General features: G+C 34.7%; 1 long non-coding RNA gene across 1 annotated transcript; it reads right to left on the reverse strand.

Moving 5' to 3' along the window:
* Positions 1 to 32,756: 32,756 nt before the first annotated feature.
* LOC105877253 (uncharacterized) lies at positions 32,757 to 34,167 on the reverse strand. Its single transcript, XR_001156853.2, has 3 exons — positions 33,963 to 34,167; positions 33,188 to 33,285; positions 32,757 to 32,916 (listed from the first exon to the last, which is right to left on the reverse strand). It is a non-coding gene; the product is annotated as an uncharacterized LOC105877253 (long non-coding RNA).
* Positions 34,168 to 72,089: the final 37,922 nt, after the last annotated feature.

The following is a 72,089-nucleotide window of genomic DNA, read 5'->3' on the forward strand; positions in this document are numbered from 1 at the left end:
CACACATTTAGTGACAAGGATAGAAAAGAATAGAAAATGGCTTGGATAACTCATGGTTGATGACTGAGGGTCATAGAAAGCTATAGAACAGTAATATCTTTAAAAGAAATGTTGGTCAGGGATAATTTTGCCCAAGAAGCTGTATTAGAGGTAGTATTTATTTTAAGAACGTTCTTAGGGAAGTGTTACTGAAAGTATGTGCTAATCCCTTAACAATTTATCGACATAACTATCAACATTCTTTTCCTCTTCATTATAAATACTGAAGATTCATACTTGGCAAATGCGTTCCTTAAAGCCAAAGCTCAAGTCTGAGCTGTCCTTCATTTTGTACCTTGTCTTCATCACAGTCCCAGTCTCAGAGAGGATCATCCAATCAACACGCATTGTAGATGGGTTAATGTAGGAATCTCAAATGTTTAACTCCTTCTAAACCATATCTACTTATTTCTATACTCGCGTACTTCATTAACAAGTACTTTTAACTTTTCTCTATACAAACACACAGGGGATTGAGTTGTTTTCATTTATTCTATTATTTTTTATTGAGTATTTCTTTTTATGTACTGAAGCACTGGGAGACAAAAATGGACAAAAGCACAGAAAGAGTTTTCATTTCATGGGACGTTCTTAATGTTAGATATTGAAAGGGCAGCCCTGTAAAATTAGCAAGAAGATATCTAACCCCACAATTTCCTAGTAACAGCTAAAGATCAATCCTTTGAGTTCTCTCACAAACAGGCACCCTACAGGAGTTCTGTTTTGCAAAGAGCTGAACAGAAGGAAAAAGATGTAAATCTTTCTCTTTCAAAATTGCCCTTGAAAATCTGCTTTTGTACAGCCTGAAAAGTTCCTGAGTGAACAGCAGGGTGTGAGCTTCAGGCCTCAGTCACTTCTGGAGAGCAGAATCACTTCTGCAATGAGCCCATCCCCAAGAAAAGGCAAGGAAGCCAACTCTTGGACTTTGACATCCTGCCACTGTTTCCATTATCATCCTGCTACTGAGAAAAAAAAAAACCCAGAGTGGATAGGATAGAGCAGTACCCTGTTATTTTGGCTACAGCCCTTAACCCACTTCACTCCCTCAAATAAAAAGCCTGAATACCTGATTCTCTCTGCCAACATTCTTTACCTCTTTCACTTCTGTGTTGGCCCTTTTCTGCCCAAGAAAAAGTAAATAAACTTCTTCTTTCTATCCTAATCATTTTCTGGAGAAATCTTTCTTAAAACCCACGGGCTCTCATTCCCTGACAGATACCAAATAAGAACACACATGAAAATATAATTACAGATGGAAAAATTGTCATTGAACTTATATATTATGCATGAAATGTATAATATATAAACTTGATCTATATAGATGAAAACAGCTTAAGAGAGAAAAATATAGAATATAAAGTTACTCTAGAATATAAGACCTGTGAAAGTAAGTAAAATTTTCTCTTATACTCCGTACCTGGTACAGTATTACATATATGGGTGCTCAATAAATATTGATTACATAAACTATGAATGTGAAAATGAAGCCAGGCTTGGAATCTAAAAGGTCAGTAGGAAAAGGGGAATGGAATTTTATACAAAGCCTTGTGCAAAAGCTAGATATAATAGCATACAGCATTATGGAGCTTGATACTTTGAGGAATGGAAAGCAAATCAGTGTGACTGTTAGGTTGAGCGCAAAGAGCTTGCTGTGCAAACGCACTGCAAAGAGTCTGACTACTCAATGCCGTATGCCCACGTAAAAGACTGTAGTCACTATTCTAAAATAAATGAGAAACCATCAAAGGGTCTAAGTATAACTAAAATTACCTTTTGTAGAAAAATCACCATGGTTGAAATGTGGTGAATGAATTTGTGGGAGTTAAGAATAGATGATGGAGATGAGTACAGACAAGATATTACAATTTAGGAGATTGCTTCAATTGCACATGCAACAGATAACACTAGTTTATACTAAGTTAGCTGTGGTAGGCTGAATACTGGCTCCCTATATTAGGTGTCCTTGTCCTGGTCTCCAGAACCTACAAATATGTCATCTTACTCAGTAAAAGAAATTTTGTATGTTTGATTAAATTAATAATGTTGAAATAGTGAAATTACCCTGAATTGTCTGTGTGGGTCCAATGTAGTCCCTGGGTTTTTATAAGAGGGAAATAGGCAGATCAGAGTCAGAGAAAAGAAGGGAGAGACAGAGAGAGAGATAGAGAAAGAGAGAAAGAGATATGAAAATTCTCTGCTGGTGACTTTGAAGCTGGAAGATGAGGCCATGAAGCAAGTAATGCAGGTGGCTACCAAATCTAGAACTAGCATAGGTATACATGGTGAGGAGTATAAGTATTCGAGGGATATTTATGAAATGAATAAGGATAGGTTGGACACAGCCTGGATAGAGTAAGTAAGAGAAGGGGAATTATCAAGAATGACTTCAGCCAGGCAACTTTCGCTAGTGGTCCCTCCTACTGAGGTTGATAACATCAGAAGAGGATGAGATTTAGAGAAGGAATATTATGAGTTTCTTTTTGGACATGAGAAAGAGTTGCCTTTTAGATATTTAAAGGGAAATGTCAAATAGGCCCCCAAGATTATGCTTTTGAATCTCAAAGAACAGATTCGGGCTAGAGGTCCTATGGAAGATGAAAAATAATCACTGGCTTCAATAACAGTGAGGCCACTGAGTTCTGAATGAGAGCAGTTTAGAATGAGACATGGGGCAGAAGCCAGACTGGGGTAGAATGAGGAAGTGAAGATGGAAGGTACAAATACCTTTTAAAAAGTAGTTTGGCTGTGAAGTAGAGAGAGAATTTTAGAAGGATATGAGGTCAAAGGAAGTTTAGAAGGATGTTTTTTAAAATTCATTTTAATGTCAGAGAGTATGTATACATTTTTATGGTATTTTATTTGTTTTCTTTTTAGGAATATTAGGTATAACGACGGAAACAAACATAACTGACATTGTCAAATTTTCTAAAACATGAATGTGCATAGGAACCAAATCACATAGAGACATCCATAGATAAGAGAATGACCAACTTATTTATTGTAACAAAAAAGGAACAGTGAGGAAGAAGATTATTATGGATAGAAAATTTTGGTAGCAAGTTAAGAGAATTTGTGGTTAATGGTGTGTGTGTGTGTGTGTGTGTGAAGATCATTAATCAATATGTATATTGAGAGAGAAAAAGAGAAAAAGAGAGAAAGGAAGAGAGAGACAGAAACAGAGGAAAAGGAGACCTGATGTTACTCATCCACTAAGAGTGAGGCTGGGTAGGCGAGAATACTGGGGAGAGACTGAAAGCGAGCATAGACTTTGAGTTATAAATTTTATACTGCTTATCCCTGTATTCTCTAGAATCTTGCAAAGTGTCTCATAAATAAAATACATAACAAATATTGACTGCTTCCATATTTCTCTATGGACTTTCTTACCATAAGCATTGTTCACACACTATATTGTTTAATGTCACCATTGTTCAAATAAATAAACTTTCCTGTGTATATATATTCTTTTTAATTTCTCACTAGAAATGACTCACAAAGCTCCACACATGACCATATTTCTTCTTTAATGTTATCAAACACCGTCCCACACTTTTACTAATTTACTAACATGAGGACCACTGCACAGACACTTCCTTTTGTATATGTACTACCCAAAAGAGAAAGACGAATAAAGGCAAGAAACTGAGAGGGGGAGATAAATTTGATTAAGATTAAATTTGAAAGCACAGAAAGGGCAAAAATGTGCAATACTAACACAAATTAAAAGACAGAGGAGCAATGATTTATGAGGACAAAACATAAAGAAAAATGTTTAAGTAAATAAATACTGATAAATTAGCTAATGCTGTAAAGATAACAAATGCAAGACAGAAAGAACAGAATCTATCCCCCATCATTCTTGCAACTCATTTCAAACTTTAAGGATAAAATAAGCAAAAATAGATGAAAATTAAGTAAAATTATTATACACGAGTAGCTTCTTTGTGGTAGATATTATTCTTGATACACTTAGTAAAAGAAAAAGAAAAAAGATGAACAGTTTGATAAAATTGACTACAGAGGTTTCACATTCACAACATTTAAGTTATTCATTGCATTCTTTAGTTAATTTTGACTATATGTTTTAAAATTTAAGTGACATTTAACATTATTCAACATTTATATATGAATTTAATATAATTGTCATTTTTTATATGTTTGCTAAATCTAAATTTTTAATGTTTGTTTTAACAAAAGTAGGAAAAGGCACAAAAATAAGTATATGATATGCTTTAAAAGTATGCAGGCTGGGTCAACATGTTCCATATTCACATGTCTAGCTATACTTGATTACATTGCATTCAGTTTCTTAGAAGAGAGCAAGGTAATTGATTATGTTATTGTTTAAATAAAATGCCAGTGAAAATAATAATTTAAAAACCAGTTTGAACCGCCCCTACAATGTTGTACATAGAAAGACAATCCATGAAGAAATCAATATAATTGAGTAAAAAGACAAATCTCAGTTGCTAGCAACCATATAAATAACACCCACTGCAAGCTGCTTGCTTCATTAACTCTAGTCCTGAATACCTTGTTGTAGCAAAATATGGAAGGGGGTGTGCATACATAGGTTAAGCTAATGGGGACTCTGCTTTTCTCTATTTCTTAAGATAATAGGCTTACATATTTCTTTCTACCAGAATTGCACCCTTAAGGCAATGAGTTTTGAACTAAGTATTGAAAGAGATACTGACCTTAAGAAGAGAGTGCAATATTCTAAGAGAGAGTGGCATGAGAAATGGCATAGAAATGAGGAGAAACTGATGGGGGGAAATTAGGGATGTTGAATAGGACTGAAAGAATGTGTTGTGTTGGCACTCAACAAAAAATAAGATTAGAAAGATATTCGCTTTGGGAGATAGCAATGGAGATATAGGGTAGGACTGCTTTAAAAAAGCTTTTCAGTTGACATCATTATAGATTTAATGGATCTAGGTACGATTATCCCACCTGTAAGCACAAAATTGTATTGACAATCATGAGCTAACACTTGTCAAATTCATTGGGCTTGTGTTAAAAGTTCCTAAAAATTTTGCATTTAAATTTAGCATGCTTAGATCTTTAGAATGTCAAGCAATGAATGATTGAGGTTTTGTCTCTTATTTAAGCTATCAAGATCTAATGCACTCTGATGAAATGGTATAGTGTCCTGTTACATACGATACTGATTTTATAGAATCAAGATAAACATAAACTACAATATGGTCACATGGTTGAGATTGGCTTGAAAACAACCACCACAACCATTCAGGAGATAATCACAGTATATAGATGACAAAAGCTAAAATGACCACATTCTTCCTGTAGAATTGGTTTGAAAATCAATGAAACTGAATTCTGTCGAATGCTTTTTCTGCATCTATTGAGAGGATCATATGGTCTTTATTTTTACTTTTATTTATGTGTTGAATTTCATTTATAGATTTGCATATGTTGAACGATCTCTGCACATATAGTAGTAACATTCATTGGGTGTTGGGCAGGTGGGAAGGGAAAGGAAATGGATGGGTGTTTTCACATCTAATGGGCACAGTATGCACTATGTGGGGGATGGACGTGCTTGAAACTCTGACTCGGGTGGGGCAAAGGCAAAAAATGTAACCTAAACATTTGTACCTCTGTAATATGCTAAAAAAAATCAATAAGACTATGTGTACATTGGGGAAAAAATAAAGTTAATAAACATGAAGTTTACTGAATATGCTACAGGAAAATGTAGTACAGATGACTGTTAAAGCTTAATTTGTAAAGTGTCTTGTATTTTTAAATCATGATTACTAGAATCTAAGGAATACATTTTTGCTGCAACTAAGCTTGTTGAAACTTTCTCAAGAGGTTTTAGGCAGACATCTATGATAATATCCACCCACACATGCTATGTCATTACACGCCAAATATCTCAGTGAAATAAAAAAAAAATTCAGTTAGATTTATGTATTTTGCTTTCAGGATGCAAAATATGTGAATAAAATATTTGAAAAATTTCCCTTTGTTTTCGGGCTGTTGTGATAGCAGATAAGTGGGATAAACTTCAGGGAAATAATTAGAACTAAATGGTTCCTATGGAAATAGCACACTTGTTTAAATTTTTTCTACATTCTAACTGCTAATCCTATTTTTATTACATATAAAATATCAACAATTGTATGTTTTGGAACAAGTTCATTACTCTGGAAATAAATGTGTTATTTTACTAATTTTTATTGAATTGTGTAATTTTATATATCTAAATACTCGTTGGTGTGAGATGAGTTGTTTCCCCTTCTCCTATTAATTAGCACGCATATTAACAAAAGAAGAAAATGTTGCATGTGTTTCATTTGTGTGTATGTGTGCAATGGTATTTGGAAATGGAAAATATAAATAGGCACATAAAATATTAATAGCTATCATTACATAGTTGGGCATCAGAGAACAGCTTTAATCTTCCACCCCCATTTGATCTATCCAGTAGAGATTATGGATTGATAATAGACTAAAATTGATGAAGTTCATTGATGAAAGTATACTCTAATCCTATTCTTCTCTTTCCTTAATTCATTAGTTTAACAGAAATATTAAGCTAGTAAGTATGAAATTTCCAATTTTCTTAAGTAATAAGTTTGACAACTGATATTTCTGGCATTCCACTTTAAGATTTCTTGTTTTATTTTTATTGTGAAGGTACATCCTCATTCTTTCAAATGCATAGTTTGGCTTGTGATTACCTTTCAATTTTTTTTTAGAGCAATTTTTGTGAAACCACAGATAAGTCAAAAATTTGTGTCATTTTCTAACATGAGTTCTGTCATGGACCCAATGCTGTACAGACAGCTCAAAATACCAACAAGGTGTTTGGGAAGGGTGTGATTAATGAATTCATAGTAGTACATCAATGGTTTGAAAAGTTCCATTGTGATGATTTTAATCTTGAAAATAAGCCATGTGGGCAACCTCAGACCAAGGTGGATAATGATAAGCTGAAAGTTATAGTGGAAGGAAATCCCTCTCAACGTACCACTGAATTAGCAGCGAGGTTTAACGTTATTATTCTAACAATATTGGACCATTTGAAACAAATCAGCAAGGTAAAGCAGCTGGATAGATGGGTTCCGGATGAATTAAGCGAGCGTCAGAAGAGAAAACATCTCGAAGCTTGCCTTTCTTTGCTGTCATGACATAAAGGTGAACCATTTCTACACTGTATTGTTGTGCTCAGTCACAGATGTACTCTTCATTCTGTGGAGGCTATCTTCTCAGATAGACGCTTACATTTTTGTGAGCAGGAAGAATGTTGTGCTTTTCTTTATTTTGTTTGTTCATTATAGGTGATCAACTATTTTATATTACTTATAGGCCACCAGTTTATTATTTTATTTTTAAAATATTTATTTGCTCCATTACATTAGACACTAAAGATACAAAGGCAATTAATTATAAGCTCCAATTTTGATAACAAGCTGGCAACTACAACATAAACTCTAATTTTGACAAAATAGGGGATAACTATAAAATATTTGTATTAATCAAGTCCTGTTTAACTGCATACAACCTAAATTCTAATCATATTGAGGCATACAGTTCCACTAAAGCATACATTCACTAATATAATATATTATTCATGGTGAGGGGAAATTTTTTTTTAAAGAAAAATTATTCCATGAATTGTGAGTATAATTTTTTTATGTAGAAATTTTGGGCATATGTGACTCTTGGAAGAGCTGAGGGGATTGAAGTGAGAGAAGTCTACACTGAGTATCAGGGAATGTGTGAGTCGGAGTTTGATCAGAGAAGCAGAATCGCTAGGTTATGGAATAACAACTTAATAGAGGGATTTGACCTTGCATGGTCTGGGAGGTAGTTGACAAGTTTATGTGCACCTATTCCTTCCGTGTTGGGTGTTAGACTGACGTCAGAAAGGCAGACAGCCAAGGAGAAAAGATAGATGTGGAGTGGAAGAGCAAGGGCAAATTAGAAATCTTAAGCACAAATTTACTCATGAGCTGGAACCTATTTGGGCATCTCATGACCTGTAATCTCATAACGTCTAATCTCTTTGATATGAACAAGCTGAAATGGAAGCTGGTGACCCAAACATGCATGTGTCTCAGGAGTCTGAGAAGCTAAACGAGAGGACACTGAAGAAGCTGTAGGAACTTCAGGCTGGGCTGCTGCTTTCATGCCAACAAAGAGAAAGTGGATCCATCGCAATGCAAACTGAAGCAGAGCCTGAACCAACACTAACATGGCATGCGTGCCCATGGCAGCTGCTTCACTCTCAGTTCACCAGGTTCCCTGAATTTCTCTTGAGGCCAATCTCATCTCAGGACAAACCAGGGAAGAGAATTCTGTGAAACACGTTCCAGATTAGCTGACACAGAATCAAGCCACCACAGAGAGACTTTATAAAGATCAATAAGACATCATCCTGGAGAACTAAAGCAGGTCATTCTTAGAGGCTTACAGAATTCAAAGGGAAATTATGGATTTGGTTTAAAACATATTAGAGTTAGTGATCTGTGAATTCTTCACACAACATTGTTTAATGTACAGTTGTAAATATAAGTCTTGAGCTCATGGAAGGAGCCAGAGTGAAACAGGTATATCTGAGTAACTACTGAGTACTACTCAACTATAGTTGAGATGCAGTCTCAGATAAATGTGTTAGTCAACGTTTCAAGTCATGAATAAGAAACCTCTTGTTAAGTAATTAATAAGCAATCAGCACTATGCTTTGTCATTTTTTTAAAAAAAATTGAATAATAAATTATCCCTACCCACACAGCAACAAGCAGATATCTATTTATGTCTGTGTGTATGTATGCAGTTCAGATTTTAAGCTTGAGTACAATTGGCCCTTTGTATCTGCAAGTTCTGCATCTGTGGATACAACCATCTGTGAATTAAAAATACTAAGAAAAAATAACAATACAATAGTAAAAATAATTTTAAAATGGCATAGCAGCTATTCACATAGCATCTATATTGTATGAGGTATTATAAGTAATCTAGAGACAATTTAAAGTATATGGGAGGATATGCTTAGGTTATAAGCAAGTTTATACACCATTTTATAGCAGGGACTTGAACATCTGTGGGTTTTGGTACTTGTGGGGGTCCTGGAACTAATCCCCTGTGGATGTCAAGGGATAATTATATAAGTAATGTACTCATAAGTAACTGCATAAAAATAATTTTAAAAAGTGAAGATTTTTTCCAAGTGCATTTGATGTTAGACTCTCCATGACAAATTTCATTAGCTTTAGGATTTTAGCCTCAGTTTCTTTATCAGTGTAGTGTTGTGAGAAAAATAAAATTAGAAAAGCATATATAATATTTTTGGCAAGGAACTGAGATTCTGTAAGGAGGTGGTATAAGAGTAGATGCATATATATACACACACATATATATGTCTCGAAGTTAAAAATCTAAAGGAAACATTTAGATGTTTAGTCATCTAAATGTTTATAAATACCCTGTAATGGATTAGTGCAGACACCAAGGTAATTGACTTGATGCTCCAGTTTTCATGCAGATTTCAGTTTTATATAAAGACAGTACTTAACTAAACAAAATAAGCATATATCTTGTCCATACTTAATTTGTCTATCATCCCTAGTAATAGAATAATTACTATTCAGTGTGGAAAATAGCAGTTGACGTTTTACATTGTGATAATAAGTGAATAAAAGGTGCTAATTTTAAGCATCTGTGGTCTTGAAGCACTGCTTAATTTATAGGCACTTCAGCTTTTTCCAAAGGTCTGAACCACCAATAATAAATTTCAGAGGAAAATAAACACATGACATAGACAGAGAGAGAGATACATTCATTCCCTCCAACTTCTTAAGAGATCTTGAGTGCCATACTTTCCTCCTTTATGCTTTGCATTTAATCTTTTATACTTTTCAAAAAAGTTTTAAATTGTAAATTGATAAATTATAGTTGTATATATTTATATGGTCAAAGTGATATTATGATTTTTGAATATGATGCAAAATAATTAAATCAAACTACTTAACATTTCTGTCACTTCAAATACTTACTATTTTTTGTGATGAGAACGTTTGAAATTTACTGTCAGCAATTTTGAAATGTACATTCTTATTTTATGTATTTATCATGCTGTGCAAAATATCTCAAAGAAACTTATTCCTCTTGTCTGATTGAGGCCTTGAATCCTGTGATCGTGGTCTCCCCATTCTCTCTCCACCCCACCCCACCCCCAGCCTCTGGAAACCACCATCCTACTAGCTGCTGCTTTGGATTTGATTGTTTTAGATCCCATGTATAAGTGAGAACATGAGGAATTTGGCTTTTTGTGCCTTATTTCAGAGCATAATGTCCTCCAGTTTCATCCGTGTTATTGCAAATGACAAAATTTCTTTCTTTTTAAGGCTGAATAATATTTCCTTGTGTATTCAATCTTTAAAGAGAGAAGCTTAGACATAAATCATGGACAAAATGTTGTTCTTTTGGACAGGGTGCATTTTAGTAGAAGATATTTTAGGATGAAAGTTCTTTTCCTTCTAGTTATCTTCCTTTCTCTCCTGCCTCTCAGGTGGCTACAGTATATCTGGTGGGTTAAGCAGCATATCTGTGGAGCCAAATTGAAATGACACACATATCAAAACTTCCTTAGGAATGGTCACTTAATCACAAAAGTACCCAAACTAAATCTGTCCTCCTTCACACATGTGCAGATGGTGAAAGCTAGGGGGCATTTGGTAATGCATAACCAAGTCCTCTATTTTTTTCTTCCCCATAGTTTAAGTCAGAGCTGGCAAACTTTTTCTGTAAAGGGTCAGATAGTAAATATTTTAGGCTTTGCAAGTTATAAGGTCTCTGACACAACTATTCAGTTCTGCTGTTGCAAGACAAAAATAGCCATAGATAATTTATTTAAAAAATGAGAATAAATATTTTTAAAAAGCACAAGTCTCTGAGGAATGCTGAGTGAAAATATTAAAAAACACCAGTCTTGTCCTTGATAATGTCCTTAAGCCGCTTATATGCCAAACCTAGCACCACCCTGCCTCCTTGTTGTTAGGTGCGGTACTATGTTTCTTATTCTGTAAGTCATTTGTAGCTGTTTTGTTGTTATTGTTAGTTTTTAATCTTAAATGCATTAATTCCTTTTAGCTAAATAAATAATAAAATGCCCAACCCTAGCAAATTAAAACTTAATGCCATAATAGGTCATTTGTGGAAATTCAGTTTAAAATTAACTAAGTATTTAGTGCTAATTGAGCTAAGTTATAGGTTTGATCTTCATGGGGTCAGATATAATTGTTATGCTTTATTATTATGGTCTTCCATTTTCTAGACATTTTCTTCAGTTCAGGAAATTGAAAAAGCACAGTTGAGTATTATTTTATTCATTTGTTCCATAATATTTCTTGATCAGCTTTCAAGTGCAAGGACTGAGCTTGCTGTTGGGATTTAATGGCGCGTAAAGCAGACGTGGACTCTAAGTACATGCAGCATGCATCCTTGCAGGTGAGAAACACATCAGTCGGATAATCACAAAATTACATCTTTATAAAGGGTGATAAGAGCTATAAAAGAAAAGTAGAGAGACTTGAGAGTAATAATAGCGATATATGTTCTAATCTGGGGATTAGAACAGATTTTCATGATGAAACAATGCTTGACTTGACAGCTGAAGGATGTTTAAGAAAAGAAAAGAAGAAAGCTTAAGGGCAAGGAGAAAATATTCCCATCAAGGCCCCGAGGCCATAAGGCATTCAAGGAACTGAAAGAAAAACAGTGTGACAGAACCTCTGAGAGCAAGGAGGACCTTGGTGAGATGGAGGAAACCCTCCAGGACCATGTAGCTTTTTGATGGTCAACGTTACCTAAGTGAACTATGTACCAACTCTTTCTACAGTAGAGACACCAAACCATTTAGTATCAAAAGTGGCAGTAGTAGTTCTCAGCGCTGAGAAGTTGCGTGAGAAACATCTGCAGGACTTAAAATACAAATTTTAAAATACAAAATTCTGGTCCCTGTACAGAGTTTCTGACCAATAGGAGTAGGTTGGGGCACAAGAATTTTCTTTCTAACAAGGTGCGAGGGGATGCTAATGTTTCCTGGTTGAGAATCACTCTCATAGGATTTGATTAAGTGAATCTTTTTATTTTTGATACTTGTATCATGAAAAGGACAAACATGTAATCAGGGATATGTCTCTTCATTCCCAATCATGAGAGTGTTTTTCATATTCCAGCACTATAGATTTGTAATCAAGAAACACATCACCAGTTACGTATTTGTTCTTAACCTATATGGGATTCAGGATCTTTATCTGTTCAGTATTTTACATCAACATGTTTACTCAGAGCCACTGATTTGATCTTCAAAACACTTTCAGGTAGACCTAAAATTGCTATGACTTTCTGCTAATGATTTAGCCATCATTAAATGCGTTCTCCACAGATAGTTAAAATGGGGCTGAAGCCAGAGCTTTATTTAAATCTCTTTATTCTATGTGCCTCACCCTTTCAATTTTACAGCATTTAAATTAACATTATGTTTTCTTCCAGCAGTAACATTTGATGTTTCTATTAAGTGCCTGATAAATTTTCTTAATAGTCATAACCCTACACTATTAACTGAAAATTAAAATTCAAGTGGTTTGTTATCCTGTCATTATTCTGAAGTGTAAAGTCAAGTTTATATCACTGTATGTCCTTGCTAAGTAACATCAATGTGGTTCTCTTCAACACAGGGACTAGTATCTCTCATATAACCAAATATAATTTTACAGAAAAAAATAAGAAATAAGCTAAGAAAACTAAGAAAAACTAACAATATTATCATTCATTCAAAAAATGGCAGTAGGAATAATCATCAAAGCATCCATTTCATCAAAAATAGCAATTTGAGCACACCTGTATGTAAGTATGGGCATGGATTACTGGACACTATTTTTGTGTGTTTATGTGGGGGGTTCTTTTTATTTTTTAAAAGGAATTTGCATCAAAATTTCTCCTTTCTTATAGCATAAACACTATAAACTCACTTCTCATTTGAATGTAGCAGTCGATAAAGATGATTTGTTTTGTATTTTTTCATGTTCTATCCTATGGACTTAGAACTGATGAGACACTAATCTCTAGTTGCTTTTTCACGGTATGAGAATTTGTATTTCAGAATTTTCTTATAATATTTATGTATGATTTACAGTTTTTAGATAATTGTTCTCATAGTGGATAATGAGGTAAAATATTAATTGGATTTACTAATGAAAACAAGCATCACTAATGTACTAATGGGAAAGATTGTAAAGAGACAAATTAATCTTCTTGTCAACTACACTAAGCAATTTGTACTGTATCACTCTTTTTTCCAGGTAATACAGTTATAACAACATATCAAATTTACAGAGGAATAAATGCACATTAAAGTCATGATGGATATATACTAATATAAATATACACATACATATTCACATATACATATATATGATCAAAACAGAAAAATAGCTAAATTTCTCGACTTCATATTATGTTGTTATTGTCACACTTCTTTCCAAAAATGTCCTGATAGATTTTAAAGAAGGGAATCTCTTGGAGAAAACTTTGTTTAGAAGTTTGTTAGATAGATATACCTGTTTTTTTTTTTTTTTTTTTTTTTTTTTTTACTCATTCACTTACTCCCTCATTGAAGGCCATAGAACTCTGTCAGGGATACTTCACAAAGCAGATCGAAAATTCATATCGCAAAGAATTACATCAGGGTGGGGAAAAATCAGAAATTATAGATAGATAGACAAATAGATTAGTTGAAAGTAAACTCTATGGAATAAAATAAAACTCAGAATTCATAGACAGAGAGCTGGAAAATTTGTTCCGATTTGACATAGGGTAGTGAGGTAATGTTAATGGAGAAAGTGACACTTGAGTGAAGACCTGGATAAAATGAGGAAGTGGGCCCTGCAGCTGGTTATCTGGGCAAACACCACCACCGAAAAAAAGAGAACAGAAAGTGCGGAGCAGAGATGTGTCCAGAGTGTTGAAGAAAGAGCAAGAGATCACTGAAGAGCAGAGGACCTGAGACTCAGAGTGGGAGCTGTATCATTTAGAGCCTCGTTTGAAAGTTGACATTTTGTTGAGAGTACAAAAAGTACCGCAGATGATTTCAAACCATGAAAGAGGCAGGTCTTGTGGGGCTACACCCACTAGACTTTTCATATGTATGAATCCTTGAGAAAACTTGAGTGGTGTCTCTAAAGTATTTAAATCAAACATCTGTGTCTCTAAAGCATTTAAAGTTTCATGACATTAAAAGCCCATGGCTAATGGCTAACCAATAACAGTTGAGGGGTGCTCCCTTTTACTTCTAGAAATAACTGCCAGACTGTCACTGGCTGAACAAGGCCGAGTCACTGTTAGAATGAAGGTAGCGCCTTTCCTGCAGCAGGGCCATGTGAAGGGCGCCCTCTGCTGGACGGATTGAAATATCCCCTGTTTTGCTAAACAACCTTGGAGTGAGTAAATTTTGGGGCTTCTTTGATTTAATATAGGAAGATGGGATTGAAGAAAAATCTCTTTTGCCAAGAGGATTGGGGCGGAGAGTGAGATTTAGAATGTGCTCTTCTTTCATGGGAAATTCTATGCCAATTTTCCCAGTATTTTTCTCTTTTGTTTTTGCTGAAAATGAAGGGATAGTGAAAATGATAAACCAAGATAAAAATATACAATTTTTGCCAGAGCTTTCATGGATTAAAATAAAGTTAAACAATGCTGCTGCATTCGCAGTCTTCTTACTGTCTCCCCTTACTCTCAATACACAATTAATTTGCCTGCAAAGAAATCTTAGGCAATTAGACCTACTAAGGTACAAACAGTCTATACTGTTGCCTTTCACAAAACACACTGGATATGCATTATGGTTTTTTAGTGAGAAAGAAAAAACTATAACTGACAAAAATTCTGAACTATGTAACCCTGTCTAATCTAACTCCAGCAGTTTAGACATTCCCTTACACCACTTTCTCTTGATCTCATGGGCTTAATGAGTTTAGGACCATACATCTGCAACTGATAAAGAGGCAGTTATGAAGAGAGATGAGTTTATGAGCTTGCTCATTGCTAATTATTTATATGTAGTCAGAGTTTAGTAATAGCATGAGTGAGGTAAATAAGTAATTGAATTATATAATGACACCATGTATAATTAAAGGAATAAAAAAACACTGTAGGATTCTGAATAAGGGCGAAATTGAATGAAAAGCCAGAACCTTGCAGTAGAAAAAACACTCAATTAGAAATCAGAAGACCCAAGTCCTCTCCAAGGTTTGTTAATATTTAATATATTACCTTTGATTAATAACTTCACATATTATTTTTTCTATTATAATACATTATATATAAAGTTAATCTTCGATATATGATTCCAATTTTATAGTCTTATCTATGATATCTGATTTTATCATGTTTTATACCTGTGACACATGATACATAATAGTATAATAAAAAGATACAACTGTATTTCATATATACAAATAAAGTACATATGTGATATAGTATGATACGAATAAAATACGATACAAATAAAGTATGAATACGATAAAGTACATCTATGTAGACATATTTTTTTTGTCTGTTTTATTATTTTCTTTTTTTTTATTTCGGCATATTATGGGGGTACAGATTTTAAGGTTTCAATAAATGCCCATTTCCCCCCTCCCCCCAAAAGTCTGAGTCTCCATCATGACCATCCCCAAGGAACCACACTTCCTTCAGTGTGGTCACACTCATGCTGCCCGTATGTGGACTTTCTAATTTTATTTATTACCTTCCCACCTCTTTTCTATGTCCACGGTTCTATAAAATAATTATCTTAAAGATGATGTCCCTTTAGCCAACAGTGATAAACATATCAGTATTTATGTATGACAATGAGTAATAATTCATGGCAGTTTTTATTTGTCTGAAAGCGTGGGTTCTAAGAACCAAACATTAAGAAATGAAGCTCTGATGGCATCCCATTACTCTCAATAGCATCACTTCTAGTAGACAGACTAATGTGATTTTCATTGCTTTTAATTTGAAGTCCATCAGATTATATGCATCAATAAAAAGACCTGGCATCAGAGTCTGCACAGGGCTTGAGAGAAACAGAATCTCCGTAGAGAAATCCCATGCAAGGCTTATCAGTTACTAACACCAGGTAAAATGCTAAGTAACACACAGTCAGGAAATCAATACCTATTCATGTAGACTTTTTTCTTCTGCAACAGAAAGATAACATTAACATTCTGACATATTAAAACATTTTGTTTGTACTGCTTCAGGTATGAGACCACATAATAAAAACGTTTCAATCTCTAAAGATTTACAGAATCTCTCTGATTCATTGAAGCCTCATGAAGTCAGAATACTTATTTGAATGTATACAGCACAGACCATTGGAGATTGTTTCTTTTGCTTGTTGTTTGTTCGGGTCCCTTCTCTTCCTCCCAGTCCTTTAATTCCTTGCTATGATATTTTTAGAAACTTTAAGCATTTATATGGTTCCTGCAACCATTCCCACACTCAAGCAGAAAAGAGATTCTCTACCAAGAAATATTTTCTTGCTTTGGAGCTGAAATTAACACACTTGGATTTGTTTGCTATGTATTACCCTAGCAAGGCCCTTATTGAAGCAAAAATATACTGTAGGACAAGGGGTACATTACTGAGTTATCATACCCATGAACACTTCATCATTGATTTGGGATATTAGATTAGCCATTATCATGTCAAGGCCTTAAGCCAATGGCTTCCAGCACTGTGTGGTTGTATAATAACTTGGACAAGGGCAAACTCTTGTCTTTATGGATTCTAGAATGGTCAGACTGACAAACTAGAATCATGGGAATTTTATTTTCCTGTTATTCTTTATTATAACCTGCAGTTGTAACAATAAATAATCCTACTACTTTATTTTCTTTAGAAAAAAGTAGTTTCCAACCTCCATAAAAGCATTCAACTCAGTATCAACTTACTTATCATGAAGTTCTTTATCTGACTAACTAACCATCTCAGAAGATGACTGATGTCTGTATTTGTGTGTGTGCATAGATACTACATACATGCACAGGAAGAAGTCTTAAGGTAGTCAATAGAAAGTGGAATATTTTTTATTGCATTATTGCATACTTTATCCCCTCATCCATCTCATATTAAGGAGAAATAAAAAACAAATCTGTATTGACAGTCTTCACTATCACATTGTTCCAAAACACTAGAGAACTATAAAAAGATCTAGAAGAAGATGTTGGAAATACTTATAGCCATTGACCCAGGGAAGGAATTTATGAAGAAGACTCCAAAGGCAATCACAGCAACAACAAAAATAAATAAATGGGACATGATCAAATTAAAAAGCTTCTGCACAGTCAAGAAAACCATCACAAGAGCAAATAGATAACCTACAGAATAAGAGAAAATATTCACATGCTACATATCCAATAAAGTGCTTATAACTAGAATCCATATAGAACTCAGGAAAATCAGCAAGAAAAAATCAAACAACCCATTAAAAAGTGGGCAAAGAACATAAACAGAAACTTTTCAAAAGAAGACAAACTAATGGACAACAAACATGAAAAAAACGCTCAACATCTCTAATCATCAAGGAAATTCAAATCAAACCCACAATGAGATATCACTTGACTTCAGTGAGAATGGCTTTTATCAAAAAATATCAAAACAATAAATGTTGGTGTGAATGCAGAGAGATAGGAACACTCGGACACTACTAGTAGAACTGCAAACTAGTTCAACCTCTGTGAAAAGCAATATGGAGATACCTCAAAGAGCTACAAGTAGAGCTACCATTTGATCCAGCAATCCCACTATTGGGTACTTACCCAAAGGAAAAAAAGACATTCTATATAAAATACATCTATACTCAAATGTTTATAGCAGCACAATTCACAATTGCAAAGATGTGGAAACAACCCAAGTGCCCAGCAATTCATGAATGGATTAATAAAATGTGATATATGTATACCATGGAGTACTATTCAGCCACAAAAAACACAATGGTGATCTAGCACCTCTTGTATTACCCTGGGTAAAGCTGGAGCCCATTATACTAAGTGAAGTATCTCAAGAATGGAAAAGCAAACACCAGTCAACATCAAATTGATATTAATTGACTTAACTCACCAACACTTCAGCGTACATATAATAGTAACATTCACTGGGTGTTGGGCAGGTGGGAGGGTATATTCACACCTTATGGGTGCAGTGCACACTGTCTGGGAGAGGGACATGCCTGAAGCTCTGACTTGGGTGGGGCAAAGGCAATATATGTAACCTAAACATTTGTACCCCTATAATATGCTGAAATTAAAAAAAGGAAAAAAAAGAAAAATATATATATATTCTTATTGACATAGAGCTTCTGGCAAATTCTTGACTGTCCTTCTTAACTCCCAGAAGATGTACTAGGAGGGCTCTGAGTGTGAGAAGATAATATTGTTATGAGGGTTGTTATGAATTATCTTCGCTAGAACTGGAAGGTGAGGATGGATAGAGACTAAAATAGCTATGTCTGTAGAAATCACCTAGGGAATTCTTAAAGAAGCTAAAAATCACCAGTGCCTTAGTAATACATTTCCACATTATTGTTATTGTATAACTACCTCTAACTTCTCTCTTATGCATAAGTAACAGTAGTGCAGCTATCTGATAATTTTAACAAATTCTACATTTAACTGGATTCTCTTGTGACAGACAAATTTCAAACAATCCATAAATCCATCCTGGCTATCATTTATCTTTTCTGCCATTTTGCTCTTGTCTAGCAATTCACTTTCCATTCTTGCCACATTAAAATATGTGATTTTAACTAACGGGCACTGTTATTACAATATCTGTATCCCAATACTAGTCCCTAGACAACCATTTTGTGTCTCCTGATACCATAATCATCTTCTAGTCCCAGAACCTGTCCTGAATCCTACACAATACAAATACCCTTAATCATGCTGTCCTCATCCAGAGTGCAAGCTTGCTTCTTTAGGGTTAGGGTATAGAAAATACTTTCTTTCCTTATTCACTATCTCAGTCCAATAGCCTCCTCAACGACATGATTTCCAAGAACATACCTTCTCTCTCCAGGAAGAGAAACTCACATGCTGTCATAAACAGTAGTTTAGTTCTTGATTTTTTAAAATCTAATTTATCATTCCTGATGATAAACTTTTCTTTATATAACTAAAAATTGCATTAAAATATTTTATTCCAAACCATGGCCACATGTGCTCCAAAGTAATATATTCTATTTCTTCTTTTAAAGTAAAAAAAAAAAAAAAAATCAACAGCAGCAGCACAAATAAAAGCTAACCAACAGACTACTTAAAAAAATCTCTTATATGTCAATACAGAAGTCTACTGTCAGAGAACCCTGTTAAAATCTATCTGTTGGCTGAAGTTGGCCAATATATGATTAAGATTGAAGGATATAAAGAGGGACTTTTGGGCTTGTTATGCTCTGACAGAATATGTTATGTGCAGCCAAAATTATATATCACTATGTATGGGTCAGTGCAGGTATGGAAGTGTTTTCTGACATACCTAAAGTCATTTCAAATAAACTGAGGAAATCGTAACTACACGAAGGGGTGTACATACTAATCCCTATGGTATGATTCTATCTTTGCAGGTATCTTTCACAGGAGTAAATACTGGGCTGAGTTATAGAAATGGAAGCTAATAAAGATTAAATAACTTGCTAAAGGTCACACAGTTGCTGCTTAGAGAAGGATCACATTTCTAGGTCAGTCTGAACCACAGTAGTAATTTTAATTTATGATAGGTAAAGTATAGCAAATTTTTTTTTAATCAACAAGTAGATAGCATTTAACTATACAGCTAGAGGTAAGATCAAAAGCAACAACGAGAACAAGAATCATAAAAATAATAAAGAGGAAAAGTAGTTAAAGAAGCAGAAATAACTCATTTTGGGTTCCACATTGTTGTTATTTCTTTACATATTTTATAAGAATAAATCATCACAATGCTGTAATTTTAAAGGTTACATATTTGCTCAGTTTTATGAGTGAAGTAATTGTAGCTCAGTGGTTAAGTTCTTTATACAAGGTTACATAATGATTCGCTGATCCAGGATTTGAACCCAGCAAAAGGTATGAATACGTATAAAATGTCATATTCTATTTATAGTGAGATTGCTGAAATGTTGTAGATGTGAGTTAAAGAAATTCTATTATTGCTTAACGTTACTTTCTCAGGTATTTGGCCAGCTTTCATCCTCTATTTCTCTCCTTTCCTTGCATCATAGACAAGTCTAGAGATATTGCTCAATGATCAAAGAATTCTTCCTTTTTAGTGGTGGTGAAGGGGTGGCCAGAAAGTACTTATAATCTAACTATTTTGGATTTTGTTTAGCTGAGACAGAAACAGATTATACTTAATATGCTGTGTGATTTTATGCTTAAACTTATTGAATTATATGTACTTCAAGTGAAAATAATTTCCTTTTTCTTGGTAGAAAAAGAGTGCTTTGCAGTGCAACTGGAAATCAGAATCCTAAATGGTAAATAGAAAATTTTTTAAAAACTATCCTGTAGAGATTATTTTTGTTTTGGCATGCTATCCCATAGGACAATATCCAAATGTTGAGTTGAAAGGGAAATGGAAAAATTATTTTTCTCGGTGACATTTCAAATGGAGACTTTTGACAATGTCTGGTAAATTGAGTGATTTGTAATTCAATTTATAATTAAATGAATGCCTGAGACTCTCTTCTCTCTCATTTTCTATAGTCTCTTATTCAGACAGAAACACAGCTGTGTGTATCTGGCCCACTCAGTATGCTCATTTTTGGAAACAAAATTAAGCATATATGTAAATCTACCTTGTAGATTTGACAAGGGCCTGTAGTATAGTTTCTTGAGTAAAGTCAATGCTTTAATATGGCTTCATGGTATTTTATTTATTAAATGCTGACTAGCATAATTAGAATTCCCTTTTTATGAGTGTGAAAAAGAAAGATATGTTCCAACTTGGAATTGAATAGCTTTATCAATTAAATAATCACTTTTGTAACTATAGAATATACCTGATTGGATAGAGATAACATGGTGTAAAGAGGAAAAAAAGGAATTAAACTGACTTTGCTTTGTATCCAGACTTATAACTGTAAGATCCTGAGTTACTTGCTTAAAATAGGTGTACCTGTTTCTACATCTAAATGAAGATAATATTAATTTTCAGATTTGTTATTGATATTACATATGCTATGTGTATGCTGTGTTCATGGTAATATCTGTTAAGTAATCTAGACAATAGTCTATTAACATCATCAAGATATTTCTTTAAATGGAGCCCATTTGCCTATAGCTGAATAAAATTGGAAATTTATCAAAATGAGTGGAGAGATGAACTATATATGCTATCGTTTTTATTTAGAGAAGAGGAGAAATTATCAACAAATTACAAAGTTATTTCCAAAATTCAATCAATTATTTGAGATATTTCTAACTTCCAAACTTGAGGTGCTCTATCCACAAAGTAGGCTAACAGTTCTTCATTTCAATCCACTGTTTCAGCATTACGCTGCTGTAACCCCTGCATTAACTTAAAACGAACAACTATAAAATGTTCTACAAAAATGTTACAGTTTTATAAGAGCCACCCTGTTTATCAATAAGACAATCAAATATACAATCTCTCTTTCTAGCCCCATCTACTTTTTATTTCTTGCCCTCTCACTGTGGCCAATGAAAATTGCAAAGGAAGCATAATTGCTCACAGAAACCATGTGTCAATAATGATATCTCTTTTTACTTCTGCAAGGTTCCAGGAACAGTGTCATATTGACCAGAGTAATTATAGATTTGCCATTACCTTTCCAAATGTGAAATGGATTCAAAAGGCCTAATCAGTCAACAGGTCAATGAGCACTCATTTCTACCTGGATAGAGGATATTCAGATGGTTTTATTCTGGGGTATCACTATCATTCCATCAATGCAATTCAAGAAAATGAAACTGAATAATTATTACCTTCCTCGCAATGTGCAAGGTGCAGGGGATACAAAAATATACCACATGTCAGTCATGCACTCAAAGGCATCCCGGTTTAATAGGGAAAATGAGATTGTAAATAAATAATCACCATCATAATAGGTGTTGTGATAGTTCAAGGAAAAGTGGTGGCATGAAGGAAGTAGGAGGATTTGGGGTGATTCATAAGCAAAATGTTACCTCACAATGAGATTCTTTGATTCATTAGTAATTAAAACCTTTTAGGTGGGGTTAAAGACTGACCCTCTGTGTGTTAGATTCTCCTTAACAGAAATGCTATTGAATTGGAAACCAATCTATTTTGAATCAGAGGTGATAAAAAAGTGATAAAAATTTATTTTAAGTACTTCACAAAATTAGCAAATTCAAGAAATGGGCAAGACATTCTCTGCTTATTTTGCCATTAAAGCTGAAATAAAATTGTTACCAAAAGCTCAGCACTTGTCCACAAGGCCGCATCAGAAGAACAAGGACAAGTGGTTAAAAAGAAAGAAAGAGAAATTTATTACTTTGCTGGCAAAAGAGGAAAATGATAGACTATCATCTCAAAATCCAAATTCCTGTACATAAGCAGAAATACAGGACTTTTAAAAGGAAGGCCCTCAGTTCTAGGCTATTGTGGCTTAACTATAGTTAGTAATTTAAATCTTCCCATCTCTGCCTGTCTCTGCTGAAGACAAAGCCTGTGACCTTTGCTCACCTGGAAGGCCCACCCAGACCTCTGCTGACCAGGCACTGGCCCTGGGAGGGAGCCAACAGTTCCGCTGAGCTAGCTCTTGTAACACAAAGAACAAAAGACCTTCCCCTGCCCCTCCTGACCGCCTGCCTGGGGCAGGGATGCAGGTCTCACTTCCCAAAAAGAGTAGGGGAAGTTTCAAAGAGGAGAAAACATCTTTTGCTGTTTTTTTTCCAGGCCATTCCCTCCATTACATATCCCCACTCTCAATGTTATGCTTCCATATCTATGGGAGGTGAGACAGCTACTCTGTTACATATTCATGTATTTTAATGTAAACACAATGCATATTATTGTACGTGGACTCAGTCCAAATTTTACTGGTCATGTTTGTACTATTAAACTGTCAGAATGATGATAAAATTCTAAATACATCAAAATTTAATTTTGGCAAGGGCCCAGGGCTATGATATATTAATTGCTTTTTGCTAACATGCTGAAGTTGATGGGCATATTTTAATTTGCTCTCCAGAATAGCTGAGGAGTTCTTAAATTGCCTATGTATATAATATAGAATTCTATGGAAATATCTTTATTATTTTCCTTAATACTATATCGTCTTTTATTTGTAGCAAAATACTATTTTGTTGACAATGCCTCAGAGGGATTGGATGTAATTAGGTGTCTTCTGTTTTTGAGTTTAATATAATAGTATAATATCGTATATACACAGAATCCTACGTTAGTTCTGGAAGCAGCCCTTCTTCACTCTCTAATATTTATCAGACTAGACCATGAACCTTGTTATAAAAAAGGCACACAGTTCCTTGGGAGCAATACAGCACTGGATGTACAAAGATGTCAGAATCATGTTCATACGCAGGATTTTAAGATTCTATCCCAGGTCTAACTCCATTTTGATCGGGTAATTTTTTTTTTTCCCCCTAAGACTCCATTGAATACTTTAATTTTACTTTTTCTCTATCTTGGAGGTATGGATGTGACCACATTGCTGTTATCTGCTGGATTCCTTTAAATTCTGAGTGTCGGCCAGGCGTGGTGGCTCACGCCTGTAATCCTATCACTCTGGGAGGCTGAGGCGGGTGCATCGCTCAAGGTCAGGAGTTTGAAACCAGCCTGAGCAAGAGCGAGACCCCGTCTCTACTAAAAATAGAAAGAAATTAATTGGCCAACTAAAAATATATAGAAAAAAATTAGCTGGGCATGGTGGCACATTCCTGTAGTCCCAGCTACTCGAAAGGCTGAGGCAGAAGGATTGCGTGAGCCCAGGAGTTTGAGGTTGCTGTGAGCTAGGCTGATGCCACGGCACTCTAGCCTGGGCAACAGAGTGAGACTCTATCTCAAAAAAAAAAAAAAAAAAAAAATTCTGAGTGTCAATCCCATCTTTTTAACATACGATCTATCTGTGTGTTCTCCTCACCTTGCTTTGTTCTATGAGTATGTATTCTAAACCATCCATTGAGATTCTAAATTCTTCCTGTCTCATTTGCCCTAAATTTTAGATCATTGACTTAATTTCAAATTTAAGATTGATAAAAAGAGTCCTGATGGTGCTCTTAAATCAGCGTTATTTTATTCCACTTAATTCCTTAGCTTCTTTTCAATGAAGATTGCTATATTTGGAGGTACCTGATTAGAAGAAAATAAATGAACAACACTGATAGAAAAGAAAAATGAGTTCATTTATTTATTTGATTTGCTTATTATGAGCATGATACTGTGCCTTGAGGCACTACGCTATCCATGGATAATGAAATGATCGTTATTAGTAGTATTCAATGTTAAAAAAATCAAACTAAAATTATAGAATTCCAGAATTAGATGAAACTAAATTCAGGACAAATCTACATTTAAACTATTATAAAAACTAAATAATAGCCTAATTATTTCTTGAGAATAGAGGCATTTAACATCTGTTTTAGTGAAGAACTTTAGTTTCTATACTTAAATAGTCAGGAAGTTCTATAATTTGCTGTATTAAAATGTAAATCAATTCTCTTGCATTCTATTGAATATCCTATAGCTCATAGTCCAAGTTTATGGCAGAATATACAAATTTATACATTCCTGGATTCAATTTAAAACTTGTAAATGCCTAATGTGTGCTCAGAGCTTTTATTCATTGTAAAAGATATAATCCTTGGTTTCTAAAGGAAACTGGGAGACCTATTCAAACCCATGAATAATTATCAATTACATTTCTTGATTCTTACTTTTTTTTTTAGACAAGAAAATTGATTCTTACTTTATGTAAGGATATAGAAATATTTTTGTGTGATTAAATATTTCTTTCTGTGGTTGCAGTATGTGGTAGAGGCAGCTCCTATCCAACAACTACTCCAGGTGCTTGCCTCCATTTTCTTGCAGTCAGTGTGGTTACGTGGCCAGTTCTGACCAATGGACTGTGGTCAATGTATCCTTTATCCTTCGCTTGCCCTGCCCTGCTAACAGTGGGACCAGTGTTCCACATGGCATAGCTAAAAGACAGAGGGTAGTGGCCTGGCCCGTATCAGACATAACATAATGACAGATAGAGTCTTACTGTGTAATGCCACTGAAACTTTGGGGTTTCACTCCTGCAGGAAACAGAATTAATTATCTCAGGTGATATACTACATTTGTATCATATTTTAGCCATTCAATAAGAAGGCTTCTCCAAACAATTGCTCTATATGTAGTAGGGAAAGGATATCTGAAGGCTCCTCACACATTGTTTCAGAGCTGAAAAAGTTGATAGATGACGATTGATAGGGCTAGATTTTAATTTGATTTTTATTTCCATATAGCTCTTTGATCTGAGGCTAAGTTATATAATATACTGAGGCTTAATATGTTTGTAAAATTTTTGGAAGTACCTGCTTTTAAAGATTATTATGAGGATTAAATGCTATAATGTGGGTAAAGTATAATACTACAGAGACTGGCACATATTAGATGGTAAATACATAGAGCTTTTAGATGTTGAGTTAATCTCCATTTAATTTTCAACTAGCCAGGCACTCAACATGTTCCAAGTGAGACAAATCTGCTAACTTTTGGAGGCCTTCAATTAGGGAAAGGAAGCATAATTCTGCTAGTATCTAGGATATTTACCTAGACTCTTCCTAAAGGCTTGCAATATGAATAGCCCTTGATAAAAACGAGGAGGAACACATTAAGGCAAAGTGACAAAGTATTTCCAGGACAAAATATTCATTGTTATTAATAGATCAAAGAGGCAAATGATCAGGCCTATACATGTAATTAGGTTACACTCAGCTGGTCATTTTGCGTTAGAATATGTTATAGATTTTTATTATCGTTCCGGTTATTCATTGCCCTGTTTCTAAGAAGATGAAATACACCCATCCCACTGACATCAGGCTTGGCCATGTGACTTGTTCACATCTGAAATGTGAGCTCTAAAGAGAAGCTATAAGAGCTTCCTGTGGTTCCCTCATCTCCTTTTCCTTTCTGAATAAGAATAGCAATGTCTCAGTTAGGAATGTTACTTCAACCTGGAGAAAAGCCATGGATGATCTGCAGTTGACCTTTATTGTGAGAACTAAATCTTAGTTGTAGGAAGTCATTGAGATTTGGCAGCTGTTTGTTACTATAGCACAATCTAGTAAAAGTTAAATAACGCAAACTATCGATACCCTAGCAAGGCTTTTTGCAATACATCCTATTCTACTTTATAAAGGAGCATTCATAAGCCAAGTAAATTCATCTTTGTTGGTTTCATATAGATGAGTAAGTGGATCAAGGCTCTTCCTAGCATCTCTGTCTACAGCCGTTGGAACTGAACTTGGTATCTTTAAATTAAAAAGGAGTATAAGAGGCTCACTTGCACTTTCATTGATCCAAGCCAATGATCTTCTGGTCTGCAATGAAAAATAATAAATTTGAACAACTATTAATGACAAGTTCTGAGTCCCTTCTGCTGTTGTTCCTTGAATATATCACTCTTATTAAACCCCTACAGAATATGAGTATCTAACAGGACAGAATCTGAGTATGTCTGGATCTCCTGATCTTAGTGTGATTAAATATCATTAGCATAAAATTCTTCACATCTTGTCCATGTCTGGTATGAAGTTTTAATCTTTGTCCTTTCTAGGTAATTATTAAAGCTTGACATTACTTAGGAAATAATTTTACACGTTACTTATTTTTTCTATAATAATTTCCTGTAAATATTTATTATGTTTTAATAAAGTAATTTTGAGAATAACAACCTATCTCAATTATATTAAGGGAGAGAAAAACATTAGAGATTTTATTATCATTCAAAGCATAAGCCAGCATTTTAAAGGCAGAGACATTCTGTGTGGTACAAAAAGAAAAATGGGAAAGAGAATCAGTGGATCCTTGCAAAACTCAAGAGATTGCAAATCTATTTATAAAGTAGTACTTTCCTATGAACATTGTTCTTTAACGAACTAAAGTTTTCCTTTAAAATTCTTAAAAAAATAAAAACAGCAAAATAATAACAGCAAGAAAAAAAACAACCCAGCAACAATTCCTGACCAATATGGCTTCACTTTTGAATCACTGAAATATATAAATAAAGAATCGATAAAAATTATATTCAAATGCTTCCAGAAAATTGGATAAGACAGAATATGTCTTAACTCCTTCTCTGAGGCCCATAATACTCTGTTACCAAAACCAGACAAAAACACTATATGAAAAGATACAGATCAATATATTTTTGTAACCATAAGCTTTCATTTATCTTAAGTAAGTAACTACCAGAAGCTATATCTCATATTGAGTGTTTACTTAACTTTGTATTATTATGAAATTATACTCTGTTTCCCTGGTAATGCTCTTTGCTCTCCAATCTACTTTATCCAACATTACTATAGCCACTTTTTTGGTTATAGTTAGTATAGCAGGTATTTTCCAATTTTTTAAAATTTTTTCACCGATTTGTATCTTTATGTTTAATTGGGCTTTCTTATAGGCAGTATATGCTTTGATCTTGTATTTTATCCAAACTGACAATCTCTGCCTTTTAATTGAGGTATTTAAAAATTTACATTTAATTTGATTCCAGATTGGCATGGTGGCTCACACCTGTAACCCCAGCCCTTTAGGGGGCTGAGGTGGGAGGGTTGCTTGAGGCTAGGAGTTCAGCCTGGGCAGCATAGCAAGACCATGTCTCCACAAAAACAAGAAAATTTAGCTGGGCGTAGTGGTGCAGGCCTGTAGTTGCAGCTACTTGAGGGGCTGAGGCAAGAGGATCGTTTGAGCCCAGGAGTTGGAGGCTGCAGTGAGTAAGCTATGATCACACCACTGCATTCCACCTGGGGTCACAGAGTGAGACACTGTCTCTGAAAAAAAAAAAAATTATATTTAATGTGATTCTTGATATATTTGAGTTTAAACTTATAGTCTTGTTATTCAATTTATATTTATCCCATTTCCCTCATTTTCTGCCTCCTTTTGAATTAATTTCACATTATTATTCTATCTAATATCTTTGGGTGGTTTCTTGGTTGTGGTTCTTTCTTTCTTTATTTTAGTGGTTGCTTTGAGGTTATAGTATACATATTTAACTTATCTCAATATACTTTCAAGATATTTGATACCACTTTAGGTATAGACTAAGAAGCTTAAACCATATTCATTCCTTCCTCCCTTCCAGCTTTGTGTTATTTTTTCATGCTTTTTAATTCTATATACATCATAAATTTCACAATATATTTTTATTACTTTTGCTTTTAAAAAAATTCTCTTTTCTTTAAAGCACTTTAAATAATAAAAATATACATTTATATTTATCCTGTAGCTACCATTTCCAGTGCTCTGCTTTCCATTTTGTGGATCCAGATTCCTATTCTCCTTAATTTTCCTTCTGCCACATGGACTTCCTTTAATATATTGTGGTTTAGGGTTACTGTTGATGAGTTCTTTCAGCTTTGTATGTCTCAAAGAATGTTTAATGCTCCATTTTTGGAAGATTTTTTTTCTGGATATGGAATTTTAGGTTGACATTTGGGTACTTTCTTTACTTTAAAGACATTGTTGTACTTTTTTCTGCTTTGAATTATGTTTGAAATGAAAACAACTATCCTTTTTATTTCTCAGTACTTAATCTGCATTTTTTCTGTATATTTTAAAAATTTATCTCTTTATCATTGGATTATGATGCACCATGGTATAGTATCTTGATATTTCTTACGCCTTGGATTAGTTGACATTCTTGGATTTGTGGGTTTACAGCTATCATTAAATTTGAAAAAAAAAAAAAGACTATTATTTCTTTAAATATTGTTCTGCCCCTGTTTTCTTCTTGGACTTTAATTACATATTTACCAGCCGCTAAAAGTTTTTCTTTGGCTTCCTAAAGTCGTGTTCACTTTTTGTCTTGCAATATTTTTCTCTTTGTGTTTTATTTTGGATATTTTCCATTGCTATGTATTCAAATTCAATAACTTTTCTTCTGAAATATCTAATGTGCTATTAATCCTAATCAATGCATATTTCATTTCAGATAATTTAGTTCTTAACTCAAGAATTCCTATGTCTTTTTTATATATTCCATATATCTACTTCTCATGCTTAACCTTTCCTTTAGCTGTTTGAACACATAGATTATAGTTATAAATACTAATTTGATGTCCTGATCTACTAATTCTGTGTCATTCTGAGTCTGTTTTGCTTGTTTTTTTTTTTTTTTTTTTTTTTTTTTTTGAGACAGAGTCTCACTTTGTTGCCCAGGCTAGAGTGAGTGCCGTGGCGTCAGCCTGGCTCACAGCAACCTCAATCTCCGGGGCTCAGCGATCCTACTGCCTCAGCCTCCCGAGTAGCTGGGACCACAGGCATGCGCCACCATGCCCAGCTAATTTTTTGTATATATATTTTTAGTTGGTCAATTAATTTATTTCTATTTTTGGTAGAGACGGGGTCTCGCTCAGGCTGGTTTCGAACTCCTGACCTTGAGCAATCCGCCTGCCTCGGCCTCCCAAAGTGCTAGGATTACAGGCGTGAGCCACCACGCCCGGCTGTTTTGCTTGGTTTATCACCTCATTATGCTTCACATTTTCTTACACCTTTGCATGCCTAGTAATTTTTTATTGGATGCCAGACATTTTGAATTTATTTTATTGGCTTCTGGATATTTTTCCATTTCTGTAAATATTGTTGAACTTCATTCTATCATATAGTTAATTGCTGAGAAAAAGTTTGATCTTTGCCTTGCTGTTAAACTTGATTAGGTAGATTCAGAGCAGCATGTTGCCTAAGACTAATGTTTTCCCCAATACTGAGGCAGAATCCTTATCATTACTCTACCCAATGCTCCTTGAAGGATAAGATTTTTCTATTCTGGCTGGTGAGAAGAGGAACTATTCACAGCTTTATGTCAGTACTAGGTAATTTTTCTTCTTTTAGATGACTTTCCTCCCTCTTGGTTAGTTTTTTCACATGCCTTAAGTGTTAAGTGTTTAGCTGAAGACTTGAAGGGGTGTGTGTGTGTGTGTGTGTGTGTGTGTGTGTGTGTGTGTGTGTATCTGGAGATCCAGGTATAGTTCTCTCCTGTCTGCTACTGTGCCCTTACTTTTGTCATCTTGGTCTTCCTGGGCTCTCAGCTCCATCTTATCAACTCATGGAGACCACTTGGCTCCACCTGAACTCCCCATCACTGCATCATGGTAAGAACTCTCTCAAGTAAGTAAGTTAGGCAAGCATAAGGCTCACTTTTTTTCCTGTCTTACAGAAATCACTGCCATTCATATTCTGAAAAACCCTGAAAAACTAATACCCTGAAAAACATTCTCTTTTATATGTTGTATATATTTTTTTATTTCATGAAGGTAGGTATCTTCCATCTATGTTATTCCATGGTGGCCTAAAGAAGAAACCCCATTACATTGGTATCTATATGTTAAAAGGCCACTACTCTATAAGGTATTTCATACCTACATTACGCCTTTTACTAACAGGCGTGTACAAACCAGTCTTTTCTTTTTTTTTTTCAAGGTAATTGTTGTTTGGTATAGTTTAATTTTTTAAACTGACATGATTTTTTTCATCTCTATAAAGTCACTGTATATGTAATTTAAATCTGCTCTCATCACTCCCTTCTTTTCATGCTCCCTACCTGTCTCTTTTTAAATAAAACACACAGCAAGAAAAATTGCTTCTATAGTCTCCAAACAAATATCCAGTCATTTCTGGTATTATTTTTTTTTTTCAGTGAAGCAGTCTTTTCCACATTGAAGAACATTCAATGAAGAAGACTTGTGCTATTGTAAACCAAAATGTGTTACCCAGTGACATTCAGACACTGGTTTTAGTTTTGCCCTTTAGAGTTACAAAAAATAGCTCTTATTTCCTTTTCCGGGTGACAACCATTCCACAATGTGAAGACAGTTACATGTGCTCTTCACACTCTCCCATCTACTTTAATGGGTTTTTTCTGTAAAATATTTTTCCAGATGCCTCATCAACTCGGTTAGTTTTCACTATTCTCCAGCTTTCAAGTGGTCCCTTTATAATGTGGTTGCCCAAAGTGACACAAGGTAGAAAGTGCAAGCTATACAGCACACAATAAAGAAGACCTGTTGCTCCTTATGATTCACATCCTAAGAAGCCCTTAATAGTTTATAAAGGCCATGTTAGGTTTTAAAACAATTACATCATTCTATATAGATAAACTCATGTTTGGCCTCTGTGGAACTGAAATTATCAGATAATTTTCATATTATTACAGAATGATTGATACATTTATTCTGACACACCTTCCAAAGTAAATGGCTACTGGAAATGTTAAGATTCCAAACTCTGCCAAATATCTCTGAAATTAAATATATGTGTGTATATATATATGTATATGTATGTATATATGTGTGTATATATATGAAATTAAATATATGTGTGTATATATATATGTATATATGTATATATATTAAATATATATGTGTATATATGTGTGTGTATATATACACACATATATACATATATGTACACATATATATATATAAAGTCACATAGATGCACTGAAAAAGAAAATGATTAAACAAAACTCTGTCAGTATGATATTATCTATAACAATTGTCATTTAATATGTTTAGATGTTCATACTTTTAAAAAAAGTTTTAGTTAATATGAGAACACACTGATATTGACCATAAGTTAATACTGATTTTCAAAGATCTGAAAAATTGTCACAAGACTGTAGCTTCCTCTAGGGTATGAACAAGATCATATTTATTTTTGTTTATCCCTTGAGTATCTTGTTGGTTTTATAGTTTTCACAAAACAAGCAGTAAATTCCTAAGTGCTAAAAGTACAGCTAAACATGAGCCTTCCCAGAAAAATGGGTATGTTACAGAGAGGCGAACATTGATTCTGTATCACAAAGGACTTTATAAAATTGAAATTACCCCAAAGGGCTCTGCTTTGAAAGGCCACTGCTCTTCATCTGAACTAGTCAAGCAAATAGCTGGTGACAGTCTGTCAACATAGTATGCATTGTACTGTAACATACTATAGTGAATTCTTGAATTCAGCAGAAATTTCATCTAGATCAGTTATAGAGTTTCTTCAAATACTGAAACTCTATGTTTCTAATTTTCTGAGACATGTATGGAATAAAGGACTGATCATACTAAGACAAAAACTATAAAAATAAAAGGATATTTGTATATTTTTTAGATTTTCAGCCTAAAAGCTAATAGAGGACTTGTGAGTGTGTGTGTGTGTATATGCAATGCTTAATCTGAATTAAATAGAATTCCATAAAAATATTCTACATCTATGATGATAAAAAAATCATTAAATTTAATATTGGCTATTTTATACATCCTTTGATGAGGGCATTCTTGGTTTAGCTTTGCTCTTAAACATATTTTTTAACTCATGCTGGACAGAATCCTGAAGGATGAGTAGATCATAGTTTAAGGGAAGTGAGAAGAAAGCGCTCTGTGTAGTGGTAATAGCATGAACAAAACATGAAAAGGCAAGAGGTTTGGGGAAAGCACAGCCATTTTTGTATTAATTAAATGATGACATGAGGAATGATCCTATGGTGTGTTATACTTCTACAGCAGTATTTTCAGCTTCTTGGTTCTACTCCTTGTAAGGAATAAATATGTAGAAAAGTCAACTCCAAATTGTTCTTAGGAGGCTGAAGACTGCTGCATCCAAATGAGAGGAATATTCCTTAGAAATGAAAGAGGAAAAAACAAAGGTAAAGTGTGACAGAAACTGGCAAAACGCCCTACAGAAAATATGGCAGAGTTTTATAATATATATGAACATATGGACAAAAGATAAATTTATTCTATTTGATCCACAAATAATTTTAATTTTTTGGATCAAATTTCCATGAACCTATCTGAATCAAGATTCGCAAAGACTTTATCCCTTTGAGAAATGCCATTGTATTCTCGCATGTAAGGGGAGCACATTCTAAAATGCAATGGTGCTTTACCACAACGACCTCCATGTGCTTTCATCTTCAAGTTTCTACAGTGCAGTACTTTTGGTGTATTTGGTTGTTCAAATGGATCTCATTTCATCTCAGTTCAGCTGAAACTCCCAAGAAAAAGAGAAGGAGAATAAATATACCTTCTACATGCTAAAGAAAGCTGCTTGACAGCATGTGTAAGTACCAGCTCAGGCTATAAAACCTGCTTCCACCAGCGTTAGTGACCATTCATTCAAGCCACCTGTAACGGTGGGGTGTTAAGAGTCCATAGGGAGAATCACTTCCTATGGCACAATTAAAATTTTTTTTTTTTTTTTGAGACAGAGTCTCGCTTTGTTGTCCAGGCTAGAGTGAGTGCCGTGGCGTCAGCCTAGCTCAAACTCCTGGGCTCGAGCAATCCTTCTGCCTCAGCCTCCCGAGTAGCTGGGACTACAGGCATGCGCCACCATGCCCGGCTAATTTTTTTTTATATATATATCAGTTGGCCAATTAATTTCTTTCTATTTATAGTAGAGACGGGGTCTCGCTCTTGCTCAGGCTGGTTTTGAACTCCTGACCTTGAGCAATCCGCCCGCCTCAGCCTCCCAGAGAGCTAGGATTACAGGCGTGAGCCACCGCGCCCAGCTACAATTAAAATTTTATGCATCCTCCAAGCTCCCCAAATGGCCCATCCCTCTCCATGGAGAAAGTGAAGAGGATCCTTTTCTACACACTTAAAACAACTGGTTGCAGACCTGCTCACCCTCTACAGTTCTAATAATTAGCATTAAACTCTCACCAAAAATTGTCTAAAGATGAAAATCTGTCTGAAGCTGCCTCTATATGGTACTAAAGAGAAAGAAGGTTGTACTGAGTTTCCTACTGCTCTTAAGTAAAGGTGAAGAAAACCTGTAGATCTCCAAAGATCAGCATTATCAGTGGGGGAGAGTCACACTGCACCTTCTAGAGGAGAACTTGACAAAAAAGATGGCCAGGAAAGCAGAATGGGCATACACTGAGAGAGGATATGGGGCAGGGAGCTGTGGGGAGAGGCAGTAACTGCTAGAAGAATAGGGGCTGGCTAAGAGAGGGGAGAGTTGGATGCCTAGCCGCAGGAGAGGAGAACAAGCATCAGGATAATCTCTGAAAACAAATTAACAAATTAAAACAGAGACAATCGCTGGAGAGAAAGAAAAAGCAATCATGTGCTTCCACCTTCTGCAGGAGAAACCAGTGTCAGATTATGATGCACCAGGCATAACAATATGGTGCTTGGGAGAAGGTAACTAGGTGATAGGTAACTAGGTGACAGGTAACTAGGTGACAGGTAACTAGGTGATAGGTAACTAGATGATAAAAACAAACCCCACCCCAGCATTCCCAGACTTAAGCGTGTCCAGGGTATAGGAGGTTAAAAATGTTAAAAGTTAATTGAAGCTTAGAGAATCGTTTTTTACAAAAGATGTACTAACTTCTGAAGAAAGACTGTACCTGAGACAGCAAGGTACAGAGAGGATATGAGACATTCTTGTGATTTTATTCAAAGTCAGAAAAAGATCAAATCTGGACAGGCCTATAAAGGGACCGTGGCAAAAATAACATCGCTTTATAGAGCTAAACTAGCTAGGAATAAACTTAAATAGAAATGTGCAATATATATATATATATATATATATATATATATATATATATAAATATATATATATATAAAGAATATTTTAAAACACTTTTAAAGGACTCAAAGGAAGACTTGAGCACTGTTCTTGGAAAGGCTGACTGACGTAAAGATGTCAACTTTCTTTAAGTTAATTTTATCATGATACAAATGATAATACCAAGTTTTTCTCACGTCCTATGAGGTAGGGACAGGACTAAAGAATATCCTTTTTAGTGCCCTTGGAAAGTCATACAAACAGATACAAATACCCAGGAAAAGAAAAGAAAAGAAATAATCAGTCATAATAGATATTATTAATTAATAGGTAAAATTAGTGTCCATTAATTACAACTGTTCATTACTATCATAATACAATGATGTTCTATTTAACTGGACAGATCAATAAGTGAAATAGAAAATTCAGAAATAAATCCAGGCCTGGCACAGTGACTCACATCTGTAATTCTAGCACTTTGGGAGGCCAGAGCAGGAGGATTGCTTGAGGCCAGGAGTTTGAGACCAGCCTGAGTTCTCATAGTGAGACTTTGCCTCTACAAAATGTAAATAAATAATAAATAAATTAAATTAGCTAGGTGTGATAGCGTGTGCCCGTAGTCCTAGCTACTCAGGAAGCTGAGGCTGGAGGATCACTTGAGCCCAGGAGTTTGAGGCTACAGTGAAATATGTTCGGACGACTACATTATTCCAGCCTGGACAACAGAGCAAGACACAGTCTCCAAAATATAAAAAATGATAAAAAAAACAATCCTCAAATGTATGTGAAGATTTAGTATATTTTATACAGTGGTCTCAAGTCAGTGTATAAATTAACTGGATCACTCAGTCAATGGTATTAGGGACATGGGGGGCCATTTGGAAAAATATGAAAATGGATCCATTCATCTTTCTACTGAATATCACAATGGATTCCAAGTGCATCACATATTTAGATGTTAAAATAATGAAATAAAATTATACAAATACATGAGGAAAACATAGAAGAATTATTTTATTACCTCCTAGGGGCTGAGGACTTTCTAACTATGATTCAAAATACAGAAGCTATTAAAAGTTTCCTTTTTTAAAAAAGAATAAAGTCAACAACGTAAATATTATCTTATATATGACAAAACACCATAGCCTAAGTCCAAAAACAAATGACAAACTGAGAAAAAATATTTTCGATTTATGTTGCGAAGGAATAAAAGTTTCCAGAAATAACTAAGAAAAAGATTAATAAATGAATAGGCAAAATGAATAATAGGTAGGAATAGGCAATTCAAAGAAATGGAAATATAAATGCCTCTTAGATATGACAACATGCTCAACCTCAATTTATTAAGGAAATAAAAGTAAAGACTATAATGGTATTTCTTTTTCATCTACCCACATGACCAAAATACATCATTGTGATAATACTGTGTTATTGAGGCTGTTGAATAATATTACTGTTGGGAATATAAATTATAAAATATCCAAAAAGGGAAATTTGAATAAATCTCTTAGACGTACAAACTCAAAGTGCCCTTTGATCTAGTAATTCAAATTTCTGTATTTTACCCTACACAAATATGCAATGATCTATATAAGCCTGCCCAACACTGTAAGGAAGTGTCATATTATATACATCCATGTTTTCTGATCAATAAGAGAGTAGCAACTTTTACTTTATTTACTATGAAGCACATGTCCTCAAAAACCAGCTGTCGCGGAGAGAAGCAGTTCCAATCAAGACAAATGCTTTGCACATACAGACATCTCTGACCTTCAGGATAATCAGCAGTTTGTATGCAAACAAACCATGTCTCACATCTTTCTCAGCATTTGGCAAAGGACTTTTTTCAAATAGGTGTCCAATGATTGTTTGCTGATGAACAACAGGCAGAAAAACAAAGTGTATTAGCAATAAAGCAATATTTATCACTCTTTACCACTGTCACTGCATTTTTATTGAAAATTAGGTATTGTCGGGAGCTGTCAAGTCCCACTGGAATGTAAGTTCCATGAAGGGAGGGATCTATCTATGTTTGTCATCAGTGCGTTTCAAGGACCTAGAACATTGCCTTACACAAAGCAGGCAATACGTTCAATAGATTAAATGAGTTGAATAAATGAAGTGAACATTATTTCATGGTCTCTTTGGCACTACCACATATATATATTTTTTAATTCATCTATCTGTCCTCTTAATTTCTGTTTAACTCCTGGTTACCAAATGTCCATCTTCGCTTTGGATAGACACTTCCTAATACCTGACTATTCTCGCCAGAGTCAGTTTTGCATGGGTTATTTAGAACACTACATTACTTGTTAGAGATTCTTTAACTGACCTTAAAAAAGAGTCCCCCCACCAGAAAGAAGATAATATATATAATTGAAAATGCTTCCTTAAAATAATACAAATATGAATTAGTTTCGTCTTTTAATTAATCATGGACATTAAGCCTCAAAGGCACATAGACTAGTTTTAGTGATGACACAGGATTCATAAAGCTGTGGCTTCTCTCATAATGACAGTGAAGGCACAAAGATAAAAATACCAATTTTGCAGAATAGGGCAATAATTCAGGGCATGAAAACTTCCCACGCTCTAAAAAAAACCAACCAAATGAAAATATGTTCTCTAGAACAGTCATAACTCTCTCTATTCATGTTTCACCGTTCTATATTTTAAATGCCAGGTCTCTTTTTCCTGGTACTTTCATTTATGGCTTCTGAGTTACTTGATCTCTTAGTAAATTATTTAAAGACCCCAGCAAGTAGAACACGGGTTCTGTCAAAAATAAAGATTTAGAGGCAGATGGGATCAACACAAGGTCAAGCTGTTTTTACTAGAGTTAAGTTGGTCTCATATCTAGGTAGCGTTTTTGTCTTGAAGCCATTTTAGTAGTGATTTGCTGACTTTGTGGAGACCTTGTTTGTTCGGAGAGCTCTGTTTGAAATGGCTACATTAAATCTGATCATCCCATTATTTAAAGATCTGTCGCATTTTATCTCTCAAAAACTGACAGCTCTCAGTGATTAAAGATTAGTCCAACTCTATCCCTTCAAGTCTTTTATTGAAGGATGAATTCTAAATAAATACTAATTAATATTTAATAGAATAAATTGAATGATGAAAGTGCCTTTGAGTATGCCATTCTTCATTCACTGTCCAATGAAAATTTGTCACCTCCTTGTCAGAAAATCTCTCTGCCTTGTTCTGATCCATCCTCTTCCTTCTGGGTTAGAAACCACTCTTTCTTACTTTCATAGCACTCTGAGAATAACTCTATCATAGCAAATAGATTTCAAGTATTATAATCATCATTTAACTTATCTGTAACATTCTATATGAAAAGCTCCTTAAAGATGGGTGACCTCTTCCATTTTTGTGTCTTTGAATCTAGCCCAGTATGTGATGAATAGTAGAAGCTCAACATAAAATGACTAAATAAAGGGATGAAAAGTGAATAAGATTATTATAACTAACTTTGGACGGTTGAACAAAAATGCATATACATCACTGAATGCAAGAAGGAATAATAATTAAAGTTGTGTATTTCTTCTAATAAACACTGAGCATGTTTTCATTATGAATAAGTACATTGTTATTTAGATATCGATTTGTTATTTACGAAATAACTATAGCTAAAATTCTATTTTTACTTCGGTTATATTTTGAAGAAATTAACCTCCCTAGGTTTATGCTGTAAAATTCCCTTAACAGTCTGGAGTCTTTTACATGCAGGTATGTACTGCCTATTACCTGTTGACAATCAGTCCATGCCACAGCCCAATCCCAGCTACAGTATTACCAATAAAGAAAAACTAACTTCTTTTTTTATAGAATGTCTTTTTTTCCTTTGGGTAGATGCCCAGTAATGGGATTGCAGGGTCGAATGGTAGTTCTACTTTTAGCTCTTTGAGGTATCTCCATATTGCTTTCCACGGAGGTTACACTAGTTTGCAGTCCCACGAGTGGTGTAGCAGTGCTCTGATCTCTTCGCACCCATGCCGACATTTATTGTTCTGGGGCTTTTTGATAAAAAAAGACATCTATATACTTAAATATTTATAGCATCACAATTCACAATTGCAAAGATGTAGAAACAACCCAAGTGCCCAGCAATACATGAGTGGATTAATAAAATGTGGTATACGTATACCGTGAAGTTCTACTCAGCCACAAAAAATAATGGTGATATAGTACCTCTTGTATTATCTGGGATAGAGCTGGAACACATTCTACTAGGTTAAGTGTCACAAGAATGGAAAACCAAGCACTGCATGTACTCACCATCAAATTGACTGACCAACACTTACGTGCACATTTAGTAGTAACATTCATCTGGTGTTGCGCAGGTGGGAAGGGGTGGAGGGGATGGGTATATTCACACCTAATAGGTATAGTGTGCACCATATGGGGGATGGACATGCTTGAAGCTCTGACTTGGATGGGGCAAAGGCAATTTATGCAACCTAAATATTTGTATTTATTTCTTTTATTTGCAAAGTATAGACATGATAGTATACTTAATGTGGTATTATTTTATGTCTTTCTTTATTTGCAGATTGTAGGTATGGAATTATACATTATGTATTGTCTTTTTATCTGTATGAGTTTCATCCATGTTGGTTTCTGTTGCATATGCCAGTAGTTTATTCATTGTCATTACTGTAGAATATCTTAATATTTGAATATTTTACAATATGTGTGTACATTATATTTTTATGAACATTTGATTTGTTTCCAGTTTGGGACTATTACAAATAATGTTATGATATGCATTCTTATCCATATTTTTGATATATATGTGTATATATTTATGTTGACTCTATATCCAGAAGCATGTGTATAAATATAAATGCATTTCTTCATGCCTCAAAATGAATTGAAGTTAATAGATAAGTGAAGTAATATTTCATATTAATAAAAGCTGAGGAACAAATGTATAGAAGATTCTAAGCTTTCCATTAATTGACAGTTAATTTCTAAAATTTGTATGAAGACTAAATAGACCCAGAAGAGCCAATGCCATATTGAAGTAGTACAGAGTAAAAGAAATGACACAACCTGCCTTCAAGATTTGGTATAGGACTACAGTAATCAAGATAGTGTAATATTAATGAAAGATAATATAACTAGATCAGTGCAACAGATCGGAGAGCCCAGAACTAGACTCACATAGATGTAGTCAACTGATTTTTGACAAAGCAGCAAAGGCAATACAATGGAACAAAATTAGTACAATAAACAAATTGTACTGGAACAACTGGGTATTCACGTAGAAAAAAATTAATCCAGACAGAGACTGTAAACATTTTATTAAAATTTACTCAAAATGTATCACAGTCCTAAATATAACATTCAAAAGTATAAAACTACTAGAAAATAACCTAAAAACTATAGATGACCTTGGGTTTGGTTATTACTTTTTAGATATGAGACCAAAGGCACAATCTATGAAAGAACTGATTGATTTTGCTAAAATTAAAACTTTCTGCTCTGTAAAAAGACACTGTCAAGGGAATGAAAAGATAAACCACAGAACAGAAATAAATAATTAGAAAAGACATATTTGATAAAGTACTGTTACCTAAAATACACAAAGAACTCTTAAAACTTAATAATAAAGAAACAAAAAACCCAATTAAAAATGGGCCTAATACCTTAATGGGAACCTCATCGAGGAAGATGTATAGATGGAAAATGAGCATATAAAAAGAAGCTCAACATCAAATGTCATCAGGGAAATGCAAATTAAGTAAAAAAAAAATGAGATACCAGTATACACTTATTCAAATAGCACACATCCCAAACACGGACAAAAGCAAATGCTGGCCAGGATGTGGATCATCAGGAGCACTCATTCACTGCGGTGGGAATGTAAAATAGCACTGATACTTTGGAAGACAGTTTGGCAGGTTTTTACCAAAACTGAACATACCCCAATCATATGATCTAGAAATTTAGCTTTTTCGTATTTACCCAAAGGAGCTGAAAACTTATGTCTATGCAAAAATCTGCAGATGAAAATTTATAGCATCTTTATTCATAATTTCCAAACTTGGAAGCAACTGAGGTGTCTTCCAGTAGGTAAACGGGTAAATAAACTGCGGTACAACCAGATGATGGAATATTAGTCAGCACTAAATATAAACTATCAGGCTGCAAAAAGTCATGGAGCAAGCTTAAATGCATATTACTAAGTGAAAGATGGTGATCTGAAGGGCTACATATGACATGATTTCAACTATAAGACAACTATAAGAAATGGCAAAATTATGGAGACAGTAAAAATATTAGTGGTTGCCAACAGTTGGGGGGAACAGAGGGATGAACCTGTGGAAGACACAGAACCTTTAGGTAAGTTAAATTATTCTGTATGATACCATGGTGGCCACCTGTCGTTTTATATTTTCCAGACACACCAAGAGTCAACCATTATGTAGACTATGGATTTGGGGTAATAATGGGGTCAAAATGTAGGTTTTTCAATTGTAACACATGTGCCAACTTGATTAGAAGATCTTGATAATGGGGTGTGCATGTGTGGGGGATGGGTGTTTGGAAAAATCTCTGTACCTTCCTTTCAATTTTGCTGTGACCCTAAAGCTGCTATGAAAAACAAAACCTTAAAGAAAAAAAAACTATTAAGTTGAAAGTCAAGATTTCATTATATACCTATATCAATCCATCTCTATAAAATGCAGAATGATTAAATTCTATTCAGAATATGATTAAACAAATGACAAAGTCATTTTTAGACAATATGAATTACTTGAGTTGGGAGAGGAAAAGAAATCATCATGTAATTAAGAAATGGGATGTCTATAACTGGGCTTTGTTAAGAGGGCAGAATTTTCCTAAGGTCAGAGGTTATGGAAAAAAGAAATAGGGCCTTCCCTTATTCAGCTGATACACCAAATGGAGCCATTATCAATAAATACAGATCCACTAGTAAATAAACCTTCTCTTAATCAGTGGCCTTAGGTTATGAGCTCTTCTTCCAGTTTGCATTTTCATGAACTATAAGATTGTCACTTTAGAGATATTAGTCATTTACATACTTCTAGGCATTTGAGGAGATTGAAACTATTTGGGAATTTGATTTGTATGAATGACTCTTCACAATGTTTAAAAACAAAAGCAAAAATGATTTTGCCAAAAAATTAAAAAACAATTGAAGATTTTATTTCCAATCTTCTTTCAAGGAAGAAAAAAGTAAGAAAGTAAATGAGGAACGAAAAATTATGGATATTTGAAGGTCTCTTGGAAATATTGTTTCTTGGTCTTAAAGATTCATACTGTGGAAAATATGCTTTTAACATTATCCTTTTGGTTTCTAATTTGTGAAATAGATACTAGAGGATCTCTGCCTATGGCTTCCCAGATATGATAGTCCCAGAACAGCTAAACTGGTAAAAAAGTTGATTGGCTAGACTAGAGAAAGAAATAGCCAGAATTGTGATGAAGGGATATGCCAGGCTTATCCTGGCATAAATGAGGCTTTGTTGAGTTCAAAGAGCGAGGTGAGAATAGAACCCATGGAAAAATGAATAACATGATAGACAAAAATGTCAGATAAAAAGGAAAGTCTAAATTTAAACCAACCAATAGTGAGAATCTTGAATTTCTCATTAATTATGCGATTTCAATGTTGTGAGAATAGGAGCAAGGCGGTAGAAGACCTGGTAGTTAAAATTGCTGGTAGTTACCCAACATGGATGGCTTTAGATGGGCTTTGCTTTAAGTATGACTGGTACTGAATCTGCTTCTGCTGATGTTCACACTGGGCTGTACTCAGACCCTACATATTGTTGCTTGGTTCTCTCTATTCTACCATAGCAATCCCAGAGAAAATAAAATTAGAATGAAGTGGGCAAACATTGGCAATAGCAGCAAGAGCTGACAACCAGCTTGCTAAAGTGGCTATAAAAAATAAGACGCACAGTTTGAAAAAAAAGCACATAATCATTTTAGGTTTTACATATGGATGAAAATACATGAACCTCAGTTATCAAGGTAAGTGGTACTCACTTAGGTAAGGTTTATTAAAAATAGTTTAAAATGGTAACTGCCAAATATGCAGCAAATTTGTGGTCCACTTCCTTCTTTAACAGTTTGAAGAAATTGAGGAATAGCTGAAATGAGTCTGACCTATTTAAGTTGCTTCCTTAATATATAGATTGGGCATATTTCATGACTTCTTTTAGACTCAATTTCAGTGTTTGTAAAATTATATATAGTGCTAGGATTACCGGCGTGAGCCCCACCATGCCCGGCCATGCTCTCTCTTTATACGCACACCACACTCTTAATGTAACATAGGCATTGTACCGGTGTTCAATCAATGCAATCTAAAATTATAGTTTTAATCATAAAGTAGAGAAATACATAGCGTTACATTTTTAGCTAGATCGGATTTTACTTGCCAACTCTTGAACATTTTCATCTTTTCCATTACTAATTGGAGGATGAGTCTGGATGGATTTGATTGCTATATTATGACCAACATTTAAAATGGAATTTTTGAAGTATGATGAGGAAAAGAACCCTTTATATGTTCAAGCTTAGATACCCACACATACCACACAGTCATATGGAAGTATATAAAGTCAAATGTGGGTGGAAATATCAATGACACTATTTTTTTTTCTTAAGAAAACTGGTCTCAGCAGGGAAAAAAAAAAATACATTCAAATCCACCACAGCCAGAAAGCTGACAACAGTCAAAACTAATTAAATGCTTGTTTAACACAGTTTCCTTTAACCAATATCTTAATACTATTAATATGATCTCCATTCCATTCCCTGAAGCCATGAGAAACTCTCTTGTTTCTCTTTTCTCTCCCCAGGCAGTGTGAGAATATGAATAATATATGCAAAGATGTCTATCTGATGTCAATAATTTCATTTTAATAAGAAGCTTCTTGTTTTCCCATTTTTATTTGAGAGAAGTGACTATGTATTCCTGGAATTGAAATTAACCTTTATGTTGCTCTTTTATTACTAAAGGCATCTATTGAATTATAGTCTAAAGGGCTTGATACAACAAAATGAAAACAAAGTGTCAAATTTATTAAATACTTAGGCAAACCAACTATTTGTTACACAGATTAAAATTTAATGCAGAATGCATATTTATCCTATTTATTGGGAGTCTATTCTGTGCCAATAAAGAAGGAATCGGCCTCCACAATAAATAGAAGTTTATGTCTTATTGAAAAGTTAAAATATCAAGTAACGAAGAGGAACTTAATGTTTTACCACTCAGAACAAACACTCAACCCTATTAGTTACCATCAGTATTTTACACCATTAGAAAAATTCTGACACTTCTTTATAGATCCTAAATCTATCACAATAATATGTTTTCTTTCAACTGCATGGTGTCAGTAGCTCTCTAAATAGTTGTTTGGGTTTTCTAGTTTTGTCTGCAAGGTGCACCTTTCTCTCTGTCGTTGTGTATGGCATGGTCTCCTCTCCTCTCCTCTCCTCTTCCAGTGTCCCAAAGCCTCTCTTTCCCTGCTCACTATGAAATAATTCCTTGAGAGGATCTTAGGTTTTGCTCCTGTATAAATTATATATTTGCTGTGTTAGTAAGGAACATGGATCAGCCAGATAGTGGCTGGTACGTGTTTCTCACTTTCTTCCTGAAATACAGTTCTTATAAAGGATGAAGGCCCTTTTAAACATTCTGAGTCAGTCGTATTATTTTATACAGCATAAAACACATCCCTAGTACTTTCCAAATATTACCATTAAATCTCGCAATAAACATAATATGGTATATATTGCACCATCACTTTTAAAAACCAAGAAACTAACATTTAAAGAGGATAAATAATTTACCAAATATTATACAACTAGGTAATAAAACCAGAACTTAAATGAAGCCCTGATTCAAAGAACACCTGTTGGAACAGTATATATCTCCTTCTTCGATCAAAACACTCATGCATTTCTAATGCTCTCTTCCAACCCAATGTTATCTTTCAAGCAATGGGTCTGAAAGTTTCTTTGTAAGGAAAATGGCTTTGATAAATCTGTTGAGGGGCAGAAATGTGCAAGCTTTTAAGGCAAAAAGAAAAAGACACCTATCTCAGTAAAGAAAAGAAGGAGGAAGCTAGAAAGCTGAGCAATGTCTTGGGGGCAGGGTTGGGGGTCCCTGGTTGCTCGAAGGATCAAACAGAGGCTTTAAGGAAAGTTTGCCTGACTCCTGGAGTGTATGGTGCTATGGCTATACTTTCTACACGTCATCTTCAGTAATTTTCAGGATATCTTAGGTTGCACTCTAATGATTTTGAAGAGTTTTTTTTTTTTTTTTAAATTAATGTATGTGGACAAATGCCACCTGCTGCTGCAAGAATTGACAGCTACAACAGGTGCAGCCTATGGGGCACCCAACTTGTGGTATCTCGTACCCATCACTGAAATATACTGAAAAGAAGCAAAAAGAGGGAAGGCATAACTCCTGCTTTTGAGAAACTTAAAATTTAGTTGAAAATTTGAATAAAGTTTAAAATACACATTTAATATTTTAACTGGCTGAAGTAGTGTTATATGAGTAGAGGAGATGGATCTGTTAGGACACTTAGAGGGAAAAAGACATCTTAATAATATTTAAATAATATTAATGACGTTTTAATAAAAAGCATAATAAGAACAAGAGTATATAATTATCTGTTTATAAAATATTACAAAACTAGTTTCCATATTGTCTTTATATTACCAGATATATGTGGATCCTATTTTGATTTGAGGTCACATGCATTATTTTCTCCCATCCAACTACTAACCAGGCCCAACTCCGCTTAGCTTCCAAGATCAGACAAGATCGGTCACGATCAAGGTAGTATGGCTGTATGCAACATGTGTATTATTTTCTTAATATTACTAGATAGGATTGTTACATAAGGCAAAAATGTCCTCAGTGTAGCATATGAATGCTAAAGAAATCTCAAGTGGGACCCAACTCTAGTTCTCTTTTGCTTAAATAGATTTATTCTGCTCTCAGATTCAATGTTAGCAACCGTGTGAACACCTGCTATTTGTTGCATACTCTATTAGGTACCACAAGGAACAAATGAAGTAAATGGCAAAAGCTCTTCCTTCCACATTTTTCCATAAAAGAAGCCAAGCTGCTGAAAGCCCTCCTGGAGCCATGGAGATGCAGATGCAGATAATTTTCCATCTGAGCCCTCCCTGATTGCATTCACAGAATAGACGTGACATGTGACAGACCTAGCTGCCTATCTACATTCAAAGAATTTAAAAGGAAAATAAAACAGAAATCAAAAGAAGAAATAAAAAACTCAATGTAATTGTAACAGTGGGCTGACTTTTTTTTTTTTTGTAAACCAATACACTTTAACATGTACGGTGTAATAGGACTATTTTTGTATTATTGTGTGCTCTCTTATATTCTGTCATGAGAATGATTTTTCAGAAAATTATATCTAAAAATATTATTGTTATATTTTTCTTTTTCACTCTAATGGCAGAGATTATACTACCAAGAACAGAACACTTTTCCAAAAAATAATAATAGATAATCATTTTCTTTGACAAGGACTATAATAATGAAGGCATAAAATGAAAGGGGGAGAAAGTATACATTCATTCTTGTGACAAATATTTCAATGCACAGAAAATTGCAGACCATTAATCTATTCGTGTGACAAGCTTAGGTTGGACTATCACAGGACTTGGGGGATGTTGTATCCTATGCTGGTTTCTTTCTCTGGAAGGAAAATTATGCATCTGGTGGAATATGGAAGAATACAAATTGAAAATGTGCAAATGAGCCCTGCCAAACTACATATAGAAGCATTTCTCCCAGCAATTTCTGGAAACACCCATTTTTAAGCACCATGTGATACAATTCCCATAATTAATTAGCTTTATGGGGCTGTGCTCAGCAGTCACCTGCTTTGAAAAGGAAATTAAAGTAACTGCTTCTGATAAGTTAAGGAGTCATTATCAATGTGTCCGAAATGATAAACCAGAGTGTTCTTATCACACCAAATTTTCTGTAGTAAGGAAAAGAAAGAAATATTTCTAGAAGTCACTAAACTTTCCATAGGGAAAAAAAGAATAAATGAAATGTATAAATATTTATCAGGCAATGGTATAACTGAATATACAGGGTTATACAGGGTTATATCAATGTAGTTGAGGCCAAAACAGCCTCAAATCTTCATTTTTGTGTATTTTCTGGCCTTGTCATCTGATTAATAGTAGAGATATTTTCTGAATAAGATAAGTAATATTTGCTACATATCTGGATGAGGCTTGAAATCTGATCTTCCACTATGACAGCTGCTTATCAGGCAAAATATCTCAAAGAGAATTCTAGAACAATGAAAACATATCAGTATTCTGGATTTTTCTGAAGAACCTTAAAAAATTTTCCAAAAACTCTTTTAAAAATAAGCCTAATTTGTAGGAACTGGGCCTCTAAGAAAAAATGGATGGATGGAAAGAATGTGAGCAAGGTGAATGGTCAAGCGAAAACGCCTGCCCAAAGTCGCTTTTTTGCTGAGTGCAAAGATTAGCTGAAAACAGCAGACCTGTATGGAAGTTGTTAAAGAAATTAACAAAGGGCCCTGACGCTTTGCACGCATCCTTGGAAATAAATACAGGGAGGAACTTAGTTGAGGAGGTCATTTTTTTCCTTAGATTTTAGTCTCTCTCCTTCTCTCAAAACACCGTGTTTCGAGCTCATTACTTCACTACTGAGCTCAGGAACGAAAAGCAGCCGCAATGCTAATTGATTATTTATGTTTCTGTACAAAGCAGAATCTTAGAGGAAACTAGCATGGCTTCAGTACTGAGTTTAGCCATAGATAGACTTTTTCTGATAAGAATGGAAACATTGCACACTGTCTGTGCCCAGCTAAGACAGACAGTAACTAGGCAACCAGTACTAACAAAACCAGGAATTGGTCTGGAAAAACTTGTGCCGTGCGTCCCATTTTGATTTTACTGTATATGTCATAAGCTGAGTGGTAGTCCCTAAAAAAATAAGCCTGTGTTCAAATCCTATAACCTGTGAATGTTAGTTTATTTTGGAAAAGGGTCTTTGCAGATGTAAAGATGTAAATAAGTTAAAGTCCTGAGATACAATCATCCTGGGTTACCCAAGCAGGCCGTAAATCTAATGAAAAATGCTCTCATAACAGGAAAAAAGGAGAAAAGACACAGACAGCAAAGAGGAGGCAATGTGAAGATGGAAACAGAGATCAAAGGGATGCAGCTGCAAGCCAAGGAGTGGCAAGGATTGCCAGCAGCCACCAAAAGAAAACGAAACAAAACAAAAACAAAAAACAATAAAGGAACAGATTTTCCCCAGAGCCTTGGGAGGGAGTGCAATCCTGCGGAAACCTTGATTTCAGACTTCTATCTAGCCTCTGTAATTGTGCGAGAACATATTTATATTGTTCGAAGCCACCCATTTTACGGTAAATTGTTACAGCAGCTCTGGGGAACTCTTAATACACCACATTGTTCTCAAAGTGAAGTGGAGATGACATAGTGTATTAAAGAAAAATATACCAAGAAAGTCACTTTTGGTGAAAAAAGAAAAGGTGGATATTCCCATTTCTTAAACTGTCTAAAACTACTGGGAAGATTTATGCGTAAAACATGCTGATATCTCAGAAGCCTGGCTGAGAGAGGAGAGGGGAGAGCTTGGTCCTGGCAAGATGAGAAAGAAGCTTTAGACGAGAATGATCCACGTGCTGATGGTATTTTCTGTATACCTACTAAGCACAGTATCTAAGGAGAAAGACAATCTGTGCTTCGGTTCATGATAATATTACCATTAATGAAACTCATTGTGGTGAGTACAGCAGAAAGCTGGACAGACCTGAGTGGAAGCAGTTTCTCAATTAAAAAACAAATAAACAAGGAAAAGGATGAACTGCTGGGAAAGATCAGAGAAAGGGAAAAGAGACAAATTCTGGCATCTCTGATTGTACTCAACATGGCAGAACCACTGACTATCAATTTAGTTGCCCCACTATGTTAACTGCTGATATTCCCCATTAAGAAGGCATGGAGTATAAAAAACTTTTGGACTATTTCCAGATGACCCGGTAAAATGTATGAACTACACACCACTTTCCGTTTCTTAATATAGTCTCTTTCAGAACACGCAGTGAAGTCTTCAGAGCTCTGGGTTTTGCTTTTGTTTTTGGAGGAATGTAAAATTCCTTGAGAAGGCACAATGGTTTCAATTTTCCTAGATATTCGTGTGTTCATTTCGATTGCTTGGCTGACAGGGGTAAATGTGAAGACTTGGTATTTTTAATTCTTTCTGCAGTGTTCAGCATGATTTAACAGTTGACAGCCACTGTGATATATCAGGAAGATTGTGCTGTGTGAAATATTCTTTCATTCGATAGCAACAATCTCATTGCCATTGCATGGCACAGGTGCCATGGGGGAAGTCATGGTGATGTATGGACATCATTTAGATCTTCCTAATATGATAATTTCCTCATAATTCTAAGACCTCTGCCCTGATTCATAGAAGCATTCAGACACAGTCCTCTGACTACCCCTCTAGCTACAGTTTTCTACCTGTAAGACAGCAGAAAGCATAAAAAAAGGGGAGAAAATGTTCAGTGATATGTAATGAATAAAATAAAATATTTTGGCACAATGACAGATTTAAAGTCAGCTCTACCATTTACTTGCTGTGTGATATGGAAGAAATGTTCTACCTGCACAGAGATTAGCTTCTGTGTCAGTTGAGAGCTATAGTCTGCTGGCAGACACAGAAGCCAAACACAAAGAGGTATAGTCTTTTTCTTATAGTAAGCATGAAGAGAAGACAGTCCAGGGCTGGTCAGGAAGCTCCAAAAAGTCAATAAAGCCTGGGTCCTCATGTCCAATAATCTGCTTTCCTAAGCAGGTGGCTTCTATCCTTAAGGCCACCTCAGGTTCATGGTGGCCCCAGTCATCATACCCACATCCCAGGTAGGAAGCTGAAAAAAAATGCATTGGCATGAGAAAGGATAAAAGGAGGACATGCCAAATACCTGCACTCTTCTTCAGGAACTTCACTAACTGTCCCATCCAACAATATTCTGCTTACATCTCATTGATCTCCCCAGTAGCAATAGAAATTAGAGAAGACCATCCTTGTTTTGGATACATTGCCTCCTAATTAAAAAACAAAAAAGTCTTATTACTGGGAATTTTTTAAAGTCATATAAGATAATATTTATTGTGTGACTATCACTTCTAAGTCACTTAAGCCTTTCTTCCTTGACAGATGTCGAGTTTATTTTCTGTGTGGACTTTTGAGTCTTTGTCGATTGCATTAGTATAGCTGATACCATAATTATTGTCCACATTTCTTCTAGGCACTGGCCTTGTGCAATGATCCATATCCTTTTTCCTCTTAATACATTTATTCATTTATTCCTTCTTTCAACATTTGCTATGATTCTACTATGCGTCAGTTTCTAAGCTGAATAAGGTGCAGTGTCTACTACTCCAAAGAACTCAAAATATTCTAGGGAAGACAGAATAGGTAGAATAGGTAGAACACATGCTATGCTATACACATATATGCAAAGACAAGCATATGAAAACTGGTTTAAAATGTAAGAGTTGTGGATCACTAAGACAGGAGTGGTCTGGGGGTAGAACCCAGAAATCTCCTTCATACCATCTTCCTGCCATGGTTTCTTTCCCCCATCCCAGAATAAGCTTATCCTGAATCCTAACAGTATAGACTGAATTACTAATTTGAAATTTTATATAATTGTAATAATACTGTTTGTGCTCATTCATGTCAGGCTTCTGTGGATCAACATTATATTTTTGAGATCCATCCATATTGTTGCATGCAGCTGAAACTTGTTTCCAGTGCTTTACAGTGTGCCGCTGCATGACTGTGCCACAATTTATTCAATCATTCTACCGTCAATGGGCACTTTGGTAGTGTCTGGTTTAAGAATACTATGTACACTGTTGCAATAAAATTCTTATACATGTTTTTGTGAATGTATGTATATATTCCTATTGGGTATACATTATAGAATTACTGGGATGTATTTTATGTACATATTAAGTTTTTGAAGATGCTACTCAACAATTTTCCAAAGTGGTTATATAAATTTTATCTATTTCTATTTAAAATACCATTTATATGCCTTCATTATCAGAGTTCTAATTAGTTCATATCCTCACCAACACATGATATTGAACTTAATAGCATCTCATCTACTGATTTCCTCCCTAAAAATTAGTGTTTTACACATTCTTGCAGATTTCTCTCTCCATTTCAATCTGTAAATTCAGTGAAGCACAAAGCATGATAATTCTATTTCTAAACATCTTTCTATTGTGCCAGTCTTGCTTACTACCTGTTGCTAACTTCCCAGTCTAAACACTATTTCTACTTAGTCGACTACAATAGCTTCCTAATAGTCTCCCCTTCTTTTGCCCCTTCTGATCTATTCTTCATACAGCAGCCAATGAAATGTTTTCAAAGGTAAATTGGATTATTTCACATCCCTTTTAAAAAACCCTTACATAAAATATTCTATTAGAAAACATTATAAGCATAATGTTTCCAAGGTTTGTTCTTATTTAGCATATATCAGAATATGATTCCTTTTTATGGTTGAATAGCATTCCATTGTATAGATATGTCACATTTGTTTATTCATTTATTAATAGACATATGGATTATTTTCTCCTTTTGGCTATTATGAAAAAAGCAGCTATGAACATTTTTATACATTCTGCTAAATAAAAGAAGCCAGACACAAAAGGCCACATATTATAGGAGTCAATTTATATGACATATCCAAAATAGACAAATCCATAGGGACGGAAAGCAGTTTTTCGGTTTCCAGGAGCATGGAAGGGGAAGAATGAGAGTGACCGCTTAATCAGTATGAGATTTCCATTTGGAGTGATTTTTTAAAAGTTCTGGAACTAGGTAGTGGTGATAGTTGAAGAACATTGTTGATGTACTCAATGCCACTGAATCATGCATTTTAAAATAGTCAAAATGGTATTTTTTATGTTATGTATATTTTACTACAGTAAAACAAGATTATGCAAGTATAATGCAAGTTGTGCAAGTGTTTACACTAAAATCATTGAACTGTACACTTTAAATGTGTGAGTTTTATGATATGTTAATTATACATCAATACAGCTTTTTAAAAAGCCCCTCATATAATTTTTATTTTACTTTGACTAAATTCCAAACTTCTCAGCTTGGATAGTCTGAATCCTTTTGATCCATCATTCTTATTGGGAGTCATTCTTCTCATATTAACTAAAATCCATCCTTTTTAAAAATCTCCTTTTGGTTCCCATAACACACTGCATTTTCCTTACCTTGGGCCCTCTGTATTTGCCATTCCCTTTGCCTGGAATATCATCCGTCCTGTTTCTCCCCATGGTGGACTCATTCTCTCCTGTAAATTTCACTTAAAATGTCGTCCTGTAGAACAGACCTCTCCTCAGCCCGTCCAAGCAGCCCTGAAGTCCTGCCTCCTGCACACAGACACATTCAATTTGCTCTACCATGACTCCACCTTCAGCACCTGACTACCCCATTCCCACTCTGTAATAACAAACTTATGTATTTACCTATTTAACATCTGTCTCTTCCCACTAGAGGATAAACTCCATGAGAGTGGAGAACATGCCTGCTTCGTTCACCACTAACAGTTGCTGGCACATAGTGCTTAAGAAATACTTATCAAAAACTAAATTATCAATGCATGCCTCTCACTGGTCTATACTGTAAGATGACATTTCAACAGATTCTTTGGATAAAGGCACTCCACACACTTAGGTGAAGAATTCTTACTATGCCTTGACCCATATAGAACTACATCAAAGGTTTTTAGAAGAGTGAATATTGGAAATGTCATCTGAGTCTCTTAGATTCTTAAATGCAAAAGATGTTATCTAAAGAGTAATATGCCTTTTGATTTATTTCAATTTTCTTAATATTTGAAAATCTTTTTCTTCAATGTCAATATTTTCATTGATATATAATCACTGTATTTTCAGTCTATTTCAAGTGAAACATGGCTAAGCTTTGTAACTACTTAAGTTATAGAGACAAATTGGATTACTTTAACTTTTTGATATCTTTTACAATTAAATGACTCATAAAAACAGTTAAATGAAAAGATAAGAGGACTATAATCAGCCTCAGCCATTGTCTAGGTATGTGGTAAATCCCTTAGTCTTTCTGTGACTGTCTTCATCTATCAAATGCACAGGTTGTGTTAAATGAATGCCATGGCCTCTGTGAATCCCCCTGACCTAAGAACCTTTCCATGCAGAAATCATTTTAAAAATCTGCTGACTGGTTGCCATCACCTTATTCAGTTCTGCCTCTTCCATAAAGATAAATTTTTAAATGCACCACCAGAGATGTTAATTTTAACTAGAGTTATACTTCTTTAGTTTGTATAGTTTCTTATTCATTACTAGTTTAGATTATTTCTAAAAAGTCACATACCAAATCAGAATTATACCTTCATATCTTAGCCCCTTTGACATTCCATTTTGCAAGGAGATACAGTTCACATTTAACTGGAGAGTTTATACACATTGGTAATTAGTTGTGCCTTGTAAATTGCAGACTTTATATCTTTGCAGTGAGTCACTGAGATTTTGTGTCAAGACATATAAGTAAATACTAATAATATATCAAGATTTGGGAAAATATATGCCAAAGTGCTATGGTTTAGTTAAAAATACAGCTGCTGGGGGGGAAAAAGTAGGCAAATCATAGGGTACAAAAAGCATATTTAATGTGTTTGGAATGACTGTAAATGTATCCACATAATCTATAAATTCTCTTTATTATAGAAATGAGAAGTAAGTTTATGATGAAGCAGTCCAGAAATATTTGGTAGTATTGCCCACCTTACTTTGATAACTAATTAATGACAATGAAAAAAGATACAAGGGGTTGCTGGAAGTGACTAAAAGAACATGAGTTAAGTTATCTTGAATAGAAGGGAAAACACTGATTGAAAGTACTGGTAAAATTTATACAGGTACTATTGCTCATATATACTGTTCCTTTTGTTTTCCTCTCTCACCATTACGGTTCTAGCTATTCTGCCCCTTTAACCAGACTTTTTGGTTATCTCGCCCTGCAGAAATCACACCCTTTCCCCAAACAGCAGCAGTGCTTGTGTAAAGTATGTGAAGTCAAGTGACCCTGTTGTCTATTTCATGTTTGTGAGACACTTCCCTCCTGTGGCTTGTAAGCTCTCTGTGGGCAAAGGTGGTCTCATAGTTCTTTTTTCTGCCCATAGCACTGTGGTAATTGCTCCCTGTGAACATAAATGCTTACTGAATTCAATCCCACTGATATCTATTAGCCACATATTCTATGTCCCAACATGACTGATGCAGACATGAGGCAGAGGCATAGTTGCCTTCTATCTCAAGGGGGCACCTTGATGCTTTTTCACATTGTTAACATTTGCCCAATTTCAAATTTTGTCATGCAACGCTGATGCACTGGGTTTTGAAGATATATGAAGCAATACACATCTGTGGTCGTACCCTGGTGCTGTTACATCTTTCTGGAAAGGAAATGGAATTGATTAACTGCTTAATTCTCAGGGATGGGAAAGTCAGGGGTTGAACAAAATGTAAACCTGTCTCTGAACCTCAGAGAAAACTAGAAAAATCAGTAGAATACTTTGATATCTTCATTAATAAAGACATGGATTTTATTTCAGTGATTTTAAAGCCATATTAACACCAAAAATTGTCCTGATCCATTAATGATGAAAGCTAAGCAGTTACGAGGTCTTTATTCTATGTGGGCAGAAAGTAAGAATATTGATCCTTATTATATTATGGATTCTGTGTGAAGCCCATCATATAAACATTGCTCTTAAAACGAACTTGAAGGTAGGCTTTACTTTGCCATTTTTCATAAGGTGAAACTTAGGCTCAAAGAAATGAGTATCTTTTCCAATTTCACAAAAGCAAAAAGAATATGAACCCTCCACAAATTCTATGAGATTTACTTGGCCATTCTCCTTCTTATTGTGTATAACTAGAACAGAGTGGTGTGCATTTATATTCTTGGAATTAATTATTGAAAATAGCTATTAGAATTCAAATTAGAAAAATAAATATTAGAATAATAGAATAATTTCACATTTTCAGCTAGTGTGATTATTGAAAATTTAATAGTTGCTGCATAAATATAGTTGGTCATGTTTTCTTCCAACAGAATAACAATGAAGAAAAACTGTGTAATTTAATTTTACATTTGAAGTAAAGGCTAATCATGGTAGCCTATAAAGTTATTCTCTGGAAAGTTGTTCTGTAAAACAAATGTTACTGGTTTTAATTAGACTACATATATGCACAATTTCACATTTGATGCTGAAATGGCAAATTAAAGAATTCAATCTCATTGGCCTTAATTCAATTCAGAATAAAAAATAGCTTCTCACTTTGGGGTTTAAGCAATAAACACAGCTTTAAAGTTCTGTCTTTGAATTTTAATCTATTCTTTTTTTCTTACTGTTTTGAAGGTTCAATTTTTAACACAAGCTACCTCTTATATGTATTTCTCTTTTTCCTGCTCAGAAAAAAAATGCCATTATAAAAGCAAACTTTCGAGAGGATCAAACATAAATGCAATAGAGGAAAGAAGAAAAGTCTTCAGAGATTTTATTTGTGAAGATGTTTTAACAAATTTCAATTTCTCAATAACTCTATCTCATTTGTAATGCATAGTGCATTTACTATAATTCTTTTTCCCTCTAATAGCCACTACAGAAATCACTCCAGCTTAGCTTTCATCAGCAATGGATGGGGTTACCTAGGAGACCTGCATGTATTCAAATAACCTAAAATAACATAGAATCGAATATAATTAAAAGTTAGCTAAATATTCCACCGGTCAGGTCTTTCATATTTGATATACATTTTATGATCTGCCCCATTAAGAAAGAATGGATGAATGAATGAAGGTATCTATAACCTTGGAAATGAAATTGAAGGTGGGAACCATTTGTCGAGCAGTCAATTGGTCTATTAAAATGAAAGATCTAGAACAGAAATGAACCAGTGTTAAGTTCCGTAAGTCTGTCTTGCCCTCTCTTATTCATGGAAGGCTTTGTTAATTGGTCATACGACTATTTATCACTGAGGTCAAATCCTGTAACATACTTCTCCGCTGCCATCCCCAATTGTGTAGACAAGCCAAGAGAGTTGACACTAAGCTAGTAGAGCTAGAAAGTGTGAGGTGAATAAAGCAAAACAATTAAAACTGGAGGCTTCTTGCCGACATATTGAAAATCCATGAATCTTTTTATCTGACAACAGTATTGCTTATGGTTAAGAAACCAGATTCTAGAGCCATACTGCCTGAGTTCACATTCCATCTCCGCCACTATCTCTGTACTTAAAATGGAGCAAAAATAATCAACCTCAGGATGTTGTGAAAATTGAATGAACCTGCAATGATGCCTGATGCATGGAAAAGGCACAATAATGGATAGATGTTTTAATTACATCAGATATGATGACGTTCCACTAGCCCTAGTCAGAAATGACTCTTAAAGTGAAAAATAGGTTCAAAGAATTGCCAACTTCATTATTTTCCCTTTAGTCAATTTTTTTTTTTTTTGCATAGAATCCTTAACATGCCTCTGAGTTTATACTTTCTTAGGTGTGATGATCAGTTTTATACATCAGCTTAGCTAGACTATATACCCAGTTATTTAATCGAATCTAGGTGTTTCTGTGAAGGTATATTATAAAGGTGGATAGCATACTAAAACTGAGGTAAATAGGACTTCAGTGTGAGTATATTAAACCAGCTAGAAGTTGGGCTATGTTTAATGTTTTATGTAGCTATAATTTCCAGAGCTTCAAATTGTTCCAACATATTTGTTTTTATCTATGTCACTAACTTTTTGCTTTCCTAAAAACTTCACCTCAGAGAGAGTCTGCATTTTGCAGCTCCTTTAGCTGTAATCCACTGCCATTATACCGAAGCCCTACTGATGTGGAGGTATATGTGTATGGGTGAGGGAGGGGAAGCTTTCTCTAACTTTATGATTAAATCTTGGGCTTTCAGTAGGCCTGTGTCTCAAGACTGTAATCTTCACCAGTGTTTCTTCAGTGGTATAGTCCTCCTGACCTTTCTCCTAGCCCCTGCCCCTCATTCCCTGAGACAGGAAGTCTACAGGCAGCTGGGATGGGAAGAATGCCCTTCCCCATCTGGGAGAAGTCTCTGATAAAGCCTTTTTCCCTGAAAAGGTGTTTGTTAGGAGAAAGCTCTGGGCATTTTCAAAAACAATTTATCTTCCCTTTTTCCTGCCAGAGTCAAAAGGGTATGTTTCTCATAACTTCTCCATGAGACCCTACTGTGGTTCTTGGATGCAAATCTCACAGAAGTTTGGGACCCATGAGACTGCAGCCCCTGTAGCTTCTTCCTCTCTCTAGTCTACACTCAGCCTCCAGCAATTAATCAAAATTACAGTCAGGTGTGGGGACCAGATGTCAGGTGGTCCATGTTCCCTGGTTCTTGGTTCCTAGAGCGGAAAAGCAGTTACTGGTACTGCGTGGATGGAAGAAACGAGCATACCAAGCAGATGCAAGCAAGCAAAGTCCCAAAGTTTATTAAAGCCATAGTACATACATTCCAGAGAAGGAATAGGTCAACTCCCTGCGAGTGGAGGAGACCCTGAGATTAACAAGATTTTCTCTTTTATGCCGATTCCCTAATTTTATGCTAAGTGGGGAGTGGAATATTCATGGATTTTCTTGGAAAGTGGGGAAGAAGTCCTGGAATTGGGTACCCTCTCAATTTTTAAACTTGTAAGGCAAATTTCAAGTTTGTCATGGTATTTTTAAATTGTCATGATGCTGGTGGGTGTGATTTTTACTATGTTAATGAGGGTAGTTCATTTAAAGACACTGTTAACTGTTTGCATGCTCCAATGACCTTCTTTCATGGCCTTGTTCATATCTCCACTTTGTGGTCTTTCTACCGCTTTTTGGTTGGTCAGTCCTTGGAGACCCACTATCATAGAACAAACATCTGTTCAGTCCTTAGAATTCCCCTAGACATGTCATCTGCTCTTTCTTAGAAGCCCCCCTCTGGTCAATTTGTTCCTCCTATTGTAGACAAAGTATCTGCTCATGCCATCTCAATAGAAACCCCCTAGACAAAGAATCTCTTCCCCTTCATCCTTGTCCCAACTTACCTTTACCATTTAAGTTTTCCTACCAACACTTGACACTACTCTGGATTCACCTGACTCTCCAGATTTTGGTTTGCTCTGCCACCTCAGTTGTCTGGTTTAAGAAAAGTCATTAATTTTCATTTTTCATTTAGTATGCTGTTTTTTGCTGTAAAGAATGACAGATCCCATCTTTACATGTCAGAACTAAAACTGAAAGTCTTTTACTTTTATATCAGTAATTGGATATTATCACAAGGCAAGGTATAAAAACTTAAAGCTAATAAGAGTGGAGGTATTACCACCATGTACTTAAAAACAGGAAGTAGACAGCAAAAGTTTTATAGTGAATTTTCTCTTGAGAGGAGCTGTTATCTTCCATAGAGAGCAAAGCCCAAGTAATACTATACATTAAAGGAGTTAGGGAAATAGAAACTCCAATGTCACTCATTTCTTCTAACTTATCTAATATGGTTCACCCTTGGAGATGTTACTGGCAGATAACAGGCTGGAGAAGGGGAACTTCCATTTGGATTTGGCAAATGGAAGATGTTGAGCATAGCTGTGATTGCTATTACCAACAGTAGGTGGTAACAATACCAACAATCAGCTATGGTGAGAGGAGGAGGTTGGGAGCAATACCAAGAGGAGATAACTGGCTTCTGTGGGGAAATTTCCAGAACAGAAGAATCTCTGCTTTGAAATCTACCCCATTCATGTCTAGGAAATTTTCATTGATTTGAAGAAGTGAAGAGATGATAAACTAGATCAGAAAAGGCAGAGTTAGCAGAAGAAGAAAAATTAAAAAACAAACTCTTGAAAGCAGATATGCCCAAGTTCTTCCATATGTAGGATTTTGCTCCTCACATAATCTCTCCCACTGTACCTTTTACCCATTCTCTGTGGTGTAGTTTGGATAATAGTTTTTTTTAATAAAACAATTTTCTCATAAAAATTAATCTCTTCTTTTTCTGAATTCCCATAGTACTTTTTATGAGCCTCACCAGTTGGCCACGACACCTGCTCCCATAGCACATCCTGATTCCCCTGTATTTCTAATACATTCCATCAGACATTATTATTATATGTTATGTAGATTTCTTTATTAATATATTAAAAGTCACTTATTAAAGTGAAGTACAGAGAAATGAAACCACACAATACATTAATAGAAATTAGTAAAAACTGCTGTGATTTGTAGCAGAAGAAAACATTGCAAAAATAAGTAATGGCCAATTCACAAAAGGGCAGGACATGTATGCTAAATTGAGTTGGAAATTTTTCTGGAATCCTCTTAAAGTGATTCTGAAATAAGTAATTATATGTATATCTACCTAACTATATGTCTAATCTGACCTAATAAATTATACAGCAAGTGAAACTAGGTACTATTTTACCCTCATGCTCAAATTCTTCAAAATACACTAGAAACTGAATAATTATCATTAGATTGATTTGTTTCCATGTGAAAATAAAACTCAGGCTCATGACTAAATATGTTGCCCATGGCCATGTAACTAGATGATGGCACAGATTATTTTCTGATTCCAAGTTTAGGGCTCTACATTACAATATGGTGCAATTTCCCCTTTCTCTTTATATTTCTGTTCATGTTCATGTGCATGGTTATCAACTATTAATAGTATAATTTCACAGTACAAGGCTTAACACCTGCTCTCTCCTAGACAGTGAATTTTAGTGTATTTTCTTTGCCAAATGAGTCACAAATGATTAATGAAAGTTAGGGAAATAATCTTAATTGATGAAGGGAGTAAAGCATTAATTCTTTCTATTTATACTCAATGATAAGTCCTGAAACATTTCATTTAGCTACAAATTTTATGAAAGAGGAGACTTTGTAAATTAATACCCCCAAATGCATATTAATAAAAAAATAGTAGAAGAGTGGAATGTTGCTTGATAATCTACAGTAGAGGAAGAATAAGTTTGGAGTTAACAAAGTTATACATAAGACTGTATTTAGAAATATTATGCCTGGAACTTTTGTAATTTGGTTCTCTTGAGTATAATTTTAATACTCGAGATCTGGAGTTTTCAAACCTCCTCTGTTCAATGTACTCTTAGTAGCTCAGTAATTTTTTGATAGTCCCCATAAGCCAAAAGAAATGAATCCTGTTAAACAAGCACTTAGGTTCAAACAACTTAAAGTATTTGTGTCCTAACAAATCTAGAATTATTTGAAAGAAAAAACCCACAAATAAATTAGAAGAAATTAACCACAATGAAATAAATATCATCACTTACTAAAGGTATGTATGTACCTGTGTAGGGAACTGACATATATTTTCCTAGTTTAAGAATTAAAGTTAGTGAGTAATGTATGTGTTCTGCCCAGAGCGTTTGAAAGTAATGTGTTCTGGACAAGGTCCTTGTGATAAACAAAGTTGTTGCCTAGAGGCATAACAAAGGACCTGAGTTGCAAGTAGGCAAGAGCTGCTCCATCCCATGGCATTGGGGGTCTGGAGGCCATACAATAAACAAATTGTTCCTGTGATTGCTGCGTACACCCATAAGATGGCTGGTTAGTCAATGATGGGTAAGACCCCTCAAGGGAGGGGTGACCTAAGCCAGGCACAGCAGCCGGGGCTCAGCCGAAGATCTTAGGGGATCACCCTAAGAAAAGCTGGGGATGAGAAATGCCCCCTGTGGCTTGCCTTGCCCATCTTTGCTAATCTCAGTCCATGATCTATGCCTAGTGCCTAGAGCAACCACCTGGAAACCTTGAGTCAGAGGATATCTGCTTCCCTAAGGCTACATATTCCAGAATTTATGGCCATTGCTGAAATGCATGGGTGGTTTCCTACAAGGAACTAACTTTAAAATTTTAAAGTATAAAAATAAAACGGACCCAGTGTATTATTACTCGAATCAACCATCTATATGTGTGTCCACGTTTTTCTGTGTGTTCTGCATTTTTGTTTTGTGTTCTGTGTTCATCCCCAGTCCTGTAAATGTGCCACGACATACCTGCTTGTCACTGCACAACTTCTCAAACATCAGAATCAGAATGGCCACAGCCACTCTCATTTCCTGTGTCTTGTTACTCTACATGCAGTACTTGCTTATTATCATAGTAAACAACATAATCTCTGCTTTGAAAAGATATGATATGATTACAAGATATACAGTCTGATCTGACATAGACACTGGGTTACTTAGAGCTGGTACTGTACTCATCATCATCAAATATCTAATATCACTCTTCTTTTTGTGAATTTAAGATATCCCTTAGCACATCTGTGAGTTCAACATGGTGGCCTGGAAACTTTGTCACACATTTTGGGTAGCATAGGCTTAGATTATCGCCAAGTATCTTGTATAAACAGAACCAATTATTTTTCAGCTGTCTTAGAAATTAGCAGTAGATTCTAAGGTAATAAAGCTATTAATGTAGCATTCATGCATAATTTTACCATACAAAAAACAACCTTGATTACCAGGTGATAGAGGTCTCCAGGCCAGAACTATGGAGAAATGCTTCCTCTTTTATGTTCTGTAAGTAACTCACTGTAACTATTCGAAGAAGTCATTCATGCTTCTATACCTCACCTTTGTGTTCCAATGATAAGACAGAGAAAATTACTTCTTCTTACCAGCAGACAAAAATAATTTCTTAAAGTTAAATGGAAGAATCCATATAAATGCACATTGATATAAAAGACAAAATATAAAGTGTTATTGTTCCCAATAAATTCAAATGGATATAACTGAATAATTTATCAATAAATAAACAATCAATAAACAATCCACTAAGGAAGAAGGTTTCCATTGTGGTTTCTCATCCTCTCTATATTGCATATCCTAGAAGAGAAATTATTGTGCATCATAATGTAAACCTTACTGCCAGTCCCACCCTTGCCAACTTATTCTATAGAATTTTAAAAATAATTTAATTGACTTAAAAATTTAAACTTAAATTTAAATTGAATTTGATACATGCATGCTCATTGTAAAGTTTAAATTCCAGATGAATAAAATCTCTCCCCTCTTGTCTCTGCCCACGTCCACTAACCACTATCCACAGGAACAATGACTGTTGTTAACAGTATATATATCTCCAAATATTTTAATGCACTGAATAATTTTGTATGTATATTTAGAAATATATGGTCATTTGTATATTTTACATAAAATATTAGATTGTAAGTACTGCATCGAATTTTTCAAAATTTACCCATTTTGGATAAATAATTTTATATTTGGAGCTATAAATTTACCTTAATCTTTTTCTTCTATTTAATACTGTATTGTGTGTTGTGCTGGACATCTTCTCTTTGTCTCTCCAGATATCCACTCTTCTCCACCCTGCTCTGTGCACTGGGAAACTGAGTGGAAATGACTGCATGGAAGAGTTCTGATTCTCCACCACCTTCCTTGCCCTGTGGCTTCTGGTTGCATCTGTCAGTTTAGTGAAAGCCATTGCCAGGAGATACAGAAAGAAGGAGAAAAGCAAAGTAAAGCTATTTATCCCCCAAATTCCTTTGTAATTGTTTCTTATTTGTTTGTCATCTTCCTCTACCAAAGGTCATATGTCTTGTCAGGTGACCTTTCACATGCAGCTGTCACAAGTTTCTGATTAGGCCCTGGGATCCTCGGAGTTTTCCACTGTTATTAACCCCAGGGTACTGCACCATCCTTTCCTAAACGTGTATCTATATCATTGTAAATAATGCCTTTATTAAGCTATGCTCAGTCACCCAAGTTGTGTGTGCCACTTGTTTTCATGTAAATCTTTGACCAATGCATGAAGGATTACTATAGTTAAACTTTACTTACACATTTATAGTTGCTTCCAGTGTTTGATGTTTTATAGAATGCTACAATGAACACCCTTAATCATCCTTCTCTCTATATACTGTGAGTATTCTTTCATGATAAATATTTTATGATTGATACCTGGAAGAATAATTTTGGGGTCAAAAGGGAGCTTCAGTTGAAATATGGATGGATACTGCTGAAAGTCCTTCCAGAAAGGGAGGACCAATTTATTCTCTCTCCAAAAGTTAATGAGAGCACATATTTTTCCAGCCCTTTACCATCAATAAATTTTATAAACCTTTCTTAAAATATTGCACAAAATGTCATCTTTTATTGTTTTAATTTGTATTTCACCGATTACTAATGAGAACAAACTTCTTTTAACATGTTTATTAGCCATTTATATTTTCTCTCTAAATTGTTAATTCAAATCCGCCATTAGCATAGGTGGGGGAAGGGCAATTGAAGTGATATGAGAAACACATGGAGCGGGACTCAGAGGTCCTAGCCAAGACCATGATAGACCAGCCAGCCCTGCATACCTCATTAACTGACCATAGACACCTGAGCAAGCCCAGTTTTGACCAGCAGCCCTAACCCAAATCAACACAATCTCTCAGTTGATGTGTAGTCTTATGAGGAAAACAAATGGTTGCTACTTTAAACCCTAAGATTTGGGTAGTTTGTTAAGCAGGAATAAAAAATCGATAAAGTCACCTGAGCCACTTCTTAAGACACTTCTTTACTTCCATGCTCTTATTAAACTTCCCACCCTGGAGAGCACTGGTTCTCCTAGAAGATTCTCAAGAGGCTGTTTCACTTTCCTTACTCCTGTTAATACTATTAATATATCTGGAGATGGAATAGATATCACCCTGTCACATCCAATTTATTGTCTTCCCTTTTCTTCCAAAACACCCAGCTTTAATAATGTTCCTTCCTCATCCCTAGAAATATCAGGTTTAAATCTGATGTCTTCCTTCCTTATTACAAATATCTGTGGACATTTAGGCTTCTTCTCACACCCCTTAAAATTGTACCTCCCAGTATATCATCATTCTGTTCGCCCTGACTACTTTGTAACTCTTGATGATTTAAATATTGGCATAGATAATTCACCCCACAACTATAGTCATACCTTAGATCTTATCACCACAAATAAATGCAAAGCTTCCATAATTTCAATTTCAACCACATTGCTCTCTAATTCCCACACTGTCTTTCGCCGGCTTACATGCTCTGAAATCCCCACACCAATAACCAGAACCTAAAATGTATTGATCTTTTTATCTTTCATGGTCTCTTTCTTACTTCCTATCTACTCTTTTATCTTTACCCAGCTTAAATTCAATGATAAACCATTATAAACAATCTCTTTCCTATGTCTTCACCTTTCCTGGTAAGCCCACAACTCTGGTTCCTTTTCTCTACCTACCTTGCATCTCTATATATCCACTTGAACATGGTGGTGAAAAATACACTATCATGTGGATTGTTTACATATAAGAATCATGTTTACTAGCTTCTTGTATACCTTACTGCTTCTCAACAATTGTATTATATTTTTTTCAATATCTGTTTAATCTGACATTTTTCTAGATGGCCACTTCAGACATTGTGCTTTCTTCCCAAACCTCCAACATCTATGTTCTTAGCTAGTGAGATCGCTTCTTGTTTAAGGGAAGAAATTATAGCAGTGAAAAGACCTTCCAGAAGCTGTCACCACCATATAACCCACCTAATTGTATTTGTGGTAATATGTATTTTACTAGTTCACTACCAATGAATTGCTCATGCTTCTATCTATAGGCAATACCTTCAGCTGTACAGTAAATTTCTATTCTCAGTAGTTTACTGAATTGTATCACTTCATTAATGTTTGCCTCTGTTTCATTTACTATTTTTAAGGATATGCATGATCTTTCATATCATAACTCAAATTTTCTGCTTTTTCTTTTTCTTTTTTTTTTTTTTAGACAGAATCTCACTGTGTTGCCCAGGCTAGAGTGCCATGGCGTCAGCCTAGCTCAGAGCAACCTCAAACTCCCGGGCTCAAGCAATCCTTCTGCCTCAGCCTCTGGAATAGCTGGGACTACAGGTATGTGCCACCATACCTGGCTAATTTTTTCTATATATTTTTAGTTGGCCAATTAATTTATTTCTATTTTTAGTAGAGACGGGATCTTGCTCTTGCTCAGGATGGTTTCGAACTCCTGACTTTGAGCTATCCTCCCACCTTGGCCTCCAAGAGTGCTTGGATTACAGGTGTGAGCCACCGCACCCGGCCTGCTTTTTTTTTTTTTTTTATCTTAAAACATACTTGTCTTTGTCCATTTGTATTGCTATAAAGGAATACCTGAGACTGGGTACTTTATAAAGAAAAGAAGCTTCTTTGGCTCATGGCTTTGCAGGCTGAACAAGAAGCATGGCACCAGCATCTGCTTCCGGTGAGGGATTCAGGCTTCTTCTACTTATGGTGGAAGAGGAAGGGGAGCTGGAGTGTGCAGAGGTATCATAAAGAGGGAGTGAGAGGGGTAGGGATGCCAAGCTCTTTGCAGCAATGAGTTCTCTGTCAGAACTAAGAATGAAAATTCACTTGCTCCTATGAAAATGGCACCAAGCCATTCATGAGAGTTACACCCCATGACCCAAACATCTCCCACCAGCCAGCCCACTCCCTCAACACTGGGAATCACATTTCCATGTGAGACTTGGTAGGGCCAAACAAACCACATCCAAACTATGGGAACACCAAAATAAACAAATCATCTGATCCTTCCCCCCACCCCTTATACACAAACTTGTTTTTTCTCTTTACAACAAAACTCCTTAAAAGACATGACTAAACCCATTTTCCCTAAAACTTCTGTTTTTATTATACCTGAGCCCATTCTAGGCAAGCCTATTTCTCCTATCACTCTACCAAAACTTATAATGCAAGGTCAGCAATGTCCTCTTAATTATTAAATACAATCATCAATTCTTAGTCCTCATCTTTCTGATCTATCTGTAGCATTTGCCTTTCTCTTCTTTAGAACACATTTTTAGCTTGTATTTCAGACTATATACTCTCCCAGATTTCCATTTTCATTGTTCTTCACTGTTTTTTTCTCATTTTCTACTCTAAAAATATCAGAATTCCTAAGGGCTTTGTCCTTGAATTTCTTTATTTTTTTCACTTACATGTATATACTAATCAAATATCATCCAGTGACATGTTTTTAAATGCTGTTTTTACAAGAGAAACTTTACAATTTATACCTCCTAACTGGATTTTATTCTACCCAAAGAATTATACATCCAGCTTTTTACTTGATATTTGTACTTGTTTTTTTGCCAGGCATTGTAACACAAACATTCCCCAGACTAACCTCTCAGACACTAATGTATCATTGTTGCCCCCACCTGTTCTTTCTACAGCCTTTGCCATCTCAGTTCAAGGCAACTACATTTTTTATTTCACAACCTTTTCGGTTGCCTGCTTCCTTTCTAGAGATTAAACTATGGTTGGTATAACATAGGTTCTCAGTGTGAGAGACTAAATGAATGAATGCATTTTTTTGAAGAATTACAAACTTTATGAATTATAAGGATACCTATTTTTGTATTTACATTTGTACATTTATAATGTACAATATTTACCTTTAACATTTCCTTTGCCCTAACAGCAATAGGAACACACCTGGTTTTTTGTTTCTCTTTGACACATATTTGTTATACTTGTTTTCTTTCTCTACTACCAACATTTATGAGTCATTTTCTTTTAAATATAGCTATTTTAAATAGAAAAAAAAATCACTATTTCAAAACCCAATTTGAGACTAAGCATTTACATATTTTAAATTTTAGATATTCTTTTGATTTTTAATTACTGAAATGTTTAGGTTACTTTTAAAACTTATTTTATGTTTTCGGCCGGGCGCGGTGGCTCACGCCTGTAATCCTAGCACTTTGGGAGGCCGAGGCGGGCGGATTGCTCGAGGTCAGGAGTTCGAAACCAGCCTGAGCAAGACCCTGTCTCTACCAAAAATAGAAATAAATTAATTGACCAACTAAAAATATATATACAAAAAATGAGCCGGGCATGGTGGCGCATGCCTGTAGTCCCAGCTACTCGGGAGGCTGAGGCAATAGGATCGCTGAGCCCCGGAGACTGAGGTTGCTGTGAGCCAGGCTGACGCCACGGCACTCACTCTAGCCTGGGCAACAAAGTGAGACTCTGTCTCAAAAAAAAAAAAAAAACTTATTTTATGTTTTCTACTTTCCCTGCTTTTTAAAAAAACTATTCTTATGTTTTGGTGAATTCATGCAGTTAATTTACTTCCATTTTTCTCTAATGGTTTGAAAGTTTGACATTTCATTAATATTTTTCAAATGGTTTCACTTGAAATCTTAACATTTATATTTAAACTTTACTACTTCTAAGCAATGCTTTATGTTAATCATTTTCTTTATATTTTTCTGAAATCAGTAAAAATCTCAGCAATTATTTTTCTCTTTCTGCTGCCTCCTGCCATATTTAATGTCAGGGAGTTAAAAACCCTGTTCCACCTGGATATAATCAACAAATTAATTTTAAAATTAAAATAGTAATATTTGCCTTCAAAAACCACCCTCATTTAAACCTAACTATAAATTATACTTGTTTCATTGTTCTTCACCATGTCTTGTATGGTCTCTCTCTCTTTCTTAGACTCATTTTTTTTTTTTTTCCAAAATACATCCTCTAGTATTTCTTTCATGTATGGGTAGGTGAGTAAGAAACATTGTGTGCTTGGGCATGTTTAAATATTTGTTATTCTCTCTTAGTTGAATGTTTGTTTGGTTCAATGTAGAGTTCTAGATAAATATTTATACTTCAAAAATAGGCAGATAATCCTTTAGAAGCTTGTACCTAAGGTTGCTAAAGGGACTGCAGATGACTATCGGCCAGTAATTTCACTTAACAGCTGCTTCTACTCCCATACCATCCCACAGAACTTTCAACAATATTCCCCTTCCAGCTCTAAAATTTCACTCTGATATGATAAGGTATGGGTCATTTTTAAATTTACTTTCTTATATTGGGTTGACAATAAATATCTAAGGATGTGTGCTTTCAATTCTTTTTAAAGAACTTTCAAAAATTATTTGTTTGTGTATCTGCCCTCTGTACTCTCTGCTGTCACTTTTGTACATAACGAGTCTTGATGGATGATGGAATTTGATTTATTCTTTTTTGTGTTAAATTGTATTGTATTCTCTCTCCCTGCTTCCCTCCCTCCCTGTTCCTCTCTCTCTCTGTCTTGTGCCCCCACCCCATGCGCGTGTGCACACACACACACACACACACACACACACACACACACACGTGATGTATTCTGTGAGACACCTTGTCTAATTTCCCAGCTCACTAATTGACTGTATTTAGCTGGGTTCTTTTTACCTCATTTACTGATACCCTGCACTTTTGATTTTTATTTTTCAACTTCTGTATTTTTCACTTTGATGTTGTCCACTCAGATCATTTTCAACCAATATTTACATTAATATATTCATATTTGTTTAATCTGACCATATATTTTTTATGGATAATGCAAAGATGATTGCACATAATTTTCTTTTATTCTCTATTTTATTTATCCAAACAGACTACAAGTAATTCAAGAAAACTTAATATGCTTTTTTTTATTACCCTTTCTTAGTTCTTTTTACTTTGATTGACACAAGATATATGTAAGGAGTCATTGCTTCAAGAGCAAGTGCTCACTTTCTCTGCTTCCTTAGTGCTTCCATTTTCACTTCTGAATATAAACCTTCTATTCCAGTCATAGAAGTGCGTGAATCTTTACCTTTTCTCTCCTCCACTGTCAGGAACTCTGTCTTGTCTGTTTTAGGCTCAGTCCTCCCAAGTCATCCAAGTAATTTGGGTACTGGAAGAATTTGAATAATTGATTACATACTGCAGTGCAAGAAATAGGAATCAATAAATTCAAGGTCTCATTTGTTCAAATAGGATTTAATTTTCACTGCCAGTTACACATTGGCAACAACAATATTTTCCAGAAATAACTAAGAGTCACAACACAAGTCAAAACAAATCATTATCTTGGGAGAGATTATAGAACTTATGGTCACCAAGAAAGCATTTTTGTTATACAATTACTTTATTCATGTTAAACAAAATCCTGCCTTATCTAGATAGCAGATGACTTAGTTATAGAAATTGCTATAAAAATAATAATGGGTATAGCAAATTATATCACTGAAACATTGCGAATTAAACAAACAGAACCAGATGATAAGCAATAATTTCAAATGGAGACAACCCAGAATCAACATTTTATTTTGTTGGTGACAGTTCCAGAATGTCAAATAGACTATAAGACACACAAATGACAATTAAATTACCTGCGTTCACTCATTTATGTTGCAATTATTAAGTATTTACATGCAAAAAGTGCTTAGAGCCCCCGCAGTCAGAGACATTGAATGTGCAATAATTATTACTTGCCTACCAAATAGCTAAACAAAAATCTCAATAGCCAATTTAAATCTAATGGTTGAACTGATCAATCCAAGTGAAGACAAGAAATGTGAAAAGTTAAAAATAGACTACAACAGAAAGGAAAACAAATGACCCAGAATAGCTATTATAAAATTGCAATTTTGTAATTTCCACTCTAGAAAGTAGCACAAATTTGTATACATATATATGTATATTATAATATATATAGTGATTATAAAAAAGAAGTTAAGAAAAACCATTTTCAACTCTTGTTGGGCAACAACCTTATCTTTGCTCTCAAAATCAACTAAAATATTATTGAATACTGAGTATTCATTATTGAGTATTCACTATCATTTATAGAATACAAATTCATTTTATTCCATTTAAGTTGATCTATTTGTAGAAAAAAGATATGAACGTGAAAAACAAGACAGGGTTAAAGATGTCAAAAACTCAAAGATTTAGTTCTTGCACCAAGGGGCAAAAAATAAAATTACAATACTATTTCTCTGGTGCTGATTGTAATTAAAAGTGAAAAATGTATAAAAAAATAGTAGTGAATATAGTGAATAGTAGAAACTGTTAAAGGTGGAAAATATCAGCTCTCCCTTGAAGTTTCATTTGGGTATTGTAAAGTGAAATAAAGCTTGTATAAAAGAACAAGTGTCCACAATTTCTTATCTGTAATTTTGAATCCCAGTGTCTGAGAATTTTTTTTTCATAACCCACTTGGCAGACAAGCCTGACCTAAACAAGGTGACCTAGAATCTTATGTGTCTCACTCAGTGTGATTATTCACATGTTCTACTGAAGAAATATCAATGTTTCCCTCCCCCGCCTGGGGATTGTTACTCATATACTATATATTTTTAATTCCAAGATCTGACACGTACCTTGTCCCAAGTGTTTTAAGAAGGAAAGTTGCATCTATAGCTAAGTAGTCAACACGAAGGCATGCCATCCAAAGCAAAAGCTGAATGCTGTAAACCAAAAAGTATGTTATTTTGAGATATTAAAGATATACCTCTACTTATTTATTCTTTGTTTAGATATCCAACTTAGTATGACCTTTTCAATCAGCCAATTATTCTAATAGTGTTGCCATTTATGAGTCTAGGAACTCGTGTCTGTGTGTGTGTGTATAGATGGATATTTTGAGTGCCTGGGTGATACTGATTTAAAAATCTTTAGTAGTGGCTTATTTATCTTCTGAGAAGGTGTGTATAAATTAGAGCAATGCTAAAATACATTTGATGGCATTTCAGTGAAAAATACAAGTTATGAATTTGGATAATGCTTCTGGAGCTTAAGAAAAGAGTTTTTTAAGGAAATGAAAACATAAAACTGATTTTTGTGTTATTTAGTGTTTCAAGCATTTTATATATTATAACAAAACAAAAAGATTTTCCAAATGGATAGTCACTCAATATCAAACTTTCTCAAGTAATCATGTCAAAAACAGTCATTTTTTTTTGCAAGCATTCATATAAGAATGTTTAAAAAGCCAATCTTCTAATTTGAAAGTAATAACACATTTTCTAATGTGGAATGGGAGGTTACAACTCATTGATATTTTATTACTTTTTATCTGGAAAATGACCATTTGCTAACAATCTTTTTCTAAGTCAATCTCAACAAGCCCTCATACTAAAAATACAAGATTACAGGATTAATATTCTATCTTTTATATATGTACAATTATAAATATTTGCATGTATATGAATATGTAAACTGACCTGTGCTGATATATTCATTTAGCAATTATTGAACCCTTTTGGTTAATATTTATATTTACCAAAATCACCTTTGTGATTCCTTACCCATAACCCTGCTACAAAGTATGTATTATAAAAAAAGTTTTATATTATGTTTTTCCAAACTCATATTGATTGACATGTAGGCACAAAAGTAGTCATGGAACCTGTTCTTGAAAGCTCAGGGAAAACACTCTCTGTTTTCTGGCATCCCAACAAGCATATTGGATAAAAAACTTCACATATGGTTGATACAACAATGTTTTGACAGCATAATGAGCCAGTCTTCCAGGTGTCTCAGGCAACAGAGGGCCACATGAAATGGGGAGACACAAGAGTACAGACAGCTAGACTTACAGCACTGACTTGAATCTATTACACTTCTAAAGTTGATGGAATTTCATACCCTGTCTATGCTGAAGTGGTATGCATTAGTTATAACAACTATATCTCTTAAATATCAATAATTTTAAAAATTAAAATTAAATTTCACAAATCAAATTTTCAGTTATATTAAGTGCTCACATCACCACTTCTAAAATGTAGATTCTTGATCATGGTATGTTAAATGTTCATGCTCTTGGACTAAGAACACTGGATTTTCAGCAAAAGATATATCACCCTTGTAGGGTACTTTTAGAAATGTATCAGAGAGTTTTGGTATATTATAATCACTTAAGAGAACTCCTGACATTTTGTGCCAGAGATGTTTTAGCATTGAATATACATTTAATTAGAGACTCTAAAGAAATAAATGAGAAGAAACTATGTCAATTTATGCTTTTCTTGAGTTCTTGAATTTTTTTAAAAAAAACTATGTTTATGAAGTGACTCTACAATATTCTTTCTATTCACTCCTTCTGTACTCCAATTATACATATTAGATTAATTTAACTCTATCCTTCCTATCTCTTAATGTCTCCTTTCTGTTTTCAATCTCCTTTACTTGCTAATTAATTCTAAGTAATTTATTCTTATTCATATTTCTGTATATTATCTTGTTCAGTAGTGCTTAATCTGATGTTCAATTTTTTGAAT

The sequence above is a fragment of the Microcebus murinus genome, chromosome 8 (genome assembly GCF_040939455.1).
Source record: "Microcebus murinus isolate Inina chromosome 8, M.murinus_Inina_mat1.0, whole genome shotgun sequence".
Taxonomy (NCBI): Eukaryota; Metazoa; Chordata; class Mammalia; order Primates; family Cheirogaleidae; genus Microcebus; species Microcebus murinus.